We start from the raw sequence: 71,847 nt of genomic DNA on the forward strand, positions 1-71,847 counted from the left end.
AAGTGTCCGTAAATATGAAAAATGTCATTATCTCTGTTACACCTGACATCATAAGATGCTGCTGTTTGTGGACTTAAACAAAACTGTTCATGATGGAGATTAGTCAACTTTAAAACAAGATTTAAAATATAAGGATGTCAAGATGTTTTATCTATTTTTAATTAAAGGCAATCATGTCAAAGACAGGAAACAGAGGAGACAAGGGGACTGTGGTAGGGGTTAGTTGGTCTCTGGCTCCACTGCCATGGAGGAGGTGGTGCAGTGGGCTCAAGTGCCAGGGTGGCTGGCGGGGCAATTGCTGCCACTCAGTAATCAGACTGTCCCTATTTCAATGACACAGGGGCTCGAGAGAGCAGCTGAGTTAGGAGTGGAGAAGCAGCTGAAAAGCTGACCTCCCAACATAAAAAAAGGATGTATTGTCCTAATAAAACAACAAAACTGCCACCTCCTTCTCTTTCTCTCTCTGTTCCCTCTGCTCGTCTGATCACAATGGGAGGGAGGGCCTTTAGCTGCTCTGCCCCTCGACTTTGGAATTCCCTACCCCCGGACCTCAGAAATATTAGTTCATTCTCTCTTTTTAAGTCCACCCTCAAAACTCATCTGTTTAAAATTGCCTATTCTTAAATTTCTGTCTGTTTTAACTTTTATCTTCTATTTTTATCATTGTGTATATTTCCAGTTTTTATCTGTTGTACAGTGTCCTTGGGTGCCTTGAAAGGCGCTATTTAAATAAAATGTATTATTATTATTATTATTATTATTATTACCTGAGGCTGAGTGGGGTCCATTCATTTCACAGAGACAAATTGGAGAAACAAGAAAATCCTGAAAAACACGAAGAGAAGAATCAAGGATGCAAGATGGGAAATGAGAAAGAGGAAAGGAAGAAACAAGCAGAGTGGGAGGAGTCATCAGCTGATGATCTGCTTGTATCCATGTTAGTGTTTAAAGTCCAACATCTCCCTCTAGTGGTCATATATGAACCATGTGTGAGGATGGTGTTAATGTAAAATGTGAATCATAGTGTTCCAGTCAGTCATCAGCGTGTCTCTGCACAGCTGTAATTAAAATGTGTTCAGAGGGCCTCAGTGTCTGAATGGTTCCAGTTCAGCTCCATAACAGCAGCGTCCCTGGTTTGATTCCTGTGTTTCAGCTCATATCTGCCTCTCTCACTGAGGGGGACGTACACACACACACACACACACACACACACACACACACACACACACACACACACACACACACTAACCACTAACTCTATTTGAACCAATAGAAAGCTGGTGCTCAGAGGAAGAGGGCGGGCTTTACTTGGTGTCAGTGACAGAAATGAAAAGAAGCTCAAATGAGTGAGAAGGACGATGAAGGAAACATCTGTGCTGTGTCTGCTCTGTAAGTAGAATCTCTGTGTTTGTTTCAATTCTTGTACTTTGACTGTCTGCTCTCCTGATAACTGATGATGGAGGAGAAGACATGAAAAACAAATCAGGCTGAATTCAAGTTCAAAACACCACGAGGACCAACTGCAGGTCTGAACTGACTCTTTATCTTTGCTCAGGAGTCGAGGAAACACAGCAGGCAGTGAAAAGATCAAATCATTCACTCATATCAACACAGCTGCACAGTGTGACAGTAATACTTATAATTAGTGCACATTTTTCTCTATATCTCCACAGTGCAGTCAGTGCACCTATAGTAGCAATACTGATGGTTTAAAGAACTCTTTAAATCTTTAAATAAGAAGCAGAGACTGTTTAAAATCTGTTTCTTGCCACAGAAAACTTGCAGTTGATCAGTAACATGTCACATGTCAAACACTGACAGCTGGACTCCATATTTTCCTCAAAAACAGATGAAAAATGAATGAATATGGATGAATGATGCTCTTTCTTCTTCTTTTTTCAATCGTTAATACTTTTTTTTTTTTTAAAGGCAGCACGGTAGCACGGTGGTTAGCACTGTTGCCGCACAGCAATAAGGTTCTTAGTTCAATTCCACAATCAGGCCGGGGTCTTTCTGTGTGGAGTTTGTGTTCTCTCAGGCTTCCTCCCACCGACCAAAAACATGCAGCTTGTGGGGATAGGTTAATTAATCCGATTGATCAATTCATAGGTTGATGGTTGTCTGTCTCTGTGTTAGACGTGCAACCTATCCAGGGTGTACCCTGCCTCTTGCCCTATGACAGCTGGGATAGGCTCCAGCGCCCCCCGTGACCCTGAAAAGGACGAATGGATGGATAGAGTTTTTTTTTTTTTTTTACTTTTTTGTCAAACTTTACTGAAATTTTTTTCTGGAATCAAATAGAAAACGAGCAGATATATCAGAGAGAGATGAGTTTGTGTGTTTGTCAGCTGTTTGTGTGGAGTTGTTCTTTATGTTCACCTCAAACCAACCTGAGTGTCATTTCTCTTTAGTTCTGATCTCACTGCTGAGCTGCACAACAAACCAAGGTCAGTAACCTTCTTCTGTCACAGTTTAAACCTGATAAGTGCTCACTGATATGACCTGATTGGGTTCATGTTTCACTATGTAAAGTCTAACAAATAATCAATCTTTATTTTAACCCTCACAGCTCGTCTGACTGTGAGTCCCAGCAGCTCTCAGTTCTTCAAAGGAGACTTTGTGTCTCTGAGCTGTGAGGAGGACGACAGCTCTGCTGGATGGACTCTGAGGAGGAACACAAGCAAACCAAACATCACTCAGTGTGGAGATGGGTGGGGAAGATTAAATGGTTCTTCCTGTGACATCGGTTACATGTACCCACTGGACAGTGGAGTTTACTGGTGTGAGTCCAGAGAGGGTCCCATCAGTAACATGGTTAACCTGACAGTCACTGGTAAGCTGAGTGTGTGGAGTTAGTGTTGATGAAGCTGTGTGTAAATGGATGAAATGCTGTAGTTTGTCTCTGTGTTGAGGTGGATCAGTGATCCTGCAGAGTCCTGTCCTCCCTGTGATGGAGGGAGATGACGTCACTCTGCTCTGTAGAACAAAGACCCCTCCCTCCAACCTCCCAGCTGCTTTCTATAAAGATGGCTCCCTCATCAGGAAGCAGCCTACAGGTCACATGACCATCCAGCATGTTTCCAGGTCTGATGAAGGCCTCTACAAGTGTGACATCAGCGGTCATGGAGAGTCTCCATCCAGCTGGATCACTGTCACAGGTGACACACTCACCTGTCTGTGTTTCTGCAGCTTTCAACATTCACAATGTGACGACAACTTAATGACTGTGTTTGCTTTATTTTAGACAAACACACCACCACACCTCCACCTACATCCACACCTCCACCTGGTTCCCCTCTCATACCTATGTTGTCATCTGTTGGATCAGTCTGTGTTGTGGTTCTACTGGTGTTACTGGTTCTGCTGGTGGGACGATGTGTTCACAGGAAACCTGAAGGTGAGACACAGACTTCTGTGGTTAACTGAAGCTAACAGCTCTGCAGTCGTCCAGCATCCTGTTTCTGAACAAACAGTAAACTCTGCACACAGACCACAACTCTAAAGATAAAACTAATACTTTTTTTAAAATTCCACTTCTTAAACATTATCATTTTCTTTATGATCAGCTGTTATTCCTGCTCTGATGTCCTCTGTGTGTGTTTGCTGTGCAGACAGTGATCCAGCTACAGTCCACTCAGCAGCGAGAACTGAAGACGTCACTTGTGGAAAAATCATCATCAAAGACAAGAAAAAGAAATCAAATCTGAGAGGTGAAGCTGCTCTTCTTCTGTCTCTGCCATGGTTCACTCAGGCTTTGCTTTAAGCTACATGCTAATAATAACATGCTAAGTTATTAGCATTCTCCTTCAATCTTATGAACACATTTGCCTTCAACATACAATTACTGACCAAGTGTTTGCGTCAAGCACTTTGTTGATTTATTGAACACATAAGTAGCTCCTAGATAATGAAACTCAAGCACCACCATCAAGACAAACTTTTAATTTAGAATAAATGTATCTTTAAAAGTTCGCATTTAAGTCTTTTCAAAATTACTGTCAACATTAATGACCACAAGTGGATGAACCCTATTGGGTTTTGGTGATGACATGACCTTTTTTCCAGCACTGCCATTAGGTCAAATCTTTTATCCATGTTTTTTTTATTTTATGTGTCCATCCATGTCCTTTAGAATGAATCCTGTTTTCTTGTGACCCAGGACCCTTTGTTGTATCACCACGACATCACTTTCACTCACCCCTCCTCTTTTCTTATCCAGGCTTGAGATCGGCAATGGCAGAGCTCTTCTGTTTGTTTGTTTTTTTATGTGTGTGTTTGTGGTGAAATTCAACCATTTGTGAAACAGAAAATTGTGAAAACATCAGTAAAATAGTCAGAATATGTAACAGTTCTTGTCCAACAATTAAGTTTTTTTTTGTACACACCCTCTGTTGTGCAGAAAGTGTGTGAATGCTCCTTGCAGGCGTATTTCTTCCATTGTGCTAGTCTTAGAATCATTTCTTTTGGGACAAACCTGCACCTTCCATATTTCCTGCCCATGGTTTTTAGCATTGGAGAAGTTGGGCTGTTTGTATTTGTCTGTTCGTCCCTCAGAATAGCTGCAACAGTGGTTGATGCTCTCAGATGGCGCCCCTTTTCTCTCAATATGAGGTTTCACCAGAGTATTACCAAGCTGCTCCAGGAAAATCGTCCTCGACTCTGTTTGTGCATCGTGCTGAACAGCAGGACATTTTTCCTTTTCTTGAGCCAATAGGAGACTAGAGTTGCTTTTTCAGTGAAGGCAAACGCTGAAGATGTTACCTTCCTGCTCTTGACAGCAAGAAGTTCAGAAGGAAGCTCAGGCTTGTTCTTTCTCACTATCCCTAACATGGTAAACTTCCTTTTGAGCAATTCCTCATCCAAGGCATGATACAAAAAAAAAATTGCATGTGAAATTATGCACACGCAGTCCTTCAGCCAAATCAACCATCACTCTTTTGGCCAGGTCTTTCCAACTGTCCCCATATACACACCTCCCCTCTAAATTTGTCATCCGAAGGACAGTATTTTTAATCGATGGTGTCATAAAGATCTCAAATGATGACTTGAGGTCCTCAACATGGCTGACTGCATACCTGGTGGGGACTGGAACCATTTTGATAATATTAGAAGCACTAAGTCTCCACTGTTGTTTAAAGTTGGGAAAGGGACCATATTATCTTTCCATTTTTGGAAGGCATTGTGTATGCTGATGATTGAGAGACAACAGGAGGGCCAACACTCTCATTCTCATTAGATTAGAATTCACAATCCTCCGTCTCTGACACATTCTCGTCTATGTGACTTTCACCGTCAAAGAGTTGTGCCAAAACCTGATTGACAGTGAAGCTTTTCCCAGATGACACTTTTTGAGACAGCACACATATTACAGAGTACACAATACACCAAGAGTAGTAATTTAGATAGAGGGATGTCATGGAAGCTTTTATAAGTTTGCTACTCCCTAATTTTGTACGAGCTGTCAACGTCCTTGCAGGAAATTCCCTCCCACCACATGTGAAATATCAGTTCTAATTCAGCAGGGTCAAAATGACCCTGAGCATGATAGGAGGGTTTCTCACTATGATTTGTCCAATTTATTTTATATTGATTAGGGTAGACCACGGTGGGTTGTCACATTGCTACAGATAAACTAGAGGGCACTTGAATCAGTTTCTCACTAGCAAGCTAAAGACATAGAGCTAGATTAAGTAGCAGCTCTTATGTAGCTACATTATAATATTTATCAAGAGGTCAGTTGGGGGTGTTTATGTCACTGGTCCTGAGTTTGGTTGTTACACGTGTCAGAACCGAGCACCTGAGGGTGAGAAATGTTTTTGCAGCTAGGGATATAAAGACGGCAATATTTTTCATTTCTTTGTTAGCAGAATAGTTTGTGTTGGTCCAAGGAAGTATGGTTTCAGTGTGTGTCTGCAAAACCTGATCTCACAAACAGTGTACCCATGGCAACCCACTGGAGGAGCTCATTACCTTACAGGGTTGCTGGATAAAGACTAGCAACCTTTAAATTGAGATCACAGAAACTTTCCCCACCTGGAGGATTGAGCGTGTATCAAGACTTTAAATGGAGAACAGTTCAGACTCAGTTTGATATTGATGTAGTTCAGTTTGTTCTCACATGAGACTTCCTCACTATTACTCAGGTTAGCAAATCTCACACAAAATGACTGTTGAATGTCATTTAAAATGTGTTGGGAACCTCTGTCCTTTTTTAATAACATCAATGATTCATCACTACAAAATACAGTCATGGTTGTGGAATCTGTTCTCAGTTGTTTTCATGACTTTAATAAAGGCAACATTATTAAAGTCTGTAAATTCCTTCATTTCAGTGCACATAAAAAAATAATTCACGATAATTATCGCTGCTTCAAATTCATGGTTTAAAAAAATGGTGTATTAGATGGTCAAAGGAGCTTGCAAAGAATTAGTATTAGATGGTGTTTATTTCTAAACTTGTCTCTAACTTAAAAGAAAAAATTATGAAAAATATTTTTTACTGAAACATAATTAATAGTTATTGGACGACTAACCCTGTCATGTAGTCAAAAACATAGTGTGCATTCATGTGGTGATGAAGGATTTGTCTGGTGCAATTTCAGAACAATAAACCAGCTCAATGTCCAAATGTGGCTCATCTCCCCACACAAGTTATCAGCAGGATTATTGAGATTTATTTGTTGATATGAGACAGACTAAACAAAGCAAATGTCTTCTAGTATAAAATATCATTCTGACTCTTCTGAAGTTCTGCATGTGAAACCACAGCAGCTCCTTCCTGTTGTTCACTTCTGCTCAGGCTAATAAAAGTGTGATCATGCGTGCTTTGTGGTCTGTGGGGAAGTTTGTCAGTTCTAATTTAAAAGAGATGGCAGCTTTGTGGTCATCCACTTGTCTTTGTCTGGTTCCTCACCCAGGAACAATTTGCCTACCAACAAAGTCTCCTGACAACACAGAAACCCCACAGAACTAGTGATGGCCCGCTTGAAGCTGACGCTCCGGAGCGTGTGTTGAAAAAAACAACACACTGGTTCAGAAGCACTGTGTCGAGGCTTGCTTCGTTTGGCAAAAGTCACGTGACCAGTGACGTCCGAAGCTTCATTACGCACGTAACTGCTTCGGTACCTGATTCAAACAGATATAAGGAAGTGAATCATCCACGGGATTCGTGGAGTGTGTTGATGGTGACAGAGAGCGAAGAGGTGATCATTCCACTGACAGATATGGAGCCAGCGAGGAAGAGAGGACGTTCTGGCGTGTGGAAATATTTTGAGTTGATTTTGCTCAATTCATTTTATCTGCCGAAGTGAAAAACTTGAAATGTCCAAAATCATGTTTTCATAATGTAAATATCATTACAGCATATGACTTTAGGAACACTTCCATGTGAATTAAAGCTGATGAAGACTACAAAAATGTATTTGACACAATACGTACATTACATTGCTACACAGTTTAGAAAATCATTTTGTTTATTGTTTTTAGGTGATAGTCTGCAGGACCCAGGAATACCTGCATATCTACCAGCTTGCAGTGTGGTTCCTGCACTCCACAGCCTCTTCTGTTCCATGCAAGTGGATTTTCTCCAGGGCAGGAGAAACTATTTCTAAGAAAAGAAACAGACTCAGCCAGCACACAGTAACACTAATCCTCTTTTTAACTGTAAATAACAAAAGGGCTACCTGACATAGATCATGTTTTTACTTTGCAAGTTCTTGATTAGGGGTGGGTTTTGATTATCGCTTTTCTGATTACAATCCATGCTAAATTGAATAAAGTGATATTGATTCATTAAAATCCCGTGTCGATTTGTAAATTAATGTTATTATGCCTGAAACGCCAGCATCTCAGGTTAAACCTCACAACATGTCGTCAAACACCAAACAGCTAAAACAGTAACTGGGAGCAGGTTTACGGATTCTGCATACAAGCGTGAACACAGAGCGCGGACCCGACGCGTCAGAGTCAGATTTTGGTGCGTTGGCGGGTCCGCGCTGTGTTTGCCTCTTTTTTTTTCGCTGGCTTCTGCAGCTGCAGGTTTCATAACTCTCTGTTTACATCTCTAATTAAGTCTCACATGTGTCAGCTTTCTTTTAATAGATACGAAATTATGGATATATACTGTTAAATGATCAGAATTGTAATATTTCTGACTGAGGCAAAACTTTCCAGATTCCAATCAAATTGAATCGGATTCTGTATCGAATCAAAATGATTCTACAAATCAGTAACGATGCAGCCGTACTCAGCTTCCTAAGCATTTTCCCTTTCCAGTTCACAATCAATCCCACCCCTAGGTCAAAAATATGTATAGGACAATTGGCCTAATCTAATATTTTGTATGAACCTGTCCAGCTGTCCAGTGATTAAACGACAAGTAGATGGAGGCAGGACTTCACAGCAGGGGCATACTCCATAATGTGCTGTGCATTATCATATGTATATTATATATATTGCTCACTTATTGTATTTACCAACATCAAGGAGTTATGAGCAAAGAAAGGCCACCATAGTGCATGTTTAAATAGGGAAAGTTTATTGATCAAAATGTATTACGCAAATACGCATTACATTTTTTTCAGCCCCCCAATCGAGAAAACAAAACCAATTACATGTTCAAAGCAACGGAACGGTGGCCCAATATCAGAGAGAACTCCACTCTTGAGTGAGCAGTGATAATTGAGCAGTCCGTTTTATTTTGCAGATTCAAGCTGCTCTTCAAAATTTTCACCACCAGATGTCACCGGAGAGGACTGTGTTGAAAAGCTTCGAGTAATGAACCGTTTTTCAATACAAGCTTCAGTGCTTCGGAAAGCTTCATTTGGCCATCACTACACAGAACATACAAACCTGTCACGGCCCCCGTGTCTCTCTGGTTGGCTCACGCTGGCTACAGGTTTTGTTGTTGTTCGTTTTTGTTTTTGTGTTCTTTGTCTTTCCTCCTCCTCTCTGCCTGGGTGGAGCTCGTTACGGGCTCTCGCTCTTGGCCCACGCACCTGTGTGATTGTGTCCAACTGCTGTTGATCTGGCTGATTTCCCCAGCTGCTATTTAAGGCAGTGGAACATAGCAGCTCACTGCTGGAATGTTGAACCTCCTGAATATCCCTCTTCTGGACCAAATTACGGGACATGCCCAGATGTAGCAGCGTGTGTGGAGTTTTGGAGCGAGTGCGGCTGAAGAGGAGTGCGTGTGTGCGGAGGAGCTGTGGCAGTGACTGTGTGGAAGATATATATATATATATATATATATATATATATATATATATATATAGCACTGAGGTGATCCCTGTTGTAAATAAATCTCCTTTTGTTCTCTAAGAAAGAACTGTCTGCGCGTGAGTCCGTCCAGTAGCCATGACAAAACCCCTCCACAACGATAAGAAAGTAATTTACAGAAGGTTGGCATATTGTGCCATGGGAGTTTGCCCAACCAGTCTACATTTATTTTGTGGAGAAGGTATTTGACCATGTCCGATCTTGGGGATCCCGTGGGTGTGCTTTGGCAGTATGCAGTGTCCAACCCACTGATGGACTCCAGGGCTACTTTTTTTTTTTTTTTTTTACTGCTTCTGTTCAAAATTTTTATGGACAGAATTTCTAGGCATAGACAAGTGGCATAGCTATCTCTGCTCTTTGCAGATGATGTGGTTCTGTTGGCTTCATCAGGTGATGGCCTCCAGCTCGCACTGGAATGGTTCGCAGAAGAGTGTGAAGTTGGTGGGAATAGATATCAGCACCTCCAAATCTGAGGCCATGGTCCTCAGCTGGAAAATGATGAAGTGCTCACTCCAGGTCAGAGTTCCTGCCCCGAGTGGAGGGATTTATGTATCTCTGGGTCTAGTTCGCGGCCGAGGGGAACAGGGAGTGGGATCGACAGATGGATAGGTGCTGTGGCTGCAGTGATGCGGATGCTGTACCGGTCCTTGGTGAAAAGAGACTCATCTCAAATACTTGGTCCAGTTTTACTCCTCATTCAAAAAGCATGTACACCTGGGTAGTTCACAGGGAAGGATCTCTATAAATAGCAATGGCGGCAAAGGCAGCACCTAGCAGACCACTTTTGAAGTCGCTAGAAATCCAAGCATTTACACACACTTCAAGCTTGTCAGAAGTTGCTAAAGTTATATCCTAACATTGAGAAAGGCAACACTGGGCTGCTAAAGTAGAGCAATGCAGCCCAAAGCAACTGGTGTAAAGCACTCCTTACAAACACTTTTCCCAGTGATGATGGAAGAGTTCAGAAAGTAGAGCTCAGGGTCACCAAGCAAGGCTGAGACAAAAGGTTCCTGAGGTCTGTGTCTTGGATCATTCTGCTGATAAAAAGTAATACTAAAACCCTCTTTTCAACTAGTTTTGTGTAATTATCTGCTGCAGTCTTTCATGTTTATGCCTTGAAAAGCAAAGAGCAGTAGAACCGTATGTGTTGTAGACATTCTAGTAGCTTGATGTTCTCTGCTATTTACCAGCAGAAGGCTTAGCTTTGCTATCTGCTTAACAGTATGCCCAGGTGCATTAGGGGTTTTATGACCCCACCAATAATGAGATCCAGCCAATATACCCCCCCCCCCCCCCCCCCCCAATAAAATTATTAATTATGGTGCATAAATAGTTTGATTTTCTTTAATCATTTCAATTACTGCCAGCAAAATGTTTAATCATCTATTAATGTAAACTGCTTTTCCCTGACAGTTACTTCTCCCACGCTATGAGCTGCTTTAGCAATACTGAAAAAACAGCAATATGGTACATCGATGATACTGAAGTTTCGCCTATCCCATTCTTCTTATGAAGTGGTGTTGGAATTACCAAGAAATGTATTCCTCCCCATGCACTGCTGGCTCTGTTGTGCTGGCTCTGGGTCCATTGTGTAACTCACGCCACCAACATTACCAGGACGCCTACATTAGAGCCTCTTATTGCGTGTTTTGGTTGGGTTTCCAGCAATCAGAATCAGAGAAACTGTATTAATCCCAGATGGAAATTGAGTAAAATAAAAAAGGGGGGCCACATATCGTACTCAAACCGGCCACTCTGAGCCATGCAATATATGATAGATACCCATCCAACTGAGCTAAACCTGCACCCGACTGTGGTGCAGGTCACCAAACTGGAGAGGTATAGAGGGGATAGCCTAACTAACATATGAAACCAGAAATGACCGCTTTTTATTCTACTTATTTCAACAAAGTAACTGATTCTGATTACCACCTATTTAAACGGTAACTGTAAGACTGTAACTGTAAGACTAACAGTTACTCATATTTTGTATTTCAAATACGTAACGCTGATACATGTATTTCATTACTCCCCAACACTGTTTGTAGGCTTGTTGTTTACAAAAAGATGTAGTCTATGACGGCAACGGTAGGTTGAGGATTAACAGAAACATCTGGTTAGCTGTTCTTTAGCTTATCTGCAAAAATGTAAATGTAAAATAATTGCAATGTAAGGAAAAGGATTTTTTTTTCCCTGTTTGTTGACATCTGCCACCATAAATCGTTGACGATAGCATTTAGAAATGACGTTAACAATGCGCAAGATATGTGGGGAAGGGGCTTACTGATGATGCAGTTGGGTAGTGGGGGATTGGCAACGTGCTGTGTGTATGTAGGGAGTGGGTTAGTATGTGCAATCCAATCATTTAAGATCTAGTCATTTTAGAGAGTGGCAAGTTTTCTTGACTTGAGCCCCATGTCAGGAACCAAACACAGATGACAGGGACAGAGAAGGATTTAATGTTTCAGACATCATCGCCTGCACTAAGCCTGCACAACCTGATCCTGAGTTTATAGCAGTGCAGAGGCAAGCTAAATGTGTGTTATCTTTTTTTTTTTTTTTAAGTTGCAATCAATCTTCTAAACATCCCTAATATTCTCTCAGTATATTTGCAAACAGAGTCAGAATTGCTCAACATATGTATTCGCACAGTTTTATTTAAACTTTTTTGCATCTTCAATTTTAGATTTTTTTTAATAAAGGAATGCACTTTTAAACATGGCTGTTTTAGTGCCTACTGACTAATTACTGTTAATACTGTTTTAGAACAGAGCAAATGTTCTTTAATGCAATGAACATTATTTCTTCTTTGAAGTTGTGAAAAATACACAGCAGCTACTTCCTGTTATTCAGTCTGAAGCAGGTAGCTTTCTCCTTAGCCAGTTGTAATCTGGAAAGCCCCCCTTACATTTGCTTTCCCCGAGAATTTCTCAGTGCTGTTGCAGGCCTGCTTAGAACAGAAATGAGAAAAAATAGAGCTGATTATTAGCTCACAAAACACAAAACAAAATCACCTGGCAGGTTTTCTTTAAGTGCACTGTTAAAAATAATGGACCCCTCTCAGACATGTTTCCTAAAACTCCCTCTATTAAAAACAAAAACAACCCAAACCTAACTGACAAAATCAACCCATCACCCCAACAATCTTAAACACACAAGTTTTGCCACCACATAATGTCACCTCCTCAATACACCGAAAGTCTCGTTAAAACCACACAATTTGCACAAAAAAATCACCCCCTTTATGCACTTCAACATACTTGGATTCAACATAAAACACAACCCCCCTTACAACAACATATCACTAAACTATAAATTTCCTACCCCAATCTGCACTTCTCTTCTCTGCTATGCTTCCTCTTCTGAAAGCCTCAGTCACACACACACACACACACACACACACACACACACACACACACACACACACACACACACACACACACACACACACAGGAAGTTCCTTCGTCACCACTCACTCCAGCTAATTTGCATACTGAGTCATCTCTCAATGAGTTGCTGTAACAACAGAAACATATGTTTAAACATTACCACCTTATTAAATTATTTTATTTCTTTCTACAGTGATCACTGGTTTTGATCACTCAGTACGAGAGAGCACTCCTAAGTCACTCTTTTAAAACTACTTTAATCACTTTTTTCATAACTCCCTTTGTCATATGGCTTCTTCTATTCCTCAATCACAAACTCAAGTGTATTTTATTAACCATTCACACCATTCCACCACTCATACAAGTAGCAAGCTGATCTTCATTGCGTATCTTTGTGTTCTAAGCCAGGTTTAATCAGTGCCTATACATGAATCATCATGGGCTTGTCTTGTCTTTATAATAAGGTTAATGCATTTTCTGTTTGTGTATGTGAATTTGCATATGTTGCTTTTGCAGTGTGTCAGACTCCTGCACAATTCTCCACTTAAGCCGTCAGTTCTCTTTCCCAAATTTGCTAACCCAAATTTTAAGTTCCCACCTTATTAACAGCATTCCTAATAACCAAATGCACTTTTAACTCTTATTAGAATGAGATTTTAACCACTACGGTGCAAAGTTTTTAGATACTGCGTTGATAAAGTACAAGAGATACAATCAGTGCTTTGTCAGTGTTTACTCAGCATTCAAGGACAGCAATATTTGCATAGTGTTTTTACTGACATATAGTGCACATATGTTTTGGGCAAAAATATTTTTGAAAATTAAAATACGAACATTTGTAACAAACAATTGACAAATTAGCCAATGCCAATGCAAAACTTTATCTGCCTGTTAAAAAAAGAAGATAATCTTCTCACAAACTGGTGTTTGATTTTGAAACAGGAAAAAAGTGGGGAAACAACTGAAAAGACTAACATTTGAATAAAACCTGAAAGCAAGTAAATACTTTCTATGCTGCCTTATGGTAAACTTTGGTAATATTGATCAAGAACAACACTGGCTGATGATGAAATACAGTCAGCTGGCATGGTGACACTGCCAATATTAACCTGCAGGGCTGGACTGGGACAGAAAATCTGGCATTTTTACTACAGACCGACCCACCAGGTATTAAAGCCATAAAGCCTTTGAATGAAAACAAATGCTGTTGTGACAGTGATGTACAGTCTTGTTGGTATATGTATGATTTCTATACATTTTACGTCAGATAAAAACTTTGGTTGTAAGATTTAGATAATTATTTAATAAAAACTAGGTATTTTAAATGAGAATAAGAAAGAAAAGTATTTCTTTGTGCCCACCTTTCCCTGTTAATGCCCTACCTGGCCCCCTGGCAAAACTTTGCTAGACCCGCCCCTGCACAGTTACCAGCTGTCAGCTACATAAAAAAGGATCCTGGTGTTATTTGTCTCTCAGAAACAGTTGATAACTTCAACTCATTCATGTCACCTAAAAGGTAAACCTGTTTCTCCATCACCTGTTCAGCTCTGATGATTCAGTAAGGACATCTCCTGGTTTCATCTTCATGTTTCCCTCTCACCACATATCTAAACAGACATCATGACCAGCAGCTTTACAGCTGTGGCTCCAGCAAACATCAGCTGATACTAGAAATTAATATTAAATACATTCTAACAACAGCTGATGAAGCTTAAACGTGCTGCTGTTGTTTAGCGCAATATTTGCTGGTTTCCTCTTTCTGGCGCAAAGTGGGCGATAAACAAACAAGAGAGAAAAGCCGATCAGCTGATCATTGATCAGTTTCATGATTGAAGTAGCAACAGGAGAGGGAGGGGGAGAGAATGAGAGAAGAGGCAGCTGTGCAGCATAAAGACAGAATAAATCCAGCTTTGTGCCTTTTTCCATTCTAGCTGAAGTCCGGGACAAACTGCGTCTCTTCTCAGCTCAATACGAAACACGTAATATTTTCTCTGAATGAGGGACCATTCCATTTTTTTAAGGAGCCGTTGGCAACTCTACTAACCTTATGAATAAAATAAAGTTCACTATCAGTAACATCATAGCACCCACCCAGCTGTATAAAAACTCCGTCAAACTGGCTAGAACGCAGTACGAGTTATTGCAACTGACAGTAAAAAGTCAGCAACATGAAAATAAACTCCACCTAAACTTAGTTTATATCTGACCCAGATAGACTGCAGGTCATAACTTCTTACCTGAAGTTCAGTTCACCTGACACTCGGACCGGCGGCTGCTTCGGGTCTCTCCTCCTGCCTCACCTTCCCTCATCCACCTGTTGCCTCTGTGGAAGCCCCGTCATAGCCACCACCAAACAACGGAGTTATTTCTACACATCGACCTGCATCTGGCCAATCCACCACCTCTCATTGTTCATGCCATTACAAAAAAAATAAAAAATAAGTCACTGGGGATATGCCCGGTATGCCCGATGGCCAGTCCAGCTATGTTAACCTGCAACCAAATCTGCAGCTCCATACAGCAATGTTACGACTTAGATTACATCTTATAACTCATAACTCTTATGTTAGCTGCCCTCAGTAGCATACTGTCAGAAATATTCGAGGGCTGCAATAATTCTTTAAGTGTTATTTTTTTCCTTGGTATTCTAATTTCACCGAAGTTTACTAAACTCAACAAACTTGATATTACTTACCGGGACATTTATTCTGTCCTCATTTTCTTTCACCGAAAAATTGTTTCCTGCAGTGCCATCTTTCGCGCTTGGCTCTCCTACCTTTGCTAACGTGATGCGCATAGCGCAGAAGCGATGCTGCATTCACTTACACTCGGATATCTGAGCGTCACCGTGAAAACATAATCGGACATTTGATGTTTGATTGAATTTTATTGTTTTGCCTTTGGGGTGGCACCTGGGGTGGCCAGTCTGGTTTGGGGGGTGGCCTGTGCCCCCCCAGGCCACCCCGCTGGACACGCCATTGCACATGATCCACCGAGGTATAACTATGAATGACAACATCATCCAGGTAGGAATTAGGATATGCAGTGTGAGGACGCAGCTATCGCTCCAGCACGTGCTGGAAAATGGCCGCGGCTTCAAACAAGCCAAACAGAAGAGTGATGAATGGCATGAACCATACAGAGTGGAGAAGGTCTTTTTTGTCTTTGGACTCTGCAGACAAGGGAATCTGCCAGTAGGCGTTGGTTAAATCCAGCATGATAAAAGCTAAGCAGTGCTTAACCAGTCCAGGTCAACCTGGGGCATGGGATAAGCATAAAACCATGAGATCTTGTTCACTTTGTGATAATCATCACAGAACCCTATAAAACCGTGCGCTCACTTCTTAATTACCTGGAAGCACCTTAAAGACAACTGGCCCCTCTCAACAGCTGCGACAAATCATCTGGAGAAAAGGTAAGCATAGGAGACCAAACACTGAGGAACAAATCCTCATTTCATCCTGTGATAACAGCATTTTCACCATTTCAGCCAATTCCTTTTGCACAATTTGTCTCTTGTGCTCAGGCAACATGTTAGGTCATGAACAGACGCCAGGCTGCGTTTCAAGGTGGTGCTCCAGCCGGGCAGGGGGTAGAACACATCTGCAAACCGCTGTTGCAATGCAGGAACATCTGCTTTGTGTGAGATGTTCATTACAATGAATGTTAAACACACTCTCTGAAAACTTCATGCCCAAATCTTGCTTTTAAGAAAAATCAAACATCTTTGTCCTTAAAGATAATTTTAGAGTTTTTAATGAGCTGCAGGAACCCTGTTCTGTGTGAGTGGAGAACAGCCAAGTCTCCTCCAGTGATAAACCTCCACATGTACCACTGAAAACAGTTAAATTACTTTGAATCTGAAATCAGGGCTCAAACTACTTGTTGTGAGACCATTTCTTTATTTTTCACACCAAACTGTTTATTAAGAAAAACGTTACACAGACTTCATCAAATATAGGATCAGATCAAATCAAATCACGATTTCATAATACAAACTTCAAATCAACAAGAAAACAGCTGCAGAACATGTGGAAATGAAATGAATTCATTAAAAAACAACATGTGGACTTCAAGAACACAGTAAACACACTAAAGTGAAAGGAGGAGCCAAAAATAGAGGTTTAGTAGAATTTTTTGAATTTGTAACATTTCTTTGCTGCCAATGTGAATATGAATGTGGTCTTTGCCTAATTGAATAAAGGTTACACAGCCTCACTGCTCTATCTTCTGGTACAAACTGGTATTACATGGAAGTACAGCCCAAAACCAGTTTAGCTTGAGTTTCTTTTTTCTGGACATAAAGTCAGAACAGATGTTGTTTCAAAGCTGGTGGACAGATAAGAGCAACAGATTTAAGAGATTTAAGACAGATTTAAGAGCAACTGTTGTGAAATTATTTGCAGTTTGGGGATAAAAGGATTTAAGAGAAGATTTTACAACAGCAAAAGATTAAATATGAATGAAGAATTGAAATTTAACTGAGGTAACACATTAAATGAATACATTACAAAAGAAGTTAATTTTGGAAACACTAAGAAAGCTCAAATGAAAGAAATTGATATATAAAACCATATCTGCAATTCTGATACAATATCAGTTTGGTAAAAACGACATTCCAAATGAACAATATTTGTCTCTTATATATGATCCACTCATATTTGATACATCTATACGTATTTATACTCTGTAAAAGACAAGCATCGCACTTCCGGCCTTAGCGGTCTTTGAGTACGCGGCCCTTGAGGACCGTTAAGGTTGCAGAACCTGAATTGGGATACAGCCTAAGGCTGTTCCAATTCTCAGCACTGCTCCTCTCTTTCCCTGAGTCCTTAACAATTCTCCTTCCCACGATGACGTTTTCATCGAGGCCAAGGAAAAGAGTTTAGGAAAAGGAGATTTCGAAATTACACCCCACGTGGTCACGTTGTGCAGCTGAGTCACGTGACCACACAGTAACATATCACCACAGAGCCAGGAAAAGGGGGCGGAGAAAGTGTGTGTGCGCAGGAGAGGAGTCGAGCAGAGAGAGATGATTTTTTATGAAACGGGAGTAGAGTAGTAAACTTACAGGAACATATACCACTACCAACGTTTGGATCGATATCTGCATCGAGCTGCACACCCTTGTCTCCTGGATCCTAGCTGAGATCAGCGTGAACCACGTGGGTCTCTGCTCCCTGATCTGTTTCCTGTTTGGAAAGACTTCCAGCTTCATCGCGGAGTTTCTCTCGGTTTGTGGGATCATCTAAAGGTAAGCATCGAGCTAACTTTAATGTGGGTTCAGTTTATGCTGAGTTTAGCTCTGTTGAGAATAATAGATTGCTTGGTATAGACTGGAGTCAGACAGTCTGTAGAGTTTGTAATTGCTTGCAACATCAATATTATGGCGGTTGCTGGGGGGAAAGAATACATAAAGAAAAATAGTCTTGGAATATGAACAAAGGATGGGGTGCAGGGCAGGAGAAGAGCCAACCCCCACCCTCAGGACATGAAGCCACAGGTACAAGCGTGGGGGAGGGCAATCAGCCTTTAGAATTGACTATGTGCACGTTAGCATATGCTACTTCCGGTGTGGAAACTCCCGTGGGGAGCTTTGTTTCCGGTGTCCTATTCGCGCCTGGTTTACGGTCCAAAACAAGTTGATGAATGAATCAAGCGGCGATTTACATTTCTATAGATGGACATTTACCCAATACATCTGTAAATGATGTCTGTGAAGGTTCTCAGTCATCCAGGTCATCGGTCCTTTTGTCCCCCTGATGATCCGATCATCACCTTTTGTCCCTCTGTGGGGGGTTACTCCCACTAGGTTTATATCTGGGACTCACCATTTGACCTTAGAACTGAAGAAGTTTCTCGGATGAGAGGTGAAACTTATTCAACTAACTTAAAGAAGTCCAGACACTTTTCTTTGCAAGTTCCTTTTACTATCTGTAAATGATGTTCATCGACTTGTCGATGTTTTTTCCCCGCGCCTCAGAGCAAAAGAGAAAAGGGATTCAAATGTTATATTTCTCAACTGTCCCTCGTTTATCGCGGGTGTTATGTTCTAAAAATAACCAGCGATAGGTGAAATCAAGTAGCCAATTTTATTTTTGACGGTGCAAAAAGTTTGGTGGACATCGTGGACATACACTACTGCACTTCAGAGTCACACTGCTAGCGATCGTTGCAGCGATTCTGTACTGTACACGAGAGACGTCACGGAGGAGATCGTCTGTAGCAATCAGGACGCAGGACACAATGTGACGTAAAAAAAAGCATGCAAACTTGCACTAAAAAATCCGTGAAAAAGCGAGGTGAAAGGTGAACCGCGTTATAGCGAGGGACCGCCTTAATTTTGAAGGTAAGTCACAACATACCCTTCGTAAATACTAATGTATAGAAACTGTTACCAGCAATCATTCATTTTTTGTGTGGCTTTTTTCACGGTTTGTTAACATGCTGTGTAGGTGTGTACTTGACTAGCTGATATCGACATAATGGGGGAAACATCTGGTTTGACTATTCTTCACCTGTAGTTTGAATGCTGAACATTTGCCTGTTTAAATCATAAGACCAGTCACTATACAGAGATGTGCTTCTGAATGTGGACGATGCCACATCGAAAAGTGTAATGCAGTAATGCAGTTCTGCTTGTGTTGAGTGATGTAAACAACTGATCGATCTAAATGCTTTAAAATTGATCATTAGATTTTTTATGAAACAACAGCGGTGAGTGTTCCCACCTTCTGCTCTTTGTAACTTAACGCAATCTTTCCGTTTTCGAGTTTTGGACATGATTTTGGAGTATATCTTCGCAGTAGCGATTGACCGCAAAATAAATAAAATAAAGCTACCGGAAATGCACAACCCCACATCCGGTCTCAAACCAGGAAGTTAGCATTGTCTCGTGCACATAGTCAATAGTGCCTTCATAGTGGACTTCGTAGGATGATCTCCAGATGCATATGTAAAAAAAAAATTATATATATATATATATACACACACACAGACACACAAGCTCTGAGTATAAGATCCATAGAGGCTGGGGTCTATCACACCAGGCAAGACCCCAGGTGCAGGCTGTGTAAAGATGCCCCAGAGACAATCCAGCACATAACAGCAGGGTGCAAGATGCTAGCAGGCAAGGCATACATGGAACGCCATAACCAAGTGGCCGGCATAGTGTACAGGAACATCTGTGCCGAGTATAACCTGGAAGTCCCGAGGTCAAAATGGGAGATGCCCCCAAGGGTGGTGGAAAATGAACGAGCTAAGATCCTGTGGGACTTCCAGATACAGATGGACAAAATGGTGGTGGCTAACCAACCGGACATAGTGGTGGTAGACAAACAGAAGAAGACGGCCGTAGTGATCGATGTAGCGGTTCCGAATGACAGCAATATCAGGAAGAAGGAACACGAGAAGCTGGAGAAACACCAAGGGCTCAGAGAAGAGCTCGAGAGGATGTGGAGGGTGAAGGTAACGGTGGTCCCCGTGGTAATCGGAGCACTAGGTGCGGTGACTCCCAAGTTAGGCGAGTGGCTCCAGCAGATCTCCAGCAGATCAATATATATATTTATACATACATATATATGTGTGTGTGTATATATATACTTTTTGTGTGTGTGTCCCAGCTGAATAACAGGAGTAGTCTGCTGGAGCAGCAGAGGAACAATTTTGGACTCAGCTCAGCCACTACAGAGGAAACAATGACTTCAACACAAAAGGTAACAAAAACATTACAGTTACACTGTTATTGAAACTGTGTGCACAGCTGGTTGGTTTTTAAAAACATGTTAACAGCAGCTTTATCTTTTCCAACCTGGGCTCCTCCATATACACAGAATCTACATTCACAACCAAAAACCACACAAGTTAGAAGAAAATACAAAGATTATATTTTATAAGCATACATTGAAACAACAATATCATCAGTTGAACTCAAGTAAAAGATTTTCTCCGCTGATCAATATTTTTTTCAATAATGTAATTTTCATTACAACTCTCATTGTAGCATATCATTGTAATGTGATACTGTCAACAGAAGGTGGTGGAAACACACCAACAATGTGTTTTTTTTGACATGTTTGATTCCACCAATGGAGGGAGTTTCAGTTTGTTCCACGACTGCATTTCACTCACTGCCTCTGTTTGTATCTCTGTCACTGCAGGACCAACATGGAGCAAGAAGTCAGCGCTCTCAGGAGGCCGACAAACCTCACAGAAGAAAAGGAGAGAAAACCTACAGCTGTGATGAGTGTGGAAAGTCTTTTACCCACTCTGGACACTTAAAAATACACCAACTCATCCACAGTGGAGTTAAACCGTATAGCTGTGACTTGTGTGGAAAGTCTTTTACCGAGGCTGGATCCTTAAAAAAACACCAAGTCATCCACAGTGGAGTTAAACCTTATAGCTGTGAGTTGTGTGGAAAGTCTTTTACTCAGTCTGGAGGCTTAAAAACACACCAACTCATCCACAGTGGAGTTAAAGCTCACAGCTGTGACTTGTGTGGAAAGTCTTTTACCCAGGCTGGAGAATTAAAAACACACAGACTCGTCCACAGTGGATTTAAAGCGTACAACTGTCACTTGTGTGGAAAGTCTTTTACCCACGCTCAAAGCTTTAAAACACACCAACTCATCCACAGTGGAGTTAAACCTTACAGCTGCAACTTGTGTGGAAAGTCTTTTACCCATCGTAAATGCTTAAAATTACACCATATCATGCACAGTGGAGTTAAAGCACACAGCTGTGATTTGTGTGGCAAGACGTTTGCTCAAAATAGCAGCTTACAGAAGCATCTAGTTACCCACTCTGGAATTAAGGCGTACAGCTGCGACTTTTGTGGAAAAAGGTTCAGAGACAAACAGTACCGAAATAGTCACCTACGGATTCACACTGGAAATGATCTTTACTGCTGTGATCAGTGTGGGAAACCGTTTACAACAGATGCACAGCTACAACAACACATGTTTAGCCACACTGAGGAGAGACCTTACAAATGTGACCTGTGTGAGAAGACTTTTAAAGCTCCAAATCAGCTGAAAAAACACCAACAGATCCACTCCAGAAAGTAACTCTACAAGTGCAGTTACTGTGAGGATGTATTGATTTTTTATCTTGTAATTTTAACCTGATTGTTTGGAAAAAGTCTGATCAGTAAACTTATGGAGTTAAACTGAATGAACTGTTTGGGAAAATGAAGACTCATTTTCTCTCAGTAAGCTGAGTGTTGTAATGTAAACAGTAAAATGTAATTGGACGTTGGCAGAGATGCTCTTTGTTTCAGGCGACTTTCAGGATAAAAACATTGAAGCAATTCCCCGACTTACAATGTCTTTGCTTAGAATCAGAGCGACGCAGATGGATCCAGTTCTCAGCCCTGTCTTCACTGTGGTGGTGGGAAAACGTTTCTCTGTGAATTTGTGGAAAAACTTCCAATCATCAACGGGACCTAAAACCACATCAATGTAGACACACTGGAGACAAAATGAAAAACTGCAAAGAATGTGGGAGAGGCTTCCACACACCAAGTACATTACAAATACATGAACTCTTCCACAGTGGGGTCAAAAAGCACATCTGTGACTAGTGTGGGTCATCCTTCACCACTTCAGGAGAGACGCCATACAAGTGCAGACACAGTGACAAAAGCTTCTCACAATCAGGTCATCGTAACAAACATGAACGTACACACATGGAAGTGAACTTCAGCTGTGACCAGTGTGACAAGAGCTTCAGGAATCTCAGTTCATACTCCGAACACAAACGATCTCACACTGTAAATAAACTGTTTCACTGTTACCAATGTGCAAAAACCTTCACTTCATTATCTGCTCTGTGCAAACATCAGCCTGATCATGCAGGACTGAAATCACTGGATCACAATGAATCTGAAGAGAGAGAAAGATCCTCTTCTGGTTTCAGGGTCAGACTTAAAAACCTTGAGATCAGGCTCCACAGAGTTCAGATGGAATCTCCTGTAAAGAGTGTCAGCTGATGTCACACTTGGATCTGATGAGGTAGCTCTGATTTCTGGACCTGCAGTGAATAATCCTGAATGTTATGTTTAGGAAGCTGCATGTATAGATATGCATATCAAGTTTGTTTTTTCCTTTGAGGGATTTTAATTCTCTAAAATGTTATCTCTGTTACATTTTAGTCTTTGTTTCCTTAGGATACAGTAGTGTTTAGTAGTTGTACTTGTTACTGTATTATTAAAGTTATAGGAATTTCTTTTTCACCAAACAGATAATGTATCAGAATTGCAGATATTGGTATATATATCAATTTCTTTCATTTGAATTTTCTTAGTGTTTCCAAAATTAACTTCTTTTTTTAATGTATTCATTTAATGTGTTACCTCAGTTAAATTTCAATTCTTCATTCATATTTAATCTTTTGCTGTTGTAAAATCTTCTCTTAAATCATTTTCTCCCAAAACTACAAATATTTTCACAGCAGTTGCTCTTAAATCCTCCAAAATGAACTAAATCTGTCCACCAGCTTTGAAACAACACCTGCTGTGACTTTATGTCCTGAAAAAATAAACTCAAACTAAACTGGTTTTGAGCTGTACTTCCATGTAATGCCAGTTTGTACCAGAGGATGGAGCAGTAAGTCAGTGTAACCTTTATTCAATTAGGCAAAGAACACATTCGTATTCACAGTGGCAGCAAAGAAATGTTGAAAGTTAAAAACAGCAGCACACATCAGGACCATTTTAAAGATCACAGGTGACTACTTTTACTTAATTCAAATTCTGTTAAACCTCTATTTTTTGCTCCTCCTTTCACTTTAGTGTATTTAGTCCTTGAAGTCCACATGTTGTTTTTTAATGAATTTTGATCCACGTGTTTGCTGCTGTTTTCTTGTTGATTTGAAGTTTGTATTATGAACTCCTGATACTGTTAAAGTGTTAGTTATATTTGATGAAGTCTGTGTAGAGTTTATCTTATTAAACAGTTTGGTGTGAAAAATAAAGAAATGGTCTCAGAACAAGTAGTTTGAGCCATGATTTCAGATTCAAACTAATTTACCGTATTTTCACGACCATAAGACCATAAGCTTTTCTGTCCCCCACTCGTTACCTGTATGAATGGCACCTGTTTGAACTCATCATCTGTATAAAAGACACCTGTCCACAGCCTCAAACATTCAGACTCCAAACGCCGCCATGGCCAAGACCAAAGAGCTTTCGAAGGACACCAGGAAAAGTATTGTAGACCTGCACCAGACTGGGAAGAGTGAATCTACAATAGGCAAGCAGCTTGGTGTGAAAAAATCAACTGTGGGAGCAATCATCAGAAAATGGAAGACATACAAGACCACTGATAATCTCCCTCGATCTGGGGCTCCACGCAAGATCTCATCCCGTGGGGTCAAAATGATCATGAGAACGGTGAGCAAAGATCCCAGAACCACACGGGGGGACCTGGTGAATGTTTAACACAGATTTCAGAAGAGCAAATATGCTTAATAGTTTAACTAGATTTCATTTGTCAGTGTGGGACTGCTGAGTCACCGGAAGAACTCATTTGATTCATTCTCCACATGATGTTCATTTACAGAAATGTTTCACAGGAACTGATTTCTCCCAAAGGGTGAACTAGTGTGTTTCCATAGATTACCTCTGTATGAATGTACTTCTTAAATGAAGGCAAGTATTTGTCCTTTTTTGTTCCTCAGGTATAGTACGTGATATCAAGGGCAGGCGGTCAACACTGGGGGTAGACAAGAAGCAGACGTACTTCCAAGAAGGAGCTGCAGTGAGGTCAGAGGTCAGAATCTGAAACAGCTCAGGTTTATATTTTAGAGGTTATAAAAAATCCAAATGTATTATTTAAAGAAACCTTTAAATAATAGTCATAATTATTATAAGAAATATCAAACATTTAAGTGGATTTTCTGTTACACATATTGTGTTAGCCCTGCAATAAACTGGCAGCTGTGGCCAGGAGATATTTTATTTTGTATTCTTATGATCACAGTTATAATCAGAATTATCATTGATTAATCATTTACCATTGTTGAATTAGTTGACAGAATAATCTTTGAAGCACATCTATGTTACTTTGAGCAAATATTAATGCACACAGATTATCAGCACTTTAATCAGTCTATTGATGTTCTGTATTATTCTTGTTATTTGTTTAAGTTGTTGCACATCATTGCAATCACACCGCTCGGACCCACAAGTCCTGTTGGACCCAGGCCTGTCTACATTCAGTTCTGCACGTACTCAGGCCTGTAACAACATGAACACACTTATATAAGACACGCACGTTCACACACACACTTAGTAAAAATAGGAGGGTCGTCTGAGGACAGTTTTTCTGATAGATACACTTTCACAAAATGCACAATGTAATACACACTTGTTTTTCTCTAAAGTAGCAGTTGATGTCTATATAAGGAGAACTTTTTGAGAGGTGGGGAATTGTTATCATTTCCAGTAAAGATCTAACTGTGATGTCATCATGGCAATATATCAATGTATCAGCTGGGATAGGCTTCATCCTCCCGCAACCCTGAATTGGATACATTGTATTCCAATTATGTAATCTGATCATTTACAAACTCAAGGTATCTAATCAAAATGTAAGTAATAATTATAAAATGCAGAAATAAGTGTGACATAAATGTAAATGTGTGAGCTGACATAGAGGACAGCTACATGTAGTCTGAAAAACCTTTGTCAAGTTTGCAGCACGAGACATTCTTGCATAGAAGAGACGTTAAAGTCTCTAACTCAGTGAAGCATTATTGGTCCCATCTGTTTGGATAAATATAGTAAGTTGATGTTTGTCCATTTATTGACACATTTTCTTAAGTGCTTATCCAGCTCAGGATCACAGTGGAGCTGCAGCTGGATATGTTCACTAAATAAACCTTACAACAGTTAACAATAAACCTGCATCCATGTACGTTGTTGTCCACAGGATGAGAAAATCAAGCTGGAAGACTGTGGAACATGTTAATAAATGTTTGTGTGTTTATGCCTGTGTCTTTCACAGGAGGCGCTGGAAGGTTTCCCTAATAGTTCCTGGTGAATCAAAGCAGAACCATAAAGGTTGCTGGACTGCATGATGGCCTTACCCCTGAGCAGTCATCCTGTTAAAGGAGGAACCGGTTAGAAGCTGTTTTCAAAGTAGCTGAGCAGATTTCATCTCACGTAAGCAATTAACTGTTTGTTCATCTGTTCTGCCACTTAAAGAGCATTTAAGGACGTCTTTCGAGTGTCCAGTTGAATTAATTCTACTGGCTCTCATGGTCATTTGTTATTATAGACATATTTTTCATGTTCATCCAGCTATTTAGTAAATTCTATCTATTTAGTAATATCTGTCAGCTATAAAATGTAATATAAATATAAAAATATCTAAATATCTCCTGCCCTTTATGTTTTAATGATGTAAGTCTGTTATCGTGTTACATTAGCATTCCTCACATATCAATGAGATGCTGTACAGTACAATCCTACTGACACAGCAGAGGGATAACGACGGCTATTCAACATCGTTACACGACACATTCGAGCTGCATGACGCAGACAAAGTGACTCAATCATCTTTTTTGTGGTTTATTGTCTTCAAACCAGCAGACAAAGCTGATGGCAGAAGATGTCGGAGAAGAACTTCAGGCCGTGGAATGAAAAGGTATTTTTTTCTTGTTATCAAAGACATTTGGAGTGGCAGCTTCTACAAGTGGTTGTGCTAAAGTAAAGCTTACAGTCTAAGAAGTCACAGTGTTGATGTTCAGCACAAAGATAAAAGCTCACTTGTTTGAATTTATTTACAATCATAGTTTTATAAATTCTGACTGTAAACAGCTTTTACAGCTTTGATATTGTTTGACACTCGAAATCAGGTTTAATTTAAAGGTTTCTGTGTCCCAATGAGCCATTTACACTGATCAGTGTCAGTTTAACTGTAACACATTCATTATTTAGATTCAACAAAGAAATAACTGAATGTAAAAAATGGCAGCCCTCAGGCAGGTTTATAGAGATATATGCACGCATTATGAAATTTATGTATCCCAGATAATTGTTATACATCTAGTCATGGCAGACCTACCTCTTCCTCCCAAGTTAACTGCAACCCAAAAGAACTAGTGGGGCTATTTACACACTCACAACCAGTGTGGGGTAAAAAGAGCCACCAAAAAGCTGTCAGCCACAGATGTGCTATAAGAGTTAGAAACTCTGCTTATGGAGAAACTTTCTAAGTCTAACAGAGGACAGGTACTCCTGCCCAAATAACATGACAGCATGGGACCAAATGCATGGGACCAAATGTAACCAGCCTGCACCAACCGGACATTTCTTCCTCCTGAATTAAATGAATGAATGGATGAAAGTTAAATGACTACAAACCTAAAGCCACTAGTTCCCACACTGGAGCTCCCTGACACTGTGTGTTAACCGTATTTAGCTTGTATCAACAGTTGTAACAGGCTAAGCCACCTGAGACACTGCATTGAATGATTGTTCCTGTCTTATTGATTTCAGCTGACTGGTTTCAGCTCAGATGTTCTGCTTTTTCCTTTCAGTAGATCAAAGCAGCTCGTGCTGCTTCTGCTTCCAATTTAGAAGAAGAAGAAGAAGGCGAAGGCTTCAGCAAAGTGGCGTTCATGGTCTCAGTGAACAGTCACGGTCACACACTGCATGTGGTTTTAAAAGCAACATGTCTGTTCACCACAACAATGGAGATGTGTAATATTAGTGCAGCTACGGTTTGTTCTTGAACATCAGTTCTGTTTTCTACTTTGATCACTTAGACCAAAAAAGTGTTTTCAGATTCTTTCTTTTAAATCTATAAAGCACCTGCTCATTTTTTTATTACAATTAGTTTCACATAAATGTTAGTGTTTCCTTTATGATCTTTTGATGCTTACACTACACTGTACACATTAGAGACATTTCTGTTACCTGTTCCTGTTGACTCAGAGTTGTGAAATGTTCTTTTATTTGATGCACAATATGAAGTTCATAATTTTCTTACAAATAAAACTAATGACAAACATGAACAGCTGTGGTTATTTCTGAGACATGAGTTTTTGAATGTGTTCATATTTAGACGGTGTGCATCTGTATGCTGAAACTGTGATGGTGAACCTGAGGTGATGGTCAACAGAAGGCAAATATAAAACAATATTGAAGTAATGTCTTTACCCTCTGCAGCGTGTGGACGCAATCACCTTATTCACTGTAGTAAACGTGCACCGCTAGCTCACGTGACTGACTGTCTCCATGGTTACATCGTATATTATTAGCTATGTAAACAGCTTCCAAAGATACCGCCATAGCTCTCTGCAGCTGTAACACTTAAAACCTTAGCAAATCATTTCATGTGTTTGATAGTTATGAAGACAGAATATGTTTTTAAGGTCATGCTAGGCGGTTGCTATGGTGGTTGCTGTGGACTTGGGTGGACCGCGTCCGATTCCTGTTATTAGCTGTCCGCCGTAGGAAGGCCGCGTTCCATTTACAAGTAGTGACAGTCTGCCGCAACTCGAACTCAAACCCGCTTTGTTCTTTAATTATAGGCCTTTTATAGCCGTTCATGACACGCACACACACACACACACACATAAAGCACTTTGCCTCACCACGACAATGCAACTTTACCTAACCTAACCTTAAAGTATCTGATATAGGATAGAAAAATGAAGCAACCAGAGATTTAATGATGAAGACTCTGGGTTCTGTAGTTCACGTTTTACAGTCCTGAATGACTCTTTGCATATGATTTATTGAAGAGGAGTTTAGAATGCACTTTACATTTAGACTGTTGCTGTTTCATTTTTTTTACATTGTTGCTGTGTTATGTCATGAATAAGGTTCACCTGCTGGGGGTTTGATGGATCAGCTGGACAATACAGTCAAAGACAGACTTCATTCATCATATGCAAGAATCCTAGTTGGATTTTTGTTGTCACTCATGTTTTTGCACCAAATATTGAAAACAATTCTGACAGACTGGATACCTGGTCAGGGTGTACATTACCTTGTACTCAAGCATCCCAGGACAGAGCCCTGCCCCACCATGAGCCTGGGTGGATGTGTGGTTATTAATATAAAAGGACTGATACTGAATATGAATATTTCATGAAAATCAAATTATAATACAAATTAGTAATAAGGGTTTCTCTGCGCCCTTATCTACCCCATACTCAAAGAGCTGCGGGCAGAGAGGGTGACAGGAGAGGATGGCACTGAAGAGAAGATGCTCGGTTTCTGGAGTCTCCTGGTCCTGTCAGTATTAGTAGGATGCATCTGCTGTGTCTTCTCGTGGATGCTCACCTACCTTGACTCGTTCCAGCCTGGTATGGATTTCCCAACACTGCGGACAGTGGCCCACGTCAGAGACGTTTAATATTGATTACATATGTTTGAATTGCTAACCCTAACCCTAGCTCAACAGACCACAATGCCCTGGACTGTCAGTATTATTACATGCTGTGAACATAAGTAGCTTTGATCACAGTTTATGTTGTAAAAGAGAAGGAATATTGAAAAAAAAGATCAACATTGTGATATTATTTCTTCCAAACTGACCAGAAACATGCTTGTCAGACTCTCACAGCAAAGGATCAGACTCACTGTGCATGACGGCTCAGGCCAATGATGTCTGTTAGATTGTCAGTTGTTTAGTGCTTCTGTACAGTTAGGGTCACCGTCTCTATTTCAGAATAATTAATATGCAGAAAACACTAAAAGTTGATTGTCTTCCAATATTCTAGCATAATTAAAAAACTTTGACTTTGTAAGTACATATTATTAGTCCTAATGCCAGTATGAGTCTTCATAACTCCTGCTTTGAAATACTGAACTTTAAAATTTACCCGATGAAAGATCATTTACAGTGGCACTCTGTCAGGATCATTCTGACTGTAAGATCACTGTATTAATCTGAATCCTTCTGAAATGTGCTGTGAATGAATGCTGATGCAACTCACTGTGGGAAAGCTGTTAATAAAATGAATCTGTGACACATGCAACACATTCACAGAGGAAGAGGACACAAAGGGAGGACACGCAGAGGCTGTGTTGAAGTCAGAAATCCAAATCTTTATTAAAAAACAGGCGGCGGTAACAAACAGGAAGACAAGCAGTCCATCAAACAGTCTACAGGGTCAAACATACAGAGAATTCAAACAGCAGTAAAAAATAACTGGACACTGAAAAACTTAAAGCAATATGTGACGCAATAAAAGGAAGCAGCGCAGTATATTCACTGAATTATCATCAATTACAAAAGAGAAAAACGACGATTTCTAAGGATTATTTTCTTAAATGCAGTTAGAGTGTGGCTGGTAAAGATGGAAACATACAGAATGTAAACTGTGTGAGTTTGTGAACTTTGTTAGTAACAAATGAGGTAAAAAAACAACCAAAACAGACAAAACACAGAAAGAGGCTCTCAGTATTCATTAATAATTAGAAAGAAACATTCTGGTCGTGGATTTTTACAGTCTTAGTTCTGCTCGCTGTCATCATTATAATCATCATGATCAATGGCGAGGTCCTGAGGTGGGCGGGGCTGTCTCTGGTGATGTCACCATGAAGGAACAGCATCTGGCACGTGTTGGTGAAACATCTCAGTACACTGGTGTAGTTTCCTCTCCAGCTGTTTGACATGTGACACTTGAACATTAAGGGGAAAAAGAAGAAACAGTGTTAGGTCAGGTGACCACATGGTTTCTAAAGTAACTGACAGGAAGTAACCAGGCCGTTAGAAATGGATGGCATGTGTTTAGAGTTACTGGAGTTGGGTAACTCTACTTACCAAAAGCAGAAGCACACAGATGAAGGATCAGATGCTGAATGTTGCAGGAACATGCTCATGTGTGGTGGTCATTCAGTGCTGCAGGTTAGACAGTCCAAGACTGATATGCTGCCCATCTGAGAGTTTGAAAACACACATGCAAAGATTTATTTTGTATTACAGTCAAAGTTGGATGTTCATTTTTGTCCTTTAAAAATGTTTGTGTATTTGAAAGCACTAACATTTAAGGATGACTTGGATCGTCTCCTTTAAAGGGGAGACAAGTGTGTCCACGGATCTACGTCACTTTACCTGGATGATGACTCCTCTCCCCCTCACTCAGAAACACTCCTAATATAACCAAGCAAATAAATAATATTGAAGATTTACTTACATGATTACAAAAACATCTCCCTTTGATTCTATTTCTCCATTCCTGCTGAACATCAGGCAACAAATATCTCAATAAATCACAGTAAAATGTAAAGCACATGTTTTCTCTGCTTTGTCAAACCTCTGCAGAGGCTCTGTCAAGAAAAACATATCTGTAAGCATAAAACAAATATACATTTCATAACACGTCACTGGACAAACCTCGGTCAGTTGATTTCCTCTGTACAGTGCAGACGAGCATCAGTCAGTAGGTGACTCTGCTGGTTCTTCTGAGGAAACACCACCATCTCTCCACACCGTCACCATCTGTGAGCACAAACTGCCGCTCTGCTCTGCAAGCATGTAGGAAATCACATATCACACACAGGGGTGAAGAAACATCAGAGCTCAACTTTGGATACTTTAGATCTAAACAGATCAAAGCAGCTCTTAGCTTCAACAATCAGTGAACAGACAAACAATGATACCAAACTGATTCTGTATGAATACAATATGGTATTTTCAATACAGGTGTCAAATTAATTTATTAAAACTAATACAGATATATGTACATTTTTTTTTTGATAAATTAGTTTGCTAAATTATAAGAATATATATTTATTTTTTTTCATTTAACAATTGCAACTGAAAGAAATTAAATATTGAACAAAAATATATTGTCACATTCTGAGCATGCTCAGCACGCTGACAGACTTGAAGTTGCTACAGATTTTAAGAAGTGATAATTATAGGGAAGAAACTTCTCTTTTTCATCTGTTTAATCAAACATTTGATGCCTCAGCTGTCTCAGTCTATAGCGTTCTGCAACTACAACTAACCTGAAGCTTGGATTTGGCTGCAGGTGCCCCTGTACATCCTTCTCAGCAGCACACATGTGGGTACCATTTAATCCCACTTCTTCCTGAGCTTTGCTTCATCACAAGACCAAAGGTGGCATCCCGTGTCACAGTCTTATCATCATCCAGAAGAAACATTTGAAGAAACATCATGGAGAAGAAACATTTACGCGCCTCCTGGTTTTGTTTTCTGATCCTGCAAAAAGACTGAGGACAACAAAGCCCAGAGAACACGAGATACACAACATCCAAAATTCAGACTCAACAGCCTCCATAAATGAAGAGCACCAGGTTGGTTCAGTTATAGTAGATATGAGCATACTTCACATTACTGGGTATGAATAATAATGAGGAGGCAAACTTTGAAGATGCAGAGCATGATGTCCCATCATCAGACTGTAAACAAACATCCACCAGGCTCTTTGTTGCCAAAATTGATGATTCTCCTATCAGGGATCAGTAGAGTGTGTTAACCTGTGGTATAAGCAGCAGTCACTGAAATATTACTGTTTCAGATAAGAAAGCCAGGGTGGGAGGGATCTCTGCAAACTGACTTACCTCTGCAAGTGTGAAGCTCAACAAAAATCTGACTCTCCAGTCACTGACAAACAAAAACTCCAGCTGGGAGATAGAAAACGCTGTCTGGGTCTTGCTGGATGTTGCTGGTCAGAGTCCCACATTAGCAGAGTGCTTCTTGGTCCCACTGACCCATGTGGACAGCGACTGTGGAGAACTGTTCTGGAAAACAGAGAAGAGAATTAAAATAACAAAAAGCCAAACAGGATTTCCACAAAGACTCTCTTGGAATCAGCAATCAAAAAATCACTGGTTCATATTTCAATTAAATATGAACAGGTTCCTCAAATGTACGCAGTTCAGATCTGATTTAATTTAATTTCCTTCACACAGCACATTCGTCCAGGCTGACAGGTAAACATAGAATTAATCTCAGGTAACATGACTCAGAGTAGAGATTCAGTAAGAAAGATTGCAGGCTCTAATATTATTACCACACAATCCAAGGACACACCAACAGCTCAGATTTCTAGAACTATTTAAACAAATGTCTTCTGAATATTCAATTCAGGTTCACAGTGGGAGGGGGGGGGGGGGGGGGGGTCGTGGAATTTTTAAAATAAAGTCTGCAACACAGAAAGAGCTGTGATCAAGCTATTTATTACTGCGCACAGGACAGCAAACACACATCAAACATCACAGTTCAGTCATGTCAGCGCTGCCACAGAGGTCGTGCTCCTGCTCCTTTATGCATTCCAAGGAAGAGGAAGTTAAACTGATCACACCACACTTCACGTGTCTCGCTATGAAACCTAACGGATCAATGGTTATGCTGTTTGGTGCCCTTGGTCTTATCAGCACCTGTAAAGGGAGTTGTTTTCTCAAACTGCTGACGCTGAAGTAAGTTCATCTAGTTTTAGAAACTTTCACTGAACAGTAACAGTGTCACAACTAAGCATATGCATAAGCACTTAAATACTTTAAATGAGAATAACAGAAAATTTCTATTACAGAGGCTAGAGCCTGTCCCAGTAGTCATAGGTAGAGCACACCTGGACAGGTCACCAGTCTGTCAGAGGACTAACACGGAGACAGACATCAGAGTAACAAATCTATCTAAAATTAATGTAAGTTTGCTGCAGCTGTATGTATGAACATGTGTTTCTGTGCTCACAGTCCACCTCTCAGGAACCTGCAGTTCACTTTTAGTCAACTTTAAACAGACCTCACAAAAGGCTGATGTGGCTGGATCAGTAGTCTGATTTAAGTACGATACCTTTGGCCAGGGATTACTCTGGTACATCGCTTCACTGCAGTCTTACGTAGTTTCCCCACACCTGAATAAAAAATACTGATATATACAAATAACAGCTTCAGCTGATGCAGCCTGACCCAATCCTAGATGTTCAGCACACAGAGACACAGAGGTAACTTGGTGCTGCTCACTCTCTCCACAGACGCTCCGTCAATGGTCAGAGGAGCATGTTGGGTGTGCATTCTCCTGAAGTCCACAACAATCTCCTTCGTCTTCTCCACATTCAGAGAGAGATTGTTGTCAACACACCACGTGGCCAGGTGTCTCACCTCACTTCTGTAGTCGGTCTCATCCCTGTTGCTAATGAGACCCACCACCGTTGTGTCGTCCGCAAACTTGATGAAGAGGTTGGAGCTATATGATGGAGTGCAGTCATGGGTCAGCAGAGTGAAGAGGAGGGGGCTCAGCACACATCCCTGCGGGGCCCCCGTGTTTAAAATGATGGTGCTGGATGTATTACTTACCAACGTGTACGTAATAAGCTAATACTCCTGGGTGCTATACACTACAGTGTACGCTGTACACCTACTTACTGGTTTTGTCGCATCAGTCTGTGTCTCTGAGTTAACTTGTGTTGGTCCTACAGCTCCTGACTGCAAAAAATGTGCGTGCTCTTTGTGAGCTCGTTCCCGGCTAGTAACCAGCGCGTTCTGCCGTCAAGGGCGATCATTGGTTAAATGTGATCATGTGACTGATGCAAGCCAGATCCTTTTATTTAGCAAAACTGTGATTAATAGTTAAATATTATTGTTGAGGGGCACAGACAGGACTCCGCACGCACACACACATAAAAAATAAATAAATTTTAAAAATTTAAAAGTTGCCTCAACAAAAGGGCACTTTGGGCACTCAGCAGGAAAGGGGCGGGTGCTCAAGCCCCTCTAGCCCCCCCCCCCCCCCCCTCCCCTCTGCACGTGCCTGCTGCAGAACCTGAATTGGGATACAGCCTGTTCCAATTCTCAGCACCGATCCTCTCTTTCCCTGAGTCCTTAGCAATTCTCCTTCCCACGATTTCATCGAGGCCAAGGAAAAGAGTTTTTGAAAAGGAGATAGGCACTAATTTTGAAATAAGACCCCACGTGGTTACGTTGTGCAGCTGAGTCACGTGACCGCACAGTAACATATCACCACAGAGCCAGGAAAAGGGGGCGGAGAAAGTGTGTGTAGGAGAGGAGTCGAGCAGAGAGAGATGAAACGGGAGTAAAGTAGTAAACTTACAGCAACATATACCACTACCAACGTTTGGATCGATATCTGCATCGATCTGCACACCCTTGTCTCCTGGATCCTAGCTGAGATCAGCGTGAACCACGTGGGTCTCTGCTCCCTAATCTGTTTCCTGTTTGGAAAGACTTCCAGCTTCATCGCGGATTTTTTCTCGGTTTGTGAGCTCATCTAAAGGTAAGCACCGAGCTAACTTTAATGCAGGTTCAGTTTATGTTAATTTTAGCTCTGTTGAGAATAATAGATTGCTTGGTAGACATTGGAGTTAGACAGACTGTAGAGTTTGTGATTGCTTGTGTAACCCCACTCAGTCTCCAGATCTACTGGCGTTTAGATCAAGTGGCGTTGGTTGAACAGATGTGTGGCAGTCTTGCGTTTCAGGAGCTGCTACCGACAAACCAGCAAAAAAAACGCCAAATGTGTCATCTGTGACACTTGTGAGGTTATCTCAAACACACTCCGTCAGTCTTGATGCTGTTGAACAACAAAATGTTTAAAAATGTGGCGAGTTTACCTGGTGATATCCTCATGCGCGACGCGATCGCGAAAACAGCAAACAAGTAACACCACGCCGATGTTGTTCACAGGACACAAAGAGTAAACGATCGGGAGACTCTTGTCGTCGTTATCGTTCCCCTCGCACGGTTTATTTCTCCGAATTCAGCGTTTTTGCTTCACAACTACAGCGTGCTGTTTACTTTGTGCACTAACATGGACTCGAGTCAACCAGCGCCACCTCTGGCCAAGTGCCACAGCCTACAGCCAGATCAACCTGTGACACGCATCTGCAGCACGTTTGAATTCGTGTCATGCACATTTGTACCTTTCAATTGTGTCTGTTTGTGCGTCATGCAAATAAACCTTTGAAAAGAATGAAATGATATCATATATTCCTTATTGGCCTACATTTGTACAAAATTCCAAATTATATACACAAAGTCATAGAAATCACCACTCCAATTGGTCATCATGATTTTGATATTCTCTTTTTCCATAACAATGAAATACACCTTGGACAAATATGACACATCAATATTTCATTAGTGTTGTAACATCACATGTCGCTAGCATAGTCTGTCTGTGTCTTTTCCCTGAAAATGAATATTTCCAGCCAATATAGGCAATCCATCAACATGGCTGGAGTTATATACAGTCTGTATAAGTGTGGTTAATCTAATGAAGATTTGTAAGGAGACGGCAGTTACTGTGAATTCACAGCAGTTACACAGTGATTAGTAATAAACAGCCAGTGAGAGTGAGTGGATATGACTGTTCCCACCACTAACACATGACCATAGCCCACTACTAGATTAACTTGTGACACATCTGCACCTGCTGCTATGATCACAGTGAGTAGAGGCTGAGTGGCTGCACTTACCCCTGGTACATCCAAATCTGCCCACAAACATGTTGAAAGATGCAATGCCAGCAATGTGGATTGTCAACACTAAAAACAATCAGTAAGCAAAGACAACAGGGATCACTTTTTTCTGTTTATTTAGCACCCACAACATTTGTAGTCGCCTTCTGCACAAGGGAAGTCCACACACACCGTGTGGTACCACTTTCCACAGAAGGTGCAATCTGCAAGATTGAATGAGATTGTCAGAGTCATTGTCTGGCTGTTTATTACTAATCACCTGCTGTACATTCACAGTAACTGCCATCTCCTTACAAATGTTTATTAGATTGACCACACTTATGCAGACTGTATATCACAACCAACTCTAACATGTTTGTTTGCAGAGGGCAGACACAGACAGACTACGCTAACGACATGTGATGTTACAACACTGGTGAAATATTAGTGTGTTCACGACATTTTTCGTATGGGCAAAAGTATTGATATCAGGATGGTGATTCTTATGTGTATGTCATTTAGCATTTTGTACAAATGTAGGCTGATAATAAATACATGATATCATTTCATTCTTTCCAAAGGTTTATTTGCATGACGCACAAACAGAGACAATTGAAAGGTACAAATGTGCATGACACGAATTCAAACGTGTTGCAGATGTATGTCACAAGTTGATCTGGCTGTAGGCTGTGGCACTTGGCCAGAGGTGGCGCTGGTTGACTCGACTCCATGTTAGTGCACAAAGTAAACAGCACGCTGTAGTTGTGAAGCAAAAACGCTGAAACCGGAGAAATAAAACGTGCGAGGGGAACGATGACGACGACAAAAGTCTCCCGATCGTTTACTCTTTGTGTCCTGTGAACAACAACGGCGTGGTGTTACTTGTTTGCTGTTTTCGCGATCGCGTCGCGCATGAGGATATCACCAGGTGAACTCGCCACATTTTTAAACATTTTGTTGTTCAACAGCATCAAGACTGACGGAGTGTGTTTGAGATAACCTCACAAGTGTCACAGGTGACACATTTGGCGTTTTTTTGCTGGTTTGTCGGTAGCAGCTCCTGAAACGCAAGTCTGCCACACATCTGTTCGACTAACGCCACTTGATCTAAACGCCAGTTGATCTAAACGCCAGTTGAGTAGATCTAAACGCCAGTAGATCTAAACGCCAGTAGATCTAAACGCCAGTAGATCTAAACGCCAGTTGAGTAGATCTAAACGCCAGTTGAGTAGATCTAAACGCCAGTAGATCTAAACGCCAGTAGATCTAAACGCCAGTAGATCTAAACGCCAGTTGAGTAGATCTAAACGCCAGTAGATCTAAACGCCAGTAGATCTAAACGCCAGTAGATCTGGAACTCATAGAGTTGTATGAGTAAATGGGTAGAGCTCAGGTGTGGTTTATTCCACTTTTGTGGGTCTCTGCAATAACATGGGACATGAATAACCATGGGTTTCCAGCAACAGGATTCCGCCCAAACACAGCAAAAGCTTCATTGCTACTAACGGATAAGCTAATGATCGTATAGTGGAACTCTTAGTTTTCTTAAAATAAATAAAAACCAAATATTGATTGAAAAAATAAAATGGCAACAAAACTTATTACGGAAAATAAAATAAAAATATTACTGCATTGTGGTTTAGGTAAAAAAAAGAGAAATTAATTCACTTAAATGCACATTCATGTGAAAATAAATAAACTTCCAGACACTATCGAAATAGTCACCTATGGAGTCACACTGGAAATGATCTTTACTGCTGTGATCAGTGTGGGAAACCATTTATAACAGATGCACAGTTACAACTAGAGATGGTCCGATCCGATATTGGGTATCGGTATCGGTCCGATACTGACCTAAATAACTGGATCGGATATCGGAGAAAAATAAAAAATGTAATCCGATCCATTAAATATCACGAAAGCACCTCACAAAACTTGCAACACGCCGTAACTCACCTCAGAACGTTAGCACGTCGGAGCAGTATGCATCACGTGATAGAGCGGCTGTGGCATGCGGGACCTGTCGGTGGTCTGGATAGCATGTGGAGCTTCGCTAGCAACCCGGCATTTCATCTCCGACAAAGTTATCCCCGAGAGAAGTAAAGCAAGTGTGTAAGTCCATCTCTGAATGTAAAGCATTCCTGCGTTAAGCTTAACAACTGATATATGGAGCGACTGCCTCTCTCTCTCTCTTGCTGCTACTTCAATCATGAAACTGCTTAACGATCAGCTGATCGGCTTTTCTGTCGCGAGTCCGTCTGTCTTGTTTGTTTTTGGCCCACTTTGCACCAGAAAGAGGAAACCAACGGCTGAACAACAGCAGCACGTTAAAGCTTGATCAGCTGTTGTTAGAATTTATTTAATATTACTTTCTACTCGAGGATCTTTTTCTACGTAGCTGACGGCTGGTAACTGTGCAGGGGCGGATCTAGCAAAGTTTAGCCAGGGGGGCCGATGGGGCATGAACAGGGAAAAGGGGACACAAAGACATACTTTTCTTTCTTATTCTCATTTAAAATGTCGAGCTTTTAATAAATAATTATCTGACACCCAAAGTTTTAATTTGATGTAAAATGAATAGAAGTCAATTAATGTATATAGTGACTATTAAGTCTAATATATATACCCTAGTAAGCTATAGTACTTTTTCCTTTGGGAAGGTACCATCTGTGCCGTCTGCAATTTTGTTGAAGAAAGATGTTGAATCTATTTAATATTTCTTGAAAAATAATTGATTTCTGTGCATTTTTTTTCACACTGCATCAAATTAAGGTTGATTACGTTGATTAAGCATCATGAGGTGGAGCGTGAGGGGTGGTTCCCTATTTTTTATTTATTTATTTTTGTTGTTGCTGGGAGTTGGAACCCTATTAGTTAGGTTGCTTAATATTTACGCTAAGTACGCTTTAAAATACCAGAATAGGGAGGATGGTGTAGGTTTAAGTTTATTAGATTGATCAGTATTGCTGAACTATGAAACTTTTTTTTTTTTTGCATACAGGTATAACAGAATAGCTTAAGTGTAGTTGTTGTTTTAAACTTGAGTATGAACTTATACAAAATGCAGCAAGATATTTAAAAAACAATTTTGTTGATTAAAAAAACACTATATCGGATTCATATCGGTATCGGCAGATATCCAAATTTATGATATCGGTATCGGTATTGGACATAAAAAAGTGGTATCGTGCCATCTCTAGTTACAACAACACATGTTTAGCCACACTGAGGAGAGACCTTATGTAACCGGTTTCTGCTTCATCCCGCTGCAACAGTTCGGCCCAAACAGACTCCTCAACTCTGCGTTGTGTTGTGTTTTTAAGAAGACAAGGAGTCTCTGATCGATCGTTGCCACTTTATTTCCTGAATGGAAACAACGGTGTTGTATCAGTGCAAATGGCTCGCCACACACCACTCCGCACAGCACACTACGGCAGAACATCTCATTAGCATTCCGCTTTAGCATACAGTTTCACACATTAATAAACAAATGAAAAGTACATAAAACTGGTGTTGGACATGTGTCCACTAGGCACTTATTACACTCGGTGCCCATCAGCTAATCAAACATGTTTTATGTGTCTGTACTACTTAGCTATATCGTGTGCGGAACAATACAACTCACCTCTCGTATGGCTACAGCAGACTGGCAGCGATTACTGCAGCCAGCCTCACCTAACCAGCCACACCAAGAGGGGGGCGCTGCTTCCCCATTACACTGATATTTGTGGCAAGTGGAATAATACCACATAAACACTGTTACACTTACAAATGTGACCTGTGTGAGAAGACTTTTAAATCTCCACATCCCCTGAAAAAACACCAACAGATCCACACCAGAAAGTAACTCTACAAGTGCAGTTACTGTGAGGATGTATTGATTTTTTTATCTTGTAATTGTAACCTGAGTCTTTGGAACAAGTGTCAAAGCCAAAATTTCCTTTCATGTACAATAGTAAATGGAACAATGCTGCCATCTACTGGGCAAAACCTAATAAGCAGTATTTCTTAAACAGAATTAGCCTGCAGCTCAACCAAATACATGTTTCAAAATACACATACGTGCAATAACATGAGACATGAATAACCATGGGTTTCCAGCAACAGGATTCCGCCCAAACTATCAAGAAAAGTTTCAAATTATTAGACAAGACAGTCTCCTCTAGCTATTAGCCGCTAGCTCAGCGTGTCCATTTTTCCTACCGTCTAACCCATTAATTGCAAAACAAGATCATAAAACTGAAATCTACTCAGATGCTACTGTATGGGCAGTTCATGCTGTTAATGCACTGTCATGTTAACCTCAATGAGGATCTTCAAATATGTTTTAAACTCATGTTCAGTCAGGGCGGACTGAGGAAGAACTTACCACAGCAAAAGCTTCATTGCTACTGTCACTACCCGATCTGTTAAGATGTTAAGAATAATAAGTATCTCTTAAAATGTTTCCGATAATGAAACATTTAATATAATGTAGACAAAAACAAAAAAATTAAAAGAGAGTTACGGATTAGGACTCCCCGATCCTTACTGCGCATGTGCAAAGTCGGACCGTACAAATCGGGTCTACCCAATCCATACCGCACATGTGCAGGGGTTTTCTTCTTCTTCTGTTCGTTTAATGGCAGTTTACTCCCCAGTGTTCGAGGATACTGCCACCTGCTGACCGAGCGAATGAACCCTATTGTAAACTGAATTAGCGTCATTACAAACGTGTGTTAAATTTGATTTACTGATAGTCGAGTGTGTTTATGCTTGTCTGTGTGGAGAGGATTGATTGGACTAGTGGTGATGATGTCCGCTATCACTGTCAATTGTCAGTAAACACATCATCTGGCTGATGAATCTTCACGTGACACATTACAAAGTCTGTATTATTAACTCTGTAATTAGGCGCCATTCTTCTTATTTTACGGCGCTGTTGTTTAATCGGGGGACGCTCTCTGTTGAGGAGAAAAGCATGAATTTGTTTGTTTGTTTGTTTGTTTCTTACGTTTTTCAGAGACAGGGCTGAAACACTTAGGAATCAGATTACTCCCTCCTCAAGCTGTTCATTAGACTACTCGGCTGCTTTGCCTGCTGGTGCTGATAAACTGTTCTCTGACTTCAAGGTTATTTCTCTGTCTGGATTAACTAAGGTTGTAAAAGCAGCTCAATGTACAACCTGTTCTTTGGATCCTCTACCAGCCTGGGCTATAAAGGAACTGTGGTCAGTATTAGGACCCTACATTCTGTTTCTTTTAAATACTTCATTGACAACTGGAGTCTTCCCTGAATGTTTTAAATCAGCTGTGGTAGTGCCAATCTTGAACAAGCCTGGACTGGATGTTGACATGGTCGCAAACTATAGACCCATCTCACATCTGTCTTTTTTATCTAAAGTCTTTGAAAAAGTGGTTTTTAAGCAGCTCACTGAGCATTTGTCAACAAGCAATCTGTTTGAACCATTTCAGTCTGCTTTTAGACCAAATCACTCCACAGAAACAGCTTTAGTCAAAGTGGTAAATGATCTGCTGGTAAATGCAGACAACGATCGCACTTCAGTTCTAGTACTGCTGGATCTGCGTTTGACACTGTGAATCACTGCATTTTATTGGATAGGCTTGAACATTTTATTGGAGTTACAGGAAATGTTTTATCGTGGCTGAGATCTTACCTGTCTGGGAGATCTCAGTCTGTTAGTTTTAAAAATGATCTCTCCGAGACCTGTGCAGTGAGGCACGGGGTCCCTCAGGGCTCTGTACTTGGACCATTGCTGTTTTCCATGTACCTGCTGCCTCTTGGTGTTCTTTTACGTTCTTTTAATGTAACCTTTCATTGTTACGCTGATGACCTGTAGCTTTATGTTCCTTTAACCATTGGAAATTGTGCTGAAGTCTCTAAACTAGAATCTTGTCTATCTGCAATTAAGGGCTGGTTATTGGATAATTTCTTGCTCCTAAATACTGATAAAACAGAGTTGATGGTCATTGGGCCACACAAATTTAAGCACTTGTCCCAAAATTTCATCTTGAGAATTGATGACAGTGTCATAAATTGCAGGGACAAGGTAAAAAAATTGGGCGTATGGTTCGACATGGTGCTCTCTTTCGAGTCTCATGTAAAAGAGATAACAAAGACCGGCTTTTATCATTTGAGGAACATAGCCAGAATCAGACAAGTTTTGTCAAGCGACACTGCAGAGGTCCTTATCCATGCATTTGTGTCCTCACGTATTGATTATTGTAACGCTCTTCTTTCTGGGCTACCAAAGAAAAGTTTTAGAGGTCTACAGATGGTGCAAAATGCAGCTGCTTGCATTTTAACAAGGACAGGGAAATTTGAGCACATTAGCCCTGTACTGAACTCTCTGCATTGGCTACCTTGTCAGGTTCGAGCAGATTTTAAGGTCCTGCTACTCACCTACAAGGCTTTAAACGGATTGGCACCTACATACCTCTCCGACCTTTTACATCTTTATGTTCCATCCCGTGCTCTCCAATCCCAGGACTCTGGCCTTCTAAAGGTTCCTAGAGCCAGAAAATCAAATCAAATCAAATCAAATCACTTTTATTGTCACATCACATGTGCAGGCACACTGGCACAGCACATGCGAGTGAAATTCTTGTGTGCGAGCCCCACAAGCAGATAAAAAAGAAAAAAGACAATTGGAGAGCGTGCTTTTTCTTTTCATGCCCCGTTTCTGTGGAACAACCTCCCTCAAGATATCCGGCAGGCATGCTCTGTGGAGGTTTTTAAAACTAAGCTGAAGACACATTTGTTCACCCCATCTTACATGTCTTAATTCTATTGCTTTTAGTTTTAAATTTTTTTACTGTGTTTAACTTGTATTGTGTCTTTTACCTGTATTGCTATGTATCACTTTTATTTTACTTATCTTTTTAGTTTTAAATAGTTGTACAGCACTTTGTTTGAAAGCGCTTTATAAATAAAGTTATTATTATTATTATTATTATTATTATTATTATTATTATTATTGTATACGGATTATCCATTGTTTAAATGTTCCGGTAGTGAAAAGTAGGCACAGCTGTTGAGAAATGCTAGGAGCTAACTGGGCGCTAACCGTATCATTCAAATATCATCATCATCATCATCATCATCATTTATTTATTTATTTATTTATTTATTTATTTATTTATTTATTCATATAGCACTTTAAAAACACACCTGGTAGACCAAAGTGCTGTACAATACTAATATGCACATAGTAATAAAACCAGACATAGCAATAAAGTTAAAAAAAACAATAAAAATGTCAGTTACCCACAGAGTTAAAAGCCAGGGAATAAAAATAGGTTTTTAATAAAGACTTAAAAACTGGCACTGATGCATCCTGTCTAATATGGAGAGGAAGGTTATTCCAAAGCATCGGCGTGGCAACAGAGAACGCTCGGTCTCCTCTAAGTTTCAGCCGTGACTTTGGGACCGAAAGCAGCAACTGCTCAGGTGACCGAAGGGAACGAGTGGGGATGTGGGGCTTCAACAAGTCAGACAAATAAACAGGTACCAGACCATTTAGAGATTTAAAAGCCAATAAAAGGACTTTAAAACGGATCCTGAATTCAATAGGAAGCCAGTGTAAAGAGGCCAAAATCGGAGAGATGTGATCAAATTTTCTTCTGCCAGTTAAAAATCGTGCCGCAGCATTTTGCACTAATTGCAAGCGTGACAAAGTGCCCTGCCCAACCCCTGTTAAAAGAGAATTACAATAATCTAAACGTGAGGTAATAAAGGCATGAATAACACTTTCCAAGTCACGCTTGGAAAGAAAGGGCTTAACCTTTGATAAACGTCTGAGGTGATAAAATGCTGATTTTACCACCCCGTTTACATGGTCATCAAAGGTGAGTGCAGAATCAATTTTAACTCCGAGATTTGTGATCGAACTCTTTAGTTGGGAAGTCAAAGCTGCAAGATCAACATCCAGAGTATGAGAAGAACGATTTGGGCCAAATAAAATTGCTTCAGTCTTCCGATCATTAAAATTTAAAAAGTTTTTTGCCATCCATGCTTTGACATCAGTAAGGCAGTCAAGCAGAGGTCCAGTTGGGAGACTATCAGAATGACTAAAAGGTAAGTAGAGCTGGCAGTCATCTGCGTATAGATGGATTGGCACTTTATGCTTTCGGAAAATCGCACCAAGAGGCAAGAGGTACAATGAAAACAGTAACGGCCCAAGAATAGATCCCTGTGGCCCACCCCAAAGCAGAGGGGCCACAGAGGATGAAGCCGACCCCAACTTAACACAAAAGGTCCTATTTAAAAGATAGGACTTTAACCACAAAAGTGCCGAACCAGAAATTCCCACACAGTGCTGTAGGCGGGAGATCAGCAAATTGTGATCCACAGTGTCAAATGCAGCGGTCATGTCCAACAAGACCAGCACTGCATATTTACCACGGTCTGTCGCTATCAGGATGTCATTCATAACTTTTACGAGGGCTGTCTCCATGCTGTGGAATGGCTTAAAGCCGGACTGAAAGATTTCTGACAATTTAGAGTCATTCAAGTAGTCCATCAACTGAGTATAAACAATCCTTTCCAGAATCTTACTAAGAAAGGGAAGCTTAGAGATGGGTCTAAAATTTGATATGACTGAACTGTCTAAGCCCGGTTTCTTAAGTAAAGGATGTATGACTGCATGCTTAAATTCCCTAGGTACTTGACCAGACAAAAGACTAGTATTAATAATGTTCAGAATATGTGGTCCGATGATAGGAAATACCTTTTTAAGAAAACAGGGAGGAACAACGTCATTTGGAGAGCCACACGGTTTAGCATTCAACACAAGTTTCTCTAAATCAGATAAAACAATTGGTAGAAAAGCAGAGAACAAACTTGAGCAAGAACCATGCATGGCTGGGTCAGCAATAGGTAGAGTCAGAGGTCTCAAACTAGCAACCTTATCCACAAAATAATTAAGAAACTTATTGCACATAACTGCAGAAGAGTGCAAAAGAATATAGCCTTCCGGATTAAGTACAGAATTTATAGTGTTATATATAACACGAGGGTTATGCGAGCTGGCAGCAATAAGTTCAGAAAAATAGGAGTGCTTGGCAGCCTTTACTGCTCTCTGATAGACTTTCCAGCTAGTCTTAAGAGCTTCCATAGAGACACACAGCCTATCTTTTTTCCACCGTCTTTCACATCTTCTACATTCTTTTCTAGCGGCTCTGGTAAAATCAGTTAGCCAAGGACTAGCCTTTGGCTTGCATTGTCTGAATATAAAAGGAGCGACAGCGTCGAGGACAGATTTACAAGCAGAATCCAAACAAGAAACTAATCCATCTGAGGTGGACAACTCAGGAGGATAAGAAATAAATTGGTCAAACAATATGGAAAACCGCTCGGCAGTATCTGAGCCAAAAGCACGATAACATCGAGCAGGTACAGCACGCTTAAGAACAGGATTAAAAAGAACAATATCACATAAAATAGGCATATGGTCAGAGAACACCGCATCCTCGGCAAGTATGTTTTGGACAGATAAACCATGTGATAAAACCAAGTCCAGTGTGTGACCGCGTTCTTGAGTGGCACCTTCAACAGACTGAACAAAGTTAAAAGAGTTCACTAAGTCCAGAAAGTCCTTAGCCAGGGGCTTCCCCGGGCAGCAGACGTGTATATTAAAATCACCAAGTAAAAGGATCTGGTCATACCGTGATGCACAGTCAGCAAGAAACTCTGAGAACTCGGATAAAAACTCCTTGTTATATTTTGGGGGCCGATAAACAATTGCACACAACAGTGAAGACGAGTGGCCCAGTTCACACAAACAGAGTTCAAAACTGGTGTGGCGTGTTGATGGGGATAGGTGCTTAAAGTCAAGATGTGCCTTAAAAACAACAGCTAACCCTCCACCGCGACCAGAAACTCTCGGAACACTAAAAAAGGCACAGCCAGCCGGCAGTAATTCAGAAAAGGCACTTAACTCACCGGGTGGAATCCAAGTTTCAGTCAAGCAAAGAAAATCCAGTGCATGGGAAGCGAAAAATTCCTTCAAAATGAATGTCTTATTTGCCACCGATCTGGCGTTAATTAATCCCAACCTGAGAGGAATTGGCTCGGGAGCTTCCGAGGCAGCAACAACCAGATCCACAGGTCGGAGGTTTGTTTGGTCCACTCCACGCCAACGCAGATGTCGGAGAGGAGAGGGTTTTGCAGAACCCTTCTTGAGAGATCCCACAACAGGAACCAAGCAGGAGTCCACCGGGTCCAAAGCACGCAACGGCACCAAGAGTCGCGGGCAGGATCGACAAATTGAGCGAAGCTCATGAGGAAAACAAGAGATCCTGGGTCTCAGTTTGACAAGGCGACCTCCACATATATTGAATGTCGCAATGTTGGCAAAGAGAGGAAGTGACGTAACATTTGCGCATGCGGGGTACCAATCGGGTTTCCGGTACAGATCGGGTAGTGACAGCTACTAATTGATAAGCTTAGGGAAAACCAGTTTACCAGTAGCAGACCTCCGCTGTGGATTTTCAAAATAAAAGTTTCAACATCAAATCTATCAAAATAAACCCATGGTTGCAATCCCAAGTTTAACAGGAATTTAACAACAACAAAACCATATTCATTCTTTTACATCGTTACACTTGCAACATCTTAATATGGCGGTTGCTAGGGGGAAAGAATACATACAGAAAAATAGTCTTTGAATATGAACAAAGGATCGGCTGCAGGGCAGGAGAACAACCAACCCCCACCCTCAGGACATGAAGCCACAGGTACAAGCGTGGGGGAGGGCAATCAGCCTTTAGAATAGGACTTCATAGGATGATCTCCAGATGCACATGTATTTTATTTTCTTCCAGCGCAAATAAAGACGTCTGATTTTGGAAGTAAAAATAGCTTGATCGCTACCATCAAAAATCCGTGAAGTCGGCGAAGTGTGTTCACAGTTTATTGTGAACATGTTGAAAGAGTGAGAGACTGTTTGCAGAAAAACACCAACTGCTGAGGATGCTGAGCTAATGATACACACACACACACACACACACACACACACACACACACACACACACACACACACACACACACACACACACACACACACACACTGTTACGTCCCCTGGCTGGTCTAGGGGGTTGAAGGGACGAACATAAAGGTGGATAGAGAAGGAGGAGCCAAGATGGTAATTTTAGAAGGTTTGTTTAATACTGGTGATGGGATCAGACTGAGGTATAACGTCAGGGAGAGCCAAGGCCAACATAACAAACGAAACATCCCTGATGTTGAAATAAAAGAACCTTACCTAACTCCAAGAGAACAAGATATACAACCTATAACTAGAGCAGGGCGATATGGCCAAAAATATTTATCACGATATATATTTGAAAATTTGCGATAACGATATAACCGACGATATAATTGATGCGAGACAAAATACAACTCCACAACATTACTAGCGCAAAAAGACAACCTTCCATTTATTTTCACTTAAACAAGAAGCTGGTTTTTATGTACATTAAAGCTTTATAAAAATGTAACAGTGCAAATGCAAATTCCTTGCTGAAAGTTTAACCAAAAGGCATTTCCAGTAGAAATGGGCTGACATATCCTGAGCATAACCATGTATAATATCCACTGAAGTTAAAAAGAGGTGCTTTGCAACATTAAACTGCAGTGTGCAGTACGCATTTTTCGGACCATAAGGTGCACGGGATTATAAGGCACATTAAGCGAAACAAAGCAGTCAGATAAATCAAACTTTATTAAACTCATTCTTCTTGCTTCCTCCACTTCTGTACCATTGATTCATTAATGTTGAATTCTCTGGCAGCTGCTCTATTCCCATGTTGTTGCAGTATAGTAATGACTAACCTCGTATTGTGGATGGATTATCTCAGTTGTTCACCTGACTGAAGTTTGGTCCGTTTACAGCATCCTGCCATGCGATTGCATTTGTTTCTAACCATGAAGAACCTTCACGTTAACTTTTATAAGTGGAAAAGTGTTAGTGTTCGTCCTCCAGCTTCACTGTTTATGTTATGCTAACATAGCTGTGTCGCTAGCGATCACGTAGCACATCATTATATACCAGCTAGCCCAACTTCAGTAACCCTACAAACGTCACTGCTGTTTAGTTTCCTGTCTTCATTTATGTTGGAAGTGATAGCAGAGCTGTACGTTTGATTTTTTTCAGAAATCTCTCAGTCAGAACATGCAATATCATGCTTAGGTAACTAGCGAAACTAGCGAGCTAACTTCCGCTAGCTTCCTGCTAACTTCTAACTCCGTTAAATGTAATAACTTTTGTTTTCATGGATGCCTGGAAGTTAAACTTTATAGTTACACCTGGTAAAGCAGCAATGCTGATCGTTTTATTAAAGATGAAAGAATTTAGACAGTTTTTAACTCTAAGTGATGCTGCAGTGTTGTTTGACCTGAAGTTTACGGAGTTTAGGACCCAGATTACTCCCAGATTTAAGAGCATCTTAGTCCGACAAATACGACAATAACAACGGCCGCTTGCATGTTCTGCAAAAAAATGTGCTTTGTTGTGTATCTGACGGACAAACACCAAACCAGTTCCACATCACGGAAGTTGCACCATTTTTACAAACCAATTCTGGTTCATCTGTTTCACTCAACAATCGGCCATGTGCGTATGAAAACAAAGGCACTGCGCATGCGCGTTTTACTCCCATTCTATCGCGATATTTAATTTTCCTATCGTTGCCTAACATTATACCGGTATTACCGTGAACGGTATAATATGGCCCAGCCCTACCTATAACCATAACCTACCTAACAACACATAAACAGGAGAAAACAGGGTGTCAAAACAAAAGGCAGCTCTCCCCTACAAGCAGTCTGAACATAAAACAACAATGCTCACACAAAATACAAAGGCATGCAAGCCTGTACAAGTATGGCAACCAAAATGGCCAGAGGCCACAGAAGCACAGCTCCACAGGCCTTAAATAGTGCTCTGCTGATTACCAATTAGCCGGACTCTGCGCAACATCCAATCAGGACAGAGGAGGTGGAGCCTGGACAAAACAAAGGGTTAATAGGGAGAAGAGACATCCTCCTGGGGGATGTAACACCCCCACCCAGAAAAACAAACGTATAAGTTTGTTAACCTTACACCATCACATTCTTGAGAGGGCATCGGCCACAATATTTTCACATCCTCTCTTATGCTTTATTTCAATGTTGTAGTTTTGTGAAATTAAAGCCCACCTCATCAATCGTTGATTGATATACATACGAGAGAGGAACACGAGAGGATTGGGATCAGTGAAGACCTCTACAGGTTGGGAAGTAGATCCCACATACACGTCAAAATGCTGAAGAGCCAAAAGCATGGCCAGAGTCTCCTTTTCAATTGTCGAGTACCGCCTTTGATGAGTATCGAACTTCTTGCCAAAGAAGCAGACAGGGTGACTCACTCCTTGTCCATCATCCTGAAGAAGAACAGCTCCAGCCCCCACCTCACTGGCATCCACTTCAAGCTTGAAAGGTTTAAAAAAGTCTGGAGCGACAAGAACAGGTGAACTCGACAGAAGACCTTTTGCACATTCAAAAGCATGTTGACACTCAGGACTCCAAATGAATGGTACCTTTGGGCTGCACGGGTTAGTCAGTGGTGTTACGACTTGAGAAAAATTCCTACAGAAACACCTGTAGTAACCAACCATCCCCAGGAATCTGCGCAGCTCACGGCGTGTTGTTGGCACAGGAAAGTTGAGGATGGCATTAACCTTTGCACTGATAGGGAGAACCTTGCCCTGCCCAACTTCCTTTCCAAGGTAGGTCACTGTAGCCTTACCAAACTCGCATTTAGCCAAGTTGAGGGTCAAGGAAGCATCAGCTAAACGCTTGAACATGGTGGTTAAAGTGTCGACATGCTCTGACCAGTTGGAAGAATAGATGACCACATCATCAAGATAAACATTACAGTTCGCCACACCAGATAATACAGTTGACATTAACCTCTGAAAGGTAGCAGGAGCATTTCTCATTCCAAATGCCATGACTGTATATTGTAAAAAGTGATCAGGTGTTACGAAAGCTGAGATTTCTGATGCTCTTTCTGTCAGAGGTACTTGCCAATAACCTTTAAGATGGTCAAGCTTACTCACATAAGCAGCAGATCCGACGCTGTCAATACAGTCCTCAATACGGGGCAGTGGGAAGGAATCAGGTACTGTTACTGCATTTACCTTGCGGAAATCTGTGCAAAAGCGAGGTGTTCCATCTGATTTTGGCGTAACCAGGCACGGAGAACTCCATGGACTATAGCTTGGGATAGCCAATCCATGCTTCAGAAGGTAGTCTACTTCTGTGTTCATCATTTCCCTTTTTGCCATATTCACACGGTAAGCATGCTGCTTAATAGGCACTGCATTCCCAACATCAATGTCGTGCTCTATTACAGTAGTACGGGAAGGCGTGTCCCCAAAGAGTGTTAAATGAATGTTGACGAGCCTTTCAATGTCCAACTGGGCGACCGTGGCTCAGGGGGTTGGGAATCGCATCTGTAACCGGAAGGTCGCCGGTTCGATCCCCGGGCTCTCTGTCCTAGTCGTTGTGTCGTTGTGTGCAAGACACTTTACCCTACCGCCTACTGGTGTTGGCCAGAGGGGCCGATGGCGCGATATGGCAGCCTCGCTTCTGTCAGTCTGCCCCAGGGCAGCTGTGGCTACAAGTGTAGCTTGCATCCACCAGTGTGTGAATGGGAGAGTGAATGAATAGTGGTAGTGTAAAGCGCTTTGGGTGCCTTGAAAAGCGCTATATAAATCCAATCCATTATTATTATTATTATTAACTGTTGCTCACGGGTCAAGTGGGACAGATATATAGACAACTGAGACAGTCCCTCAGAATTAAGCATTCTGGCATTCTGGTAGCTGGCATCACAAAGTTTGAGCCCATCTTCATCTAAACTCGACCTCAATCCTGAGGAGGAGTTCAACAAGAGAGTTTCTGGAGATGAGATTTGCTCTGACGGAGATGCCACAGGCTTATCTGCGGTGCCACAGAAAGAGTCAGCTCTAGAATGAAAGGATTTAAGCATATTGAGATGGCACAAGCGTGTTTTACGCTTCCTATCTGGTGTTTTAATCACATAGTCAGTGTCATTTACTTTCTTATCCACCTGGTATGGTCCACAGAAGCAGGCAGACAATGCAGAGCTAGCAGTTGGTAGAAGAACCAAAACCTTGTCACCTGGATTGAAAGATCGAGGATTGAAAGATCTTATCATACCAACTCTTCATCTTCCCCTGAGCAGAGGAGAGGGCTTCTGCAGCTGCCAACCTGGCCTTATGGAGGCACTCTCTGAACTGTGAAACATAATCCAGAACATTAGTTTTCACAACATGGTCTGTTGACAAGAACTGTTCTTTCAACAACTTCAAAGGTCCCCGAACAGAATGACCAAACACTAGTTCATTTGGGCTAAATCCAAGGGACTCTTGCTTAGCTTCGCGCATAGCAAACACCATCAGGGGTACTCCCTCATCCCACTCTTTTCCAGTATCCAAGCAGTATTTCTGCAACGTTGCCTTGAGTGTCTGATGCCAGCGCTCTAATGCTCCTTGAGACTCAGGATGGTATGCACTTGACACAACATGCTTAATCCCCAGAGTCTGCATGACCTGCTTGAAAAGTTTAGACAGAAAGTTAGTTCCTTGGTCTGTCTGGACTACTTACGGTGTTTGTATATTTTTGTGTGTGTGTCCCAGCTGAGTAACAGGATTCTGGTGGAGCGGCAGAGGAACAATTTTGGACTCAGCTCAGCCACTACAGAGGAAACAATGACTTCAACACAAAAGGTGAGAAAAGTATCACAGTTACACGGTTATTGAAACTGTGTGTTCAGCTGGTTGGTTTTTAAAAACATGTTAACAGCAGCTTTATCTTTTCCATCCTGTGCTCCTCCATATATACAGACTCTACATTCACAACCAAAAACCACTGAAGTTAGAAGAAAATGCAAAGATTATATTTTATAAGCACACATTGAAACAACAAGATCATCAGTTGAACTTGCAATTTCTTATGCGTAAAAGAGTTTCTCTGCTGATTGATATTTCTTCAATAATGTCATTTTCATTACAACTCTCATTGTAGCACATCATTGTAATGTGATACTGTCACCAGAAGGTGGTGGTAACACACCTACAATGTGTTTGTTGACATGTTTGATTCCACCAATGGAGGGAGTTTCAGTTTGTTCCACGACTGCATTTCACTCACTGCCTCTGTTTGTATCTCTGTCACTGCAGGACGAACATGGAGCGAGAAGTCAGCGCTCTCAGGAGGCCGACAAACCTCACAGAAGAAAGGGAGAGAAAACCTACAGCTGTGATGAGTGTGGGAAGGATTTTACCCGGGCTGGAGACTTAAAAACTCACCAACTCATCCACAGTGGAGTTAAACCTTACAACTGTGACTTGTGTGGAAAGTCTTTTACCCGGGCTGGAGGCTTAAAAAGACACCAACTCATCCACAGTGGAGTTAAACCTTACAGCTGTGACTTGTGTGGAAAGTCTTTTACCCTGGCTGGAAGCTTAAAAACACATCAACTCATCCACAGTGGAGTTAAACCGTATAGCTGTGACTTGTGTGGAAAGTCTTTTACCGAGGCTGGATCCTTAAAAACACACCAACTCATCCACAGTGGATTTAAACCTTACAGCTGTGACTTGTGTGGAAAGTCTTTTACCCAGTCTGGAAGCTTAAAAAGACACCAACTCATCCACAGTGGAGTTAAATCATATAGCTGTGACTTGTGTGGAAAGTCTTTTACCCTGGCTGGAAGCTTAAAAACACACCAGCTCATCCACAGTGGAGTTAAACCGTATAGCTGTGACTTGTGTGGAAAGTCTTTTACCGAGGCTGGATCCTTAAAAACACACCAACTCATCCACAGTGGATTTAAACCATACAGCTGTGACTTGTGTAGAAAGTCTTTTACCCAGTCTGGAAGCTTAAAAAGACACCAACTCATCCACAGTGGAGTTAAATCATATAGCTGTGACTTGTGTGGAAAGTCATATACCCTGGCTGGAAGCTTAAAAACACACCAACTCATCCACAGTGGAGTTAAAGCACACAGCTGTGACTTGTGTGGAAAGTCTTTTACCCAGGCTAGAGAATTAAAAACACACAGACTCGTTCACAGTGGATTTAAAGCGTACAACTGTCACTTGTGTGGAAAGTCTTTTACCCACGCTCAAAACTTTAAAACACACCAACTCATCCACAGTGGAGTTAAACCTTACAGCTGCAACTTGTGTGGAAAGTCTTTTACCCAACGCAAAGGCTTAAAATTACACCATATCATGCACAGTGGAGTTAAAGCACACAGCTGTGATTTGTGTGGTAAAGCTTTTGCTCGAAATGACGGTTTACAGAGGCATCTAGTTACCCACTCTGGAATTAAGGCGTACAGCTGCGACTTTTGTGGAAAAAGGTTCAGAGACAAACAGTACCGAAATAGTCACCTACGGAGTCACACTGGAAATGATCTTTACCGCTGTGATCAGTGTGGGAAACCATTTATAACAGATGCACAGTTACAACAACACATGTTTAGCCACACTGAGGAGAGACCTTACAAATGTGACCTGTGTGAGAAGACTTTTAAATCTCCACATCCCTTGAAAAAACACCAACAGATCCACACCAGAAAGTAACTCTACAAGTGCAGTTACTGTGAGGATGTATTGATTTTTTTTTATCTTGTAGTTGTAACCTGAGTCTTTGGAACAAGTGTCATGAATAAACTTATGGAATTATGCTGAATGAACAGTTTGGCAAAATGAAGAATCATTTTCGCTCAGTAAGCTGAGTGTTATAATGTAAAGAGTAAAATGTAATTGGACGTTGGCAAGGATGCTCTTTATTTCAGGCGACATTCAGGATAAAAACGTTGAAGCAATTCCCCGACTTACAATGTCTTTGTTTAGAAGTGGAGCAAAGCACATGGATCCATTTCTCAACCCTGTCGTCACTGTGGTGGTGGGAAAGAGTTTCTCTTTGACCTTTGTGGAAAAACCTCCAATCACAAACGGGACCTAAAAGCACATCAACGTAGACACACTGGAGGCAAAATGAACTACTGCAAAGAATGTGGGAGAGGCTTCCACACACCAAATACTATAAAAATACATGACCTCTTCCACAGTGTGGTCAAAAAGCACATCTGTGACCAGTGTGGGTCATCCTTCACCACTGAACATGAGCTCAATGAAAAAGCATAAGGGAATCCACACAGGAGAGACACCATACAAGTGCAGACACAGTGACAAAAGCTTCTCACAATCAGGTCATCGTAACAAACATGAACGTACACACATGGAAGTGAACTTCAGCTGTGACCAGTGTGACAAGAGCTTCAGGAATCTCAGTTCATACTCCGAACACAAACAATCCCACACTGTAAATAAACTGTTTCACTGTTACCAATGTGCAAAAACATTCACTTCATTATCAAACATCAGCCTGATCATGCAGGACTGAAATCACTGGATCACAATGAATCTGAAGAGAGAGAAAGATCCTCTTCTGGTTTCAGGCTCAGACTTAAAAACCTTGAGATCAGGCTCCACAGAGTTCAGATGGAATCTCCTGTAAAGAGTGTCAGCTGATGTCACACTTGGATCTGATGAGGTAGCTCTGATTTCTGGACCTGCAGTGAATAATTCTGAATGTTACATTTAGGAAGCTGCATGTATAGATATGCATATCAAGTTTATGTTTTTTCCTTTGAGGGATTTGAATTCTCTAAAATGTTATCCCTGTTACATTTTAATCTTTGTTCCCTTAGGACACAGTAGTCTTTAGTAGTTGTACTTGTTACTGTATTATTAAAGTTATAGGAATTTCTTTTTCACCAAACAGATAATGTATCAAAATTGCAGATATGGTTTTATATATCAATTTCTTTTAATTTAGCTTTCTTAGTTTTTCCAAAATTAACTTCTTTTTTTAATGTATTCATTTAATGTGTTACCTCAGTTAAATTTCAATTCTTCATTCATATTTATCTTTTGCTGTTGTAAAATCTTCTCTTAAATCATTTTCTCCCCAAACTGCAAATAATTACACAGCTGTTGCTCTTAAAACTACCAAAATGAACTAAATCTGTCCACCAGCTTTGAAACAACACCTGCTGTGACTTTATGTCCTGAAAAAATAAACTCAAGCTAAACTGGTTTTGGGCTGTACTTCCATGTAATACCAGTTTGTACCAGAGGATGGAGCAGTAAGTCAGTGTAACCTTTATTCAATTAGGCAAAGACCACAATCTTATTCACAGTGGCAGCAAAGAAATGTTGAAAGTTAAAAACAGCAGCACACATCAGAACCATTTTAAAGATCACAGGTGACTACTTTTACTTAATTCAAATTCTGTTAAACCTCTAATTTTTTGCTCCTCCTTTCACTTTAGTGTATTTAGTCCTTGAAGTCCACATGTTGTTTTTTTAATGAATTTTGATCCACGTGTTTGCAGCTGTTTTCTTGTTGATTTGAAGTTTGTATTATGAAATCCTGATACTGTTAAAGCATTAGTTATATTTGATGAAGTCTGTGTAGAGTTTATCTTATTAAACAGTTTGGTGGGAAAAATAAAGAAATGGTCTCAGAACAAGTAGTTTGAGCCATTATTTCCGATTCAAACTAATTTAACTGTTTTCAGTGGTACATGTGGAGGTTTATCACAGGAGGCGACTTGGCTGTTCTCCACTCACACTGAAAAAGGATCCTACAGCTCATTAAAAACTCTAAAATGACCTTCAAGGAAAATATGTTTGATTTTCCTTAAAAACGTGCTGTTGGCATGAAGTTTTCAGACAGTGTTTTTAAGAGTCATTGTGGTTAACATCTCACACATTCCAATAAAGCAGATGTTCCTGCACTGCAACAGTGGTTTGCAGCTGCGTTCTCCTCCCCTGCTCGTCTACAGGACTCTCATGGAGCACCACTTTGAAACTTTGTAACTCTCTCTCTGCAAAATACAATATATAAAGACCAATGCTGGGCAATTAATTATATAGTTACTTCTTCAAAAAAGTTACTGAGTATTGCAAACAACAAAGATTTTTGCAGCTGTTTACCTAAAAATGCTGCTAAGGCATTTTTTAAACAAACATTTAAACTATTTACAGAACAATCAGGTGTTTTGCATCAAATCTGATGCAATCTAACCTAACCCTACCCCTAACCATAAGCATAACTTTGAGAAGTATTCCGGATGGGTGAGAGAAAAAGTGGATTCTGCTTTGGTGTTGTGCACATGCACCGCATCTGTGCAGAAACATTGGGAAGGATGTTTTTTGAGGTAGGATGGATTCCCAGAACACCGTCACTCCTAAAACTTCCTCCCGTTTCTTAACAACTAAATGCCATGTTTTGATTGGTCGACATGGTGCATTTTTTGACCAATGGGAAAGGGTGGGGGTGTTTTGGTTTTGTCTTTGCTCACAGGCAGTGAGTGCTTTAGAGAGTTTTCCTTATAAAACGCTGTTTTTTACTGTTTCTTCCCGCAGTATTCTGGAAGAAAACCAAACATTGTTCTAATCCCATACTGGAGCAGCCAGTCACTTACTGACTAAGACTGCAAAATAGAATTGTTAACGTATTTACTTTAATTTCAATTCAGGTTAGAATTTTATTTTGTGTGCAACACAGATTTTTTTCTGCACAGAGACCATGCCAGCAGTGTGCAATTGAGCACACGCGCAGTTTAGAGGGAACATTGGTGATGATTATCAGAAAGTGAACAAGGTCTCATGGTTTGATGCTTGTCCTGTTAGGTTTTGTATTGTTCATTGCCATTTATGCTTAGAAATATTTAACCATATATGCTTAGAAGTATATAATCATTTGTAGATTGAAAGAATGTCTCATCCTAGGAGGTCTGTAACAACTCTCTGTAGCATAAGATCACACACCTCCTAGGAGAGGTCGTATCTTCTCTTGCTGATATATGGTTTAGCAAACACACGTATATTTCTTTAAGTATAAGAGCCTTTTGTTCAGATGGAGCCCTAGACTCCTGGCACCAGCCTTTGGGGAGTCTTCACAGGGTCACATCTTGACCTCACACAAATCACACAAATCACACACAAATCACACACACACACACACACACACACACACACACACACACACACACACACACACACACACACACACAGTATTCTTTGTTCACATGTATACCTATGTAAGATGTTATATGTTAATGACCCTATGCATATTCATGTAACCACAATAAAAGGAGTGCTATGGGGGACCTGGCTGAGAGTCTGACAGAGGTCAAGTGGTGGAACGACACTTGGCTCCAGGCAGGACTCCCTCATGCATGAGTAACATGAAGAACTTTGCCTACTCGTGTCTTGCTTTGCTGTGTAATTATATTGTCTTCAACGTTCCAGCGGATGGGTTCAAGCTACAAACCTATCATGTCCAATGCCTGGGTTGACCTGGACTGGTTAAGCACTGCTTGTTTTTTTTATGATGCTGGATTTAACCAACGCTTACTGGCAGATTCCCTTGTCTGCAGAGTCCAAAGACAAAAATGGCCTTCTCCACTCTGTATGGTTCGTACCAATTCGTCACACTTCCGTTTGTCTTATTTGAAGCCTCGGCCATTTTTCAGCACCTCATGAAGCGGTAGCTTCTTCCCCAAATTGCATATGCTGTTTCCTGCCTGGATGATGTTATTGTGGTACCCCTGTGAGGGAATGGCCACATTAATATCATTTTGTGTAAAACATTTGTACTATGGGACATTTTTTATTACTATATGTATTTATATTCGGTTTCTTTAAAATAATCGAAACATTTTCTGTGAGACATTTCACCAACTCCCTTAGCGTGGCATTTTCAGCAGCGAGCGTTTCCACCTGCTGCTGGCTGAACTCCAGGGATTCTCGCAAGCATTTAAATTCCTGGTGAAGAATCTCCACCAAGGACAGCCTTGCGTCGAAACTGGACAATCGTTGGTCGATTGACTCCAGTATGTCGGCAATAGCTTTGCCGGCTGGCGATGTTGTGCCGGGGGAGTCTGCCGGGCGAAGTCTTTTCGACAACGGCGTCTCAGATTTGGCCGGGGAAGCTGCACTCTGGGCCTTCTTCATCACGAGATCCTGAAAGCACTGATCAATATAATCTTGGAGAGCCTCTAAACTCTCCCCGTGTTTCTCCAGGGTGTTGGAGATTATTTAGACAAATATTGTTAGTTATAAGACAATTGATAAGTATATTTGGTAATACTGAAGCTTAAAGGAATTTGTTCAAATCTAAACTACCATTTGCTTTTATTTTCCGCCAAAATCTCCGGCGTCTGACGTCAGTTACAACATGAGTCGCTTACCTTGTCCGTGATGGTGATTTTTCTTTTGCAAACAACTCATGAGAATTTCAAGCTGTTTTTAACACTCCGACACTGGTCTCTCAATCTTCCGTTGGAGAGCTGCGAGTTTCTCCATGATGTTATTAACCTTCAGTTCCGTGGTCTTGTCATTCTTCTTTTGCTCAAAGAGCAAATTCTGAGACCTCACGACCAATGTTCCCTCTAAGCTGCGCACGTGTGCAATTGCGCACTGCTGGCATGGTCTCTGCGCACAAAAAATCTGCATTGCGCACAAGAAAAAATCTAACCTGAATTGAAATTAAAATGAATACTTTAACAGTTCTGTTTTACAGTGTTAGTCAGTGAGTGACTGGCTGCTCCCGTATGGGATTAAAACGATGCCACCTTATCCCATAGTCCAGCCAATGATGCGATTCACATTTGTATATACGCAGCTAATCAACGTCGTTGACAGGCTATGACAGTAGTGATGTGTCACGAGCGAGCGAAACGGCTCTTAGAGCCGGATCTTTTACGTGAACGACGTGAGCCGGCTCCTTATCGCGAGCCGTGGGGGATTTTCTTCTTTCTCTCACCCTCTCTCTCGCACTTTTTTTCCGCTTCACTCCACATGCGAGCCTTGTGCTTGCGCTGGGAAGAGGGGGGAGGGGCGGTAGTTACACTCGCAGTAGCACAGGAACAGAGCAGGAGGGAGAGACAGAGAAAGAGAGCCAGGGACAACAGCATCACATTACAAAAAAATCAGAAAGGGTTTTATTGCCAAATGTTGAGCGGGTTTACAACATTAGGAAATTGCTGCGGTGCTTCAGTGCAAACATACTGTCATAAATTACGCTTAAATAGACATGAAAAAATAAATAAATAAAAATAAGAATAAGAATTAAAAGTGCTAAGTAGATAGATATATACATGAGTGCAGGTGGTGATCAGTGCCAAACATGGAATGATGCAGTGAACACAGCGTAGGGTCATGTGTTAGTGGTGGGAACAGTCATACGGTTATTGTTCATGTGTTCAACAGCAGAGGGGAAGAAACTGTTCTTATGGCGAGAGGTTCTGGTGCGAATGGACCGGAGCCTCCTGCCTGAGGGGAGCAGGTCAAACAGACTGTGTCCAGGGTGAGAAGGGTCAGCTGAGATCCGAGCTGCACGCCCCAGTGTCCTGGAGGTGTACAGGTCCTGCAGAGATGGGAGTCTGCAGCCAATCACCTTCTCAGCAGAGCGCACAACACGCTGCAGTCTCTGTTTGTCCCTGATAGTGGCTCCAGCGTACCACACGGTGATGGAGGAGGTGAGGATGGACTCGATGATTGCAGTGTAGAATTGCATCATCGTCCGTGTTGGCAGGTTGAATTTCTTCAGCTTCCTCAGGAAGTACATCCTCTGCTGGGCTTTCTTAATGATGGAGGTGATGGTGGGCTCCCACTTCAGGTCCTGGGTGATGGTGGTACCCAGGAAGCGGAATGAGTCCACAGAGGTGATGGGGGTGTCAGTCAGGATGATGGGGGGGAGTGGAGCTGTGTGCTTCCTGAAGTCCACAATAATCTCCACTGTCTTCTGGGCATTCAGCACCAGGTTGTTGTGGCTGCACCAGGACACCAGACGTTCAACCTCCCTCCTGTAGGCAGACTCATCCCCGTCCGAGATGAGTCCAATAACGGTGGTGTCATCTGCAAACTTGATTAGCTTGACAGACTGGTGGGTGGAGGTGCAGCAGTTAGTATACAGGGAGAAGAGCAGAGGAGAAAGAACACAGCCCTGAGGGGAGCCGGTGCTGATGGTCCGGGAGTCCGAGACATTCTTTCCCAGCCTCACATGCTGTTTCCTGTCCGTCAGGAAGTCAGTGATCCACCGGCAGATGGGATCAGGCACATTCATCTGGGAAAGCTTGCCTCGGAGATGGTCTGGAAGGATGGTGTTGAAGGCAGAGCTGAAGTCCACAAACAGGATCCTGGCGTAGGTTCCTGGGGAGTCCAGATGCTGCAGGATGAAGTGTAGGGCCATGTTGATGGCGTCATCTACAGACCTGTTGGCTCTGTATGCAAACTGCAGGGGGTCCAGGAGGGGGGCCGTGAGGGTCTTGAGATAGGAGAGAACCAGGCGCTCAAAAGACTTCATGACCACAGATGTCAGAGCCACGGGTCTGTAGTCATTTAGTCCAGTGATCCTAGGTTTCTTGGGGACAGGGATTATGGTAGAGGACTTGAAGCAGGCAGGCACATGACATGCCTGCAGTGAGGAGTTGAAAATGCCAGAAAACACTGGGGCCAGCTCGTTTGCACAGTGTCAGAGAGTGGCAGGAGACACACCGTTCGCCTACAGATCCACAGAGGATGCCATCGCCCACGTCCTACACACCACTCTCAGCCATGTGGACAAGAAACAGGGTAACTATGTGCGAATGCTGTTTGTTGATTACAGTTCAGCGTTTAACACAATAGTGCCCTGCAGACTGTTCACAAAGCTGAGGGATCTGGGACTTAACAGCTGTCTGTGTGCATGGGTGTTGGACTTCCTCACTGGCAGAACTCAGGTGGTGAGGGTGGGCAGGTGCTTCTCCAACAGCATCACCATCAACACAGTAGCACCTCAGGGATGTGTCCTCTCGCCACTGCTCTACTCCCTCTACACTTCAGACTGTGTGGCCACCCATGGCTCCAACACCATTGTGAAGTTTGCTGACGACACAGTGGTGTTGGGTGCCATCTCCAACAACGATGAAGCGGCCTACATGGATGAAGTGAAGAATCTGGCATTGTGGTGCCAGGACAACCACCTCCAGCTGAACGTCAGCAAGACCAAGGAGCTGGTGGTGGACTTCAGAAGGGGTCAGCACAGAGACTACAAGCCCATTATCATCAATGGAGCTCCAGTGGGGAGGGTGCAGTCCTTCAAGTATCTTGGTGTCCACATCTCCTCAGACCTGACATGGGCTGCCCACATTCAGGTCCAGACCAAAAAGGCTAGGCAGCGCCTGTATCACCTACGACAACTGAGGAAGTTCAGGGTCTCTCCAAAGATCCTCAGGATTTTCTATACAGGCGCTGTGGAGAGCATCCTCACACAGAACATGACATCGTGGTTTGGGAACAGCTGTGTGAAGGACCAAAAAGCTCTCCAGAGAGTGATCCGTACAGCAGAACGCTGCTGCAGGATTGCTCTCCCCCCGCTTCAGGACACCTACACCAGGAGATGCCGGACTAGAGCAGCGCAGATACTGAAGGACCCGTCCCATCCTGGCAACAAACTGTTCCAACTTCTGCAATCTGGTAGAAGGTTCCGCATCTTCCGGGCAAGGACAGAGAGACTCAAGAGGAGCTTCTATCCCCAAGCCATCCGTGCCCTAAACACACACACCCGCCCTGTCACATCATCTATAATTGACTGAGACAGGACTCTCTTCCAGACACTAAACCAAGGCACAATGTACATTTCAATTCCTTTAATTTTAAATATGCTTATACTGTCTATCCTGTAAAATAGTCAGATGTCTATTCATATTCACATTCACCCAATGTATATACTACATATATATATATATATATATATATATATATATATGTTTTTCCTCTACCCCCCCCCCCCCCCACACACACACACACACACACACAATTTTTTTGCACATGTCGAGGAGTGTGTCAGGCTACATTTCACTGTGTGTTATACTTATATAACACACGTATAACTATGCATGTGACAAATAAAGAACCTTGAACCTTGAAGAAGTGTATGAGGCAAAAATTCCACCTCAGTGGGTCACTGGTGACCTGAGCTGTGTACTAGGAAGACATGTCGACATCCAGAATGTGTCTGAATTCATTTTCACTGACATTGGCAAGCACTATAATTAGTCAGGTGATGATAAAATGATGATTGTTCATCTATAAAGAACATTAAAAACAGTAAATGCAACACAGATTAAGTGCTGATTAAGATTAAATACAAAAACTAGATTCAAACCTAGTCTATGTACAAATTGAATTTGAGGTCAGCAATTACAGTGAGTGTGTCCTGTTGTAGGATCAGAAATTAATATTTATGGAACAATACGACTGTTGTAAAATGTTTTTGCTGCTAACTGAAGATAAAAATAGAAAATCACAAAATGTTGCAAATGCAACAAATACAACAATGCAAAAAGTTGCATCTACAATTCTTATTATTTACTATTTATTACCGGTGCTGGGCATACACTGTGCGATTTTTTCAGTTGCGGCTTCTGCTGAAACTGCACGATTGACTTGCAAGGGTTAGAAGTTCGTAGGTCACGATGCAGGGTCTCCCACTATACGGCCCGATGCTCTGATGCGACCTGAGTGCTCACACTTTAGTTGTGTACCAAAATGTCGGCTGCATCCTCCGGGGGCTGCATTTGAAGGCCGATTATGTCACAGCCAGGTGACGAAGGCTGTCCCAATTCGTCGACTCTTTCAAATGCGGCCAACAAATGCGTTCTTCATTACCCCGAATTTGAAGGATGGGTTGGGTGTGTCATTCGTGGCCCACCATATCCCACAATTCATAGCGCGGCCCAGCCAAATTTCAGCTGCCAACAATGGCGGCCGCTACTAAGTTTTAAAATTAGTCTTATTAATCTTTCTGGGTCACAAAATAAACTTTTAACATATTTTAAGGCAAGAAAGTAGCTGTGTAAATTACAAATATCTGCTTGGTTTATCAAGACATCGCATATTTGCAAAAGTGTGCCGACATTTTCGGAGATGTCTGTTACCCACCCGCTTGATAGCAAGACGGGGGGTTCAATGGTCACTCCAGCCGGCGCGAGCAGCGGACTCCCGGTTTCATCGTTTTCAGACCCTCTTTCGGTACTCAGGTTAAACATGATATATAAGTCACTCGGATAACTTAAAAATGTAATTGTTTGCCTTTTTTCGGTATTTTATTTGTTCCAGAGTAAATCGGTTTGGCTGAGATCAAAGTTATTAGATTATTAGATTAAATAAAACTTTATTAACCCATCGGGTGGGTTCCTGCGGGATTTTCACACAGCTGAATAAACGTCAAACAGAAAACTGATTAAACAGAAGTGTGAGACATTCGAGAATCTACGCCAGTGTCCTGTTATATTTTAGATAGCAAGGAGCAGATGGCTGAGTTTATTAAACTCCACCAAGACAGCGGTGACACAAATCTGAAGGCTAGACCATCCCATTTCACAGCCTCGGACTTCCGGTCTTCTTGATCTTTGAAGGACCCAGTCCACGTAGACCGCAAAGGCCGGGTCCTTCAAAGGATGCAGCCGGCGTGTTGGGACACAGCCTTTGTGTCCTTAAAATCAAGGTTATAATGGAAAATCTGTCGCTCGCTCTCCCTTTCTCTCTCTCTCCGTCTTTCACTCACACAGACACGCACACCACCACCATCAACTTTGCTATATTGCTAATAAAAAACATGATCAGGCAGCTGTGATTGAGCAGCAATGTAAATCCAACTATTTTCACGGTTGTTGTGGTTGTGATAATTTTGAAAGGCCACATCGAAAAGACTCGGAGTAGCTTGCTAAAGTTCTACAAGTTGTGCCTCCATTGCTTGTGTCCAGATCACACGCTGTACTGCTACTCCGTCTTTTCACATTCATTTCAGTGTTTGCGCAGTGTGAGAGGCTGCGGTGACACTCTCACATGGCCGACAGGATTTCAAACAGGTTTGATTTTCTTATGACCAAGCGATTGATGATTGGTTGTTTGTGACCCAGAAAGAGTAATATTTCAAACTCCACCACTCTGTGTTCCTCCGCCACTGCCTCGTTTGAGTTTTGGACGAAATGGATTCTAGGATATTGCATTTTGTCATTTTGAGCTGATTGGAGACCAAAGCAGCCAATCAGATTTTTCTGCATCCAAGTCTGTGATTGGCTGTGGCACAAATAGGGCTTTGGAGCGTGATGTCACGGGGGGCCACGCCCCCTCCCACCATGACAGTAGGCCAAACAAAGCACATAGAAGTGTTAGCTATGGTTCGCACGTACCGTGTTGTCGGTTGCAACGTTAGATCACACGATAGGAACGGCAAGAAGCTGGAAAATGGGCTCTCTTTTCATCGTTTCCCCCTTCTGGAGGCGACGGGAGGGATCTCATGTATCCGATATTACTAAACGAAGACGTCAGGCTTGGATAGCAGCAGTCAGACTCGGACCGGTGTTCCAGATTAACTGGCGTTTAGATTAACTGGCGTTTAGATTAACTGGCGTTGGTCGAACAGATGTGTGGTAGTCTTGCGTTTCAGGAGCTGCTACCGACAAATCAGCAAAAAAAAAAAGCCAAATGTGTCATCTGTGACACTTGTGAGGTTATCTCAAACACACTCCATCAGTCTTGATGCTGTTGAACAACAAAATGTTTAAAAATGTGGCGAGTTTACCTGGTGATATCCTCATTCGCGATGCGATTGTGAAAACAGCAAACAATTAACACCACGCCGGTGTTGTTCACAGGACAGCAAGAGTAAACAATCGGGAGACTCTTGTCGTCGTTATCGCTCCCCTGGCACGTTTTATTACTCCGATTTCAGTGTTTTTGCTTCACAACTAAAGCGAGCACTTTAGTTTGTGTGCACAAACATGGACTCGAGTCAACCAGCGCCACCTCTGGCCAAGTGCCACAGCCTAGAGCCAGATCAACTTGTGACACACATCTGCAGCACGTTTGAATTTGTTACATGCACAACACATTTGTACCTTTCAATTGTGTGTTTGTGCGTCATGCAAATAAACCTTTGAAATGAATGAAATGATATCATGTATCTATTTTGGACCACATTTGTAAAAAAAAAAAAAAAAATCGAAATTATATACACAAATTCATAGGAATCACCACCCCGTTCATCATGATTTTAATATTTTTGCCCATAAGAAAAATGTCTTGAACAAAAATGACACATCATCCCTTCTGTTTTTCTTTTCCTTCCTCTTTCTCACTCCCTTCTCCTATCCCTCACTCATGTCTGTCCCGTCTGTAACATCTGAAAATAAAATATAATAAATAATAAAAAAAAAGGTCGATCAAATGGACCAATACGGCAATGCCACGATGATCCATTTGGCAAAGTAAATCCATTGGGTATCCTTGTTGGTCTTCAGACAACAATTCTGATGGCTAAAGAACCAAATGGGACAGGCAAAAAAAAAAAGTATTTCTTTAGTCTTGTCACATCACATCCTGTAAGCAGAGTCTGTCTGTATCTTTACTCTGCAAACAAACATTTTAGAGTTGGTTGTTATATACAGTCTGTATAAGTGTGGTTAATCTAATAAACATTTGTAAGGAGATGGCAGTTACTGTGAATTTACAGCAATTTTCTCTTTTTCCCGTTTTTATATTCTAATTTCTATACTATTCACATTTCTGTCTGTTGGGTCTGTGTTTCCACATGCCCCGCTAGTTTAGAGACTTATTCCTCATGAAGAACACTAGACATAACAGAACATCTTCAACCGGTCTTTAACTTGCTAACGAGAGAACTTTTGGACAGAACCAGGCGGTGGAGCATAATGCTCATCACCTGTCTCCAGCCCAAATCCTTCAAAGAGCAGCTGTCATAGTAGCATTTTATTGACATGACAGTTACAGTACACATCACAGCACAAGCACCTCCCACCATAAAACCCCCCTTGGTTACAAAGACAAGGTGTGTGTGCATGCATGTATGTGCGCGAGCGTGTATGTGTGTGTGGTGGGGATGCGTTTGTTTGACCTCCTGCTCACCAAAAGGATCATAAAAGCAGGAAGCTTACAACACAAGAAACAGATCTTTCAGATAGGATGTAAGTAGTAATATAAATGCACTGTTATTTAGACATAGATGATTTAATTTAACTAGTTTAGGGGTATTTTACTTTTAGTTTAACTACTTAGGAGCATTTTGCTTTTTTCTTTAGTGCTCTGAAACACACAGGGGCTAATAGTTTCGAACAGAGTGCCACAAATAACATGTATCCCTTTAGAAATAAACAGTGATACTTCTAAAAACCGTGTATTCCCAAAGAGCATTTAATTTAACTAGTTTAGGAAGATTTCACTTTTCTAATAGTTTCACAGGCTAATAGTTTTTAAACAGGATACCACAAATAACACGTATTCTTTTAGAAATAAACTGTGTTACTTCTAAAAACTGTGTATTCCCACATAGCCACACGAACACTGTATCAAACCACAATGTTCCTTTAATGCAACTAGGCCTATAATTATCTACTAGTCACAAACACACATAGATGATTTAACTGTTTTAGGAGCATTTTACTTTTCTTTAGCGCTCTGAAACACACAGGGGCTAATAGTTTCAAACAGAGTGCCGCAAATGACAGGTATTCTTTTAGAAATAAACTGTGATACTTCTAAAAACTGTGTATTCCCACACAGCATTTAATCAACTAGTTTAGGAAGATTTCACTATTCTAATAGTTTCAAAGGCTAATAGTTTTCAAACAGAGTGCCACAAATAACAGGTATCCCTTTAGAAATAAACTGTGATACTTCTAAAAACACATATCCCCACACAGTGTTTAATTTAACTAGTATAGGAGCATGCCACAAATCTTTAGCGCTCTGAAAGACACACAGGAGCAAATAGTTTTAAACAGAATACCACAAACAGCAGGTATTCCTTTAGAAATAAACAGGGATACTTCTAAAACTACATATTCTTAACTCTGCAACAGTTAGACATAGGAGGTTACAGTTAGACCCCCAAAAGTCAGCAGAAGTAGTCATCCTTATCAAGAGCATCCCAAAGTTATCCATTACAAAACTGAGCTTTTATCTTATCTTATCATATCAGAGGTCAACTGAAACCATGTCCAACTGAACCTCCAAAGGTTTTTCACCTTTTGCTTACACCCCCACACCTTTATCTCTGCATTTCAGAGGCCAACTGAAACCAAATCCACCTATATAAAAACATCCCATCAGACACACAGTATTTTCCTCAGCACTTAACAACTGCCGCAAGGTATAGCGTTTTAACTTTTTATTTTTTCGGATCCCAGACACAGCGGTGTGAGGTAGTTAGCACACAGTTTGGACATGTAGAAAACATCGTTTGTTTGTTTGGAACACACCAGCAGAGAGGTAGAATTCATAGCTGTTCATAAGAGTTTAATTTAATCAAACCTCATTTTACGGATCTAAGTGGCTCCTCATCACTACCCAATTCACCATTTTATTTAAATATCAGAATTTTCGGAATGAGGATCCAAGCGGGACACAGAGGCTGCTAGTTTTAACACACCAGAATGCAAATATAAATAAAAGCCTGACTATCCTGAGAGCCTAGCTGCAGCGACACCTTTCTTTCACACGGATTCCTGGATGTGTGTTGGAGCCCACTTTGCTACCCGCACAGAGCGTTTCTGACAGTCGGGCGTTGCTTATACAATAGAGACCCCTTGTGAGACCATATGCTGGTGCGGTTGGCCCCGGGTTCCTCCTAATGCAAGACAATCCTAGACCTCATGTGGCTGGAGTGTGTCAGCAGTTCCTGCAAGACGAAGGCATTGATGCTGTGGACTGGCCCGCCCATTCCCAAGACCTGAATCCATTTGAGGACATCTGGGACATCATGTCTCGCTCCATCCACCAACTGCACCACAAAATGTCCAGGAGTGGGCAGATGCTTTAGTCCTGGAGTCTGGGAGGAGATCCATCAGGAGAGCATCTGCCACTTCATCAGGAGCATGCCCAGGTGTTGTAGGGAGGTCATACAGACTAGTGAGGGTAGTGTGACATCTGTAGTGCTTTTCTACATTATACATTAATAAATTAATGAGTGTGACTATAAATCCAGATAGATAATGACTTTTTCCTCTGATGACACTACTTTCCTGACTTTGTAGTGAATAACATTTGACACTTCAAGCTAGTACTGTGACTTAAGAGTTTTGTACAATGGTGATGCTAACTACCTCAGGGAGGTAATCAGGTAACCTCTTAAGAAGTATATAAGTTATTTAAGAATCTTGGTGTTCATATTGGTAACATTATATAACATTTGTTATGCTAGAAAGTCTCGAAGAGAATTATCAGGTCTGGTTTTCGTGAAGATTTTTAAAATTACATTTGTATATACATGAGTGTGAAAGACCATACTATACACACACACACGCAAAATTGTTCAGGTGGGTAACACCAGAGGTTCAGTATGGCTAGCTTTGGTGATGTGACCGACACATGGGGAGGTAATAAGGCATATACAACGCTATTTTCATGTTAGCAACTGGACATGTAGGGCAGCTGTCACCTCACAGCAAGAAGGTTACTGGTCTGAACCTTGGCTGAATAATAGAATAGAACAGAATAGAGTAGAGTAGAATAGAATAGAATAGAATAGCTGGTGACTGTTAACTATCCTCATCCTCAACATCTTGTTTGTCTCTATGTACCCTGTGATGATCTGCCTTCTTATCTAGGGTGTACCATGAGTATCACCCAAAGACAGCTAGGATAGGCTACCTGATAAGGACACCTGGTTACAGATAATGGACAAAGCATATCTTACTTCTCAGAAGGTGTTCATAAAGCTTCCTCATCTTCATGAGGATGTCACGTGCAGCACCTTCCGCTGGTTCGATCTGAGTGATCACGTCCCCTACTATACGGCCCTTACGGTCAAACTGTCCAAGAAACAGAATTGGCTGGTAGCCCAGGGCATGTAGCTTTGAAACCTGCAAGAACAACAAAGAAAAACATACAGCCAGTCTTTCATGTAAGCAAATTGATGTATAACAAACCTTTAAGTTTCACATCTTTGTTGTTTTATTGTTGTCGATAGTTAAAAAGTATTTATGGCGACCAAACCTGTAAATGTATGATAAAATCCATCTTGAAATGTTTTGTCTCTAAGTTAATAGCCGATTAAATTAAAAATCAGAAGTAGCTTAATAAAAATAGTTTTTAACAAGTTTTTTCTAGTTGGATGTCTTTAGTGTGATGATGTTATTCTGATGTGAATAACTTTTTTATTTATGCTCTTTTATAAATTAATATTTTATGTGTATATACATGTCTTGTTAGTTTCTTACTTCATGATATACAAGAAAACATTGACAACTGTGATTAATAAAGAATTGCCTAGCAGACCAACCACTTATTAGATCAGAACTTTTAAACTTACTGACAACTGGGCTGAATTAACCACCCTGCTCGCATTTCTGTTGTTTTTAACAGAGGCAGCCCAGTTACTGTTTTTAAACTGTTCTTGTTTTTTTTTCCCCAAATCCCTCCTTTAGGTTCAGGCTGCCCAGGCATCCACTGCATGTCTTCCTGTTGCAGGTGTTTGGAGCCTGACAGGAAGGGCATGGTTTGGTTTTTGGCTTTGTCATTTCTGCAAATGAAAATGGAACATGTAGGGATTATTTCAGGTCTGTTTTGGTGAAACGATTACAAAAATAATTTATGACCAAAGAAATAACTTATATTACGAGGCAGTATTACACCATATTTAGAAAAAAAATCAATTACGAGATTAAAGTCGTTAATATTGAGTTAATTACGTGAATAGGGTTAAAAAAACCCTGAATTGATTACAGAAAAGATACATTGCTAAAATAGAGCAGTACTAACATTAGCTGGGTGGCCAAGCAAGTGTCTTACACATGAGAATACATCACCAAAAAAAAAAAAAATCAAATAAACTTTTGCAAAAGTAGTTCTCTTGGTACACAGACTGCTCTGTGAAAACATTTCAAGTTTAATATCAGTTGAATATCACTGAAATTAATATTTCAGTGATATTCAACCGCAACGGCGGTTGAGGATTATGGGTAGTGTGTGTCACGGTGGGTGAGGAGAGCCGTGTAGAAAAGGAAAATGAGGATCCAAACGCAGGCAGTAGTGGAGAAGTGAGGGTGGTTTATTAAGCACAAAATAAGGACAAACAGCAAATGGAGCTCGAACTAAACTATACTGGAAAACAACTAAACTACAAAGAACAAACCTGAATGAGAACGAGCAGAGGAGAATGACGATGGACAGCAGGGAGAACACACGGGTGAGACATGGTAGATACACAGACGGACCAGCAACTACAATGACGGAGGACACGACTTAAATACACACAGAGAAACACGGGAATTACACACAGGTGGTGGACACAGCTGGGAACAATCAGTAAGACGAGACAGAGGTAAAACTGAACACACTCACATGAGACGCAGACCTTCACAATAAAACATCACACGCAGGCTCGACATCGAGAGACAGACAGGAAATGACATATGAAACTAAACCCGCATCTTAAACCCAGATAAACAAAAACATGAAACTCTAATAATAAACATCATAATCATCATCATAAACACAACAAGAGAACAAGAAAACAATCCCCGATGCAAACTAAAACCCAAACATAATAAAACTCAAAATACTGGGTCCAACGGACCCAGAACCGTGACAGTGTGCAGTTACGGGATTAGTGCGTCTGCGTAAATTGGTCTGATTGGTTGGAGCCGAGCGCATCCAAAACTAACAGGAGTGGTGAATGAATCTATAAATGTGTTTTACGTGTGAAATGAAAATAATAAACCTAACAAAGGATTATGTACGTTAAATCTGCGCACTTTCAGATCGTGAATCAGTTTGGAAAACACTGTGTGATGGCCACAACATGAAGCGATTTTATTGTTGAATTATCAGTGATACTTTCATGTGTTTTTGTTGAGAAATGTTAACGATGTCATTAAAAGAAAGCATTAAATTAGGGAGAAAAACCAGTTCGCGGAGAGGGTCCCCGGTTCTCCAGTTAGATTGTGCTTCACAGCGTCATGTTTCGCCATGACGGGGTTATTATTGGAGTAAATGGATGGCTGGAGCCTCTGCTCGAAGTGTCTCTGATCGCCGCAAGCGGGTTCATATTGGAATGAATTGACAACCCACAGCGTTGCATAAAAACGTGGAAGGGTAACTTTAGCGTCAGCATGAGAAGTTAAGGGACGTGACAAATCGTCAGTATTTTATGCGTCGGGAGTGAGACGCATAAAATAATTGCTGATGTCACACTTGGATCTGATGAGGTAGCTCTGATTTCTGGACCTGCAGTGAATAATTCTGAATGTTACATTTAAGCTGTATGTATAGATATGCATATTAAGTTTATGTTATCCCTGTTACATTTTAATCTTTGTTCCCTTAGGACACAGTAGTGTTTAGTAGTTGTACTTGTTACTGTATTATTAAAGTTATAGGAATGTATTTTTTACCAAACTAATCATGTATCAAAATTGCAGATATGGTTTTCTATATCAATTTATTTTATTTTAGCTTTCTTAGTTTTTCCAAAATTAACTTCTTTTTTTTATGTATTCATTTTATGTGTTACCTCAGTTAAATTTCAATTCTTCATTCATATTTAATCTTTTGCTGTTGTAAAATCTTCTCTTAAATCATTTTCTCCCAAAGCTGCAAATATTTTCACAGCAGT

At 41.2% G+C, this 71,847-nt stretch overlaps 2 protein-coding genes and 2 long non-coding RNA genes across 12 annotated transcripts; 3 read left to right on the plus strand and 1 right to left on the minus strand.

Annotated features, from left to right (window-relative positions):
- Positions 1–1,295: 1,295 nt before the first annotated feature.
- Positions 1,296–3,763, plus strand: LOC309703185 (Fc receptor-like B; the record flags this gene model as incomplete). Its single annotated transcript, XM_082527899.1, has 6 exons — positions 1,296–1,389; positions 2,412–2,447; positions 2,570–2,833; positions 2,913–3,158; positions 3,245–3,397; positions 3,612–3,763. Exons 1-6 carry the CDS (start codon positions 1,359–1,361, stop codon positions 3,761–3,763), a joined length of 882 nt encoding a protein of 293 aa, XP_082384025.1. The 5' UTR covers positions 1,296–1,358.
- Positions 3,764–17,820: 14,057 nt separating this feature from the next.
- On the plus strand, positions 17,821–27,560 carry LOC309702993 (uncharacterized protein). The gene is made up of 7 exons (XM_082527697.1): positions 17,821–17,919; positions 20,288–20,380; positions 20,825–24,057; positions 24,345–24,436; positions 25,673–25,830; positions 26,260–26,314; positions 27,210–27,560. The coding sequence occupies exons 2-3, from the start codon at positions 20,363–20,365 to the stop codon at positions 21,731–21,733; spliced, it is 927 nt and encodes a 308-aa protein (XP_082383823.1). The 5' UTR covers positions 17,821–17,919; positions 20,288–20,362; the 3' UTR covers positions 21,734–24,057; positions 24,345–24,436; positions 25,673–25,830; positions 26,260–26,314; positions 27,210–27,560.
- Positions 27,561–29,709: 2,149 nt separating this feature from the next.
- LOC309696239 lies at positions 29,710–35,452 on the minus strand. 9 transcript variants are annotated; one of them, XR_014273394.1, is made up of 8 exons: positions 34,021–34,141; positions 33,449–33,841; positions 32,215–32,394; positions 31,639–32,130; positions 31,022–31,152; positions 30,670–30,778; positions 30,449–30,564; positions 29,710–30,306 (listed from the first exon to the last, which is right to left on the minus strand). It is a non-coding gene; the product is annotated as an uncharacterized lncRNA (long non-coding RNA). The 9 variants fall into 9 exon arrangements; XR_014273395.1 differs by having other exon boundaries at positions 33,952–34,141; XR_014273393.1 differs by lacking the exons at positions 33,449–33,841; positions 34,021–34,141 and adding an exon at positions 35,226–35,452.
- Positions 34,427–57,334, plus strand: LOC309696347. Its single transcript, XR_014273432.1, has 3 exons — positions 34,427–34,888; positions 51,777–51,866; positions 52,320–57,334. It is a non-coding gene; the product is annotated as an uncharacterized lncRNA (long non-coding RNA).
- Positions 57,335–71,847: the final 14,513 nt, after the last annotated feature.

Source organism: Aulonocara stuartgranti (genome assembly GCF_965226115.1).
Source record: "Aulonocara stuartgranti genome assembly, chromosome: 3".
NCBI classification, from domain to species: Eukaryota; Metazoa; Chordata; class Actinopteri; order Cichliformes; family Cichlidae; genus Aulonocara; species Aulonocara stuartgranti.